Consider the following 63,312-nt stretch of genomic DNA (forward strand, 5'->3'; position numbering starts at 1 on the left):
GGGGGCGCTGCGCGTTCCCCGGGGCCCGCGGCCCCCGCTCCGGCCTCGGCCTCGGCTCCGGCTCCAGTCGCCGCCGCCGCCCCCGCGCAGGGACCCGCAGGCCGCTCCTCCCCGCGTCTGGCGCGGCACAGAGGGAACCCCGCGGCGGAGGGAGGGGAGGGGGCCGGGCCGGGCCAGGCCAGGGCGGGGCGGCCGCAGGAGGCCGCGTCGCCGCTATAAAAGCGGAAGCGGCAGCAGCAGCTCCGCTCGCCTTGCTCGGTTCATTCCGCTTTCCATTGCTCATCCCGCGGACATGGCGCTGTCTGGCGACCCCCATTTCAAGAAGCTGGTGGAATGGCACAAGGCCAACTCCTCCAAGCTCGTCCTGCGGCAGCTCTTTGAGGCCGACAAGGATCGCTTCCAGAAGTTCAGGTGAGGCCGGGCGGCCCCGCGGCTGAGTGGGGCAGCGGGCCCTGGGGCTGCCGCGCCCGGGCGGTGCCGCGTGCGAGGCCCTGGGCGAGTGCTGCCGCAGCGCCGGGGCCGCGCTGGGCGGGGGGGCGCGGTGCCGGCCGGGCCCGGGCGGGCAGAGCTTACGTGGCCCCCGCTCCGCTCGCTCCCCCCGCGCAGCCCCGGGCGGGAGCGGGGCCCGGCGGGGAGCGGATGGCGCACGACCCGCGGTGCTGTGCCCGCCACGGCGGGGCCGCGCCAGGCGCTGCGAGGCCGATGGCGGCCCGGGCACATGCGCCAGTAGCGCCGCCGGGGGGCCGGGCCGGGGGCGGGGGGAGCTCCTTGCAGCCCCTGAGGGGCGGCCGCGCCGCCTGCCCTTGACTCATCCTTGCAGCAGGGTACGTGCCGGGCAGCACAGCGCCCGCTGCTCTTGCACAGCCGCACTGTGGGACCGGCACTCGCAGCCTCTCGCACCCCGTGCTTAGTCATGATAAGCTCTTCGATAGAATCGCGAGGGGCCGTGCATCCCTGTGAGCCCCCTCCGCCCGTACGACCCTGCCCTGAGACGGGCAGCGGGGGCTGTTGAGGAGGTTTAGCCCTCCCTCGCCTCACGCGATCGCTGCTACAGAAAATGCCTTGCAGCGCGTTTTGGTAGAAGAGGAAGTAACAAGTGGAAGCATGGTGATAACGTTCAGCGCCTTCATCTTGTGAAGTGGGACTCGTATTTTTTGCACGCTGGAGACCGTGCTGAGAAGGCACGTGTGTGGTTACGTTGTTGTACTATAGCAGCAGTCGGAAAAGTCTAATATTATGAGACGCATCCCAGATTTGAGTTTTAAAGTGAGTCTGGGTAATAGAGGCAAACTCACCCTCTGTTCTAGAGTGTTGTGATAAGACTTGGTGTGTGCTTCAAGCTTTTCATTACTGTCCTGCGTAAAGGGATTCTTTTCCCCTTTTGAGCTCATTAGAAAATTCTTACATTGTAACTAAAGATTGTATATGAAGTCCTGCATATCAGTATATGAGAGATAAAATACCATTTGCATCGATGGAAAAAGTATGCTAAATTTTTGGAGTACTGACTTCACCTGCCACTTTTAATGTGGCTTTTTATATTGTTAAGAAATTTATCAGTAATATCTTATACAAATCTGCTTGATCCTCACTAGTAGGCCTAGTTCTCGAGGCAAGTTTTTCCTTATCTCCAGTATTTTTTTTGGTGAAGTGGTCTGTACTGAGGTTATTTATTTCAAATAGCTGCCCTAATTCATGTCCTCTTGTGCTGCCCATAAGTAAACAGTTGAAGTGTCTTAAGTTTACTTCATCTATCTTAATTCTTTTTTTTAATTATTTCAGTCCTGTTTCCTGATAAGTCGTTTCATTCTAGTCTAGGAGAACTTCCTCATAGCAAAGTCCAATTGCAGAGCTGACAGCTTCACTGGTACTCTTACCAGTGCTGGCCACTCTGAGCCAGATCAGCAGGAGGATGGTAGTCAATACCTGTTGAAAACCAAAGTAGTCTGGAGGTTTGGCCACCTGGTCCTGTGTAGTTTGCAACTTCCCTCATGTGAAATTAGACTTTATGAATATTTTTTATTTCTGCTAGATATTGTTGTAAAATCATTGACTCCCTTCCTTTTAGAAGGAAAAGAGAAGCGGTACCCAGGTGAAAGTGCTTCCTGATACTGGTTCAGGAGGAATTTCAGACTGGTGTGAATAGTTTTTAATCTATTTTATATCTGAGCACAGGTATCTTATTTAATATTGTGGGAAGCTTATACTCACTGATTGCGTCCTATAGAATAGATATACAGAAGATTCTTTCTTCCTTTTGTCCTTTTTTTTCCTAGTTCAGAATTTGTATATCCTGTTTTCCTGATAAGAAGTGTAGTCACACCTGTAAGAGATCTTTGCCTTCTTTGCCACCCAAGGTGGTAAGGTCTGGTAGGAGCAGGAGTTCTTATCAACAGGGGTTGTTCACTAGAAACTGCTGGTTTTGAAAGGGTTAGAACAGATATGATGCAGCCATCATAAAATTCAGCAGGTAAGACATATCTGGGTGCTGACAAAGGTACCCCTGATGCAGACAGAAAGCACTAGAATGATGCTCCTGCTGCTTGGCTTGTCCATTATCAAGGATAAGAAAGAGCCTCCAGTGCAAATGGAAAATGTGATGGGAGATGAAATCGTTGAGATGCTGCAGGTTAAGGGCTGCATCACTTAGAAGTGGCTGTGGCTTACGTGACAAGGCTCTTGTCCCCCCTGAGCAGCACTGCCATGAGCTGCTGCATTGCAGAGTGGGTAGTTGGGCAGAACGCAGCTCAGCTGCAGGGTTTGGGGCTTCTGTCTAAACAAAGGGTGGAGGGATCCCTTGCTGTAAGGGCTTAACACAAGATTACATTGTACCCTGTCCGCTTCACCTTGTGCGTGGGAAGTTAAATCTGGTAGCCGTTACTTGATTTGGTTTTGCCTCAAATGTCTTGGGTGGCACACTTCTGCAGTTTCTTCAAATGAGCAGTGGTTTGAATCAAGCCATAATTTCATGAGATACTGTCTTATAGGTCTAGTGAGATTGATTTTCATTCATATATGTAAAAGAATGTATTGTAGATGTAAAACATGTCAAGTAAGCACAAAATCCTTTTCATTGTGGAGTAGAGCACTGGGAGAGGCTATCATCCGCAGTTTAATACAGGGGAAGCATTCCTAAACTTAAACTGAAGAAGTGTTAGTATACCAATGATGTTGATGTATCATTAGTGAAATGTGTTCAAGTCTGAGATGTGTCTGTAGATAAATGGCATCGAATTTCAAAGACTTGTTCTTATTTTTCTTCTGTATCAGTGAATAGCAAATGTGGTGGGTGAGACAAACCAGTCCTTCCTTTAGCTAGCGATATCCCATGGATCCTAGTGCTGAGTGGTCAGGGGAAATTTCAGGATCACTGCTGGCAGCCTGCTGAAGAGAACGGTGGTTAAAAGCATTGATACTGCTTTTTCTTGTTTGTCTGTGTTCTCATTTATTAAAGAAATGTGGTTCTAAGACTGTGCTTGAAGACACCTTCCTTTCCTTATTCACTCATATACTTTAAGACCATAAAAAGGATGTTATTGTTAATGAACAGTTAATGAAGTTAACAGTTAGTGAAACCACTGAAATGTTAAGGCCTTGCTGGTTATTATAGTTATTGCAAGTTCAGCTCCATTCTTCCTTTGAAGAATCATGCCTGCTCTGTCATGTTATGTATGAATAACAATTACGTGATGGTGTGTCCCTGTGAAGTCTCTGGCATATGTGGCAGCTGAAATGACAGAGCATGTTTCTGTGCTCAGGTATTGAGAAAGAAAAAGAAGGGGAGACAATGAACAAGGCAGAAACACTGAGAATTTTGATGGCTGCAATTTCCTGGGGGGGGGGGGGGGGGGGGATGGGTGTGGAGCAACAGGGAGAGTAAGATGTGCTTTTATCAAAGGCTGACTTACAGAATTCAACCCTTCAGTTAGAGTAATTGCATAGATTTGGTTGGAAATGATTGCGAAGAAGAAATTGAAGGTAAAAATCCAGTGTTGTAAAGGCCTAGAGGAGCTGTAGAACCTATCACATAGATACACGGATAGTAAATACAAATGGGCTCACTTGGTTTCTACTGGGCTACCATTTCTGTGTTTCCTCTCAGATGTGGACATACAAGTGCCTGTATTCTGAAGGGTTAGGCTGTAGCTTGCAGATCATTAATTAAATAATTTGGAGACATCCACTGAATCAATGAGGACTGTGAGACTAAACCATGTACAAATGGGGTTTAATTCTGTATAGTAGTTGACAGAATGCTTCTGGTACATGAAGTTGTACAGATTTTTAAATTAGACTTGTTGAAGACTTGGACCTGTAGGAAGACAGTTTAATTTTCCAGCAGCAGAAGAATGTGACAAGCTCTTTACTGATAATACATAAGGAAAAGGTTTATTATTGCTAGAGAATGCTGGTGGCTCAGTGGAAACAGTATTTGATTGTCCAACTATACATCAAACATACTTCACTGTATTTGGGTTTTCACAAGCAGAAAGTGGACACTGTAATTCAGGTTGTTGAAAAACATGGTTTTCAAAAAAAACAGCAGTCATTTTATAAAACTTGTTGGGCAAATTGGTCACTCACATCTTCTTTAATAACTTAGTCTAATTAGGTTTCTCATTATTTTGTAATCTATAGTGGAGTTACTATTGTCTTGCTTAAAAGAGCCACCCTTCAGGAATGTGCAATTAAACAATCTGTTGGTTTTGACAGCTTGACCTTGAATACTGACCATGGGGATATCTTACTGGATTACTCCAAGAACCTTGTTACAGAAGAAGTGATGAAAATGCTGATGGAACTGGTAACTATTTAAGATCTTGCATTAATGAACAAAATAGTTTTTACCTGCAACTCACTATTCTAGCACCATTTATAAACATTAGCTAACAAGTTAAAAGGCATCTGTTTACAAATCTTGGCAGGATTCAAATTCTTGCATTATCATGTAGCCCCAAGTTACAAAGCCATTTTTCAATGCAGATCTGCATAAAAATACTTATTTTAAAAAAGGAGAATCTTTTTTTTTAACCTAGAATCTAGTGGGTCATTTAATCCATCATAATTTTTGTTTCCCTGTCTTGTGTTAAATGTTCATGCTCCTTAATGTAGCTGGACCTTTGTAGTGCATGTTGACTTACCACTATTTTAAGAGGAATCTGTATTTACCTTTCTCAGGCAAAGTCAAGGGGTGTGGAAAGTGCCAGAGAGCGCATGTTTAGTGGAGAGAAGATCAACTTCACTGAGGTAAGGCTATTTCTGTCCGTGGTTCTTTCCACTTTAATTGTGCCTGTGTATTGTGGATGTTTATGCATCTGTGTAAGCAAAGTCCTGAAAAAACTTACTTTAAATATTCCTTTGAAATGCTGAGTGGTTGTGATGTTTGCTGCACTGTTTCAAGAGAAAATTTTAAAGTTCTTGCTAAAAAACTCCTTCCTTCAGTGTATCTTATTTTAGATGTTTTGGTGGTATTTTTTTTTTCTCTTCCCTCTTTTGTAGAGAGGAAGATGAGTTAGACCTTGCAAAGGGCATGGAGCAGAGTATTGCATTCCAGGTATCCCTTAAATGCTTTTGCCTAATGTTAGTGTTCATAAAGCTTAGTAAACTGCCTAAAGGGTGTGAGGGAGGCTTGTGTAAGACTTTCTGCTTTGGGCTGTGATGCTACTTGTCTTTGGGTACATTTGAAAGTCAAGACTATAAACAATCTTGGGAAATTAGCCATGTATTTCAGTAAGAGGATGAGTACCTTCCTCTTTTTGTAGATCTGAAGGTTGTAGTTATGGTTAAATCTTTACTAAAACATACAGAAAGCCAACTGTACTTTTTCTGGTATTAAAAATAGGATGAAAACTGAGTACTCAACAGCATAGTGGGTTTAATTAGTCTGCATTAAAAATTAAGGCTACTTAGTATGTTTGAGTCAAATTCAGAGAAACCAGTATTTCCTTTGACTTTGCTTAAAATCAATCAATAGCCAACAGCTTGTGCAACTTGGCAGTTGGACATTGTATTGTTTGTGAATGATTCATGTTTGTAAAAAGGCACAGACACAAACATACAGTTTCACTGGAGAAATGGTTCCTGTTCCTTCTGTGTTGATGCCTTCAATTTGCAGATGTAGCTAGAGAAAAAAGAAAGCGGGGAAAGAGGGTGAGGAGTCTTAAATCTGTTTGGAGGGTTGTTTTGTCAGATACTGCCTTTCACTAGCCTCACATAACACAAATTATTACAGGGTTAGCCCATGTCTCACTATATATTATAGAGTTGTTCTTTGCTGTGTATTGAGAGCAGGTGTAGCAGCTGAAGTCTCAGAAGGATGCAATTTTCACAGAAAGCACCTAAACACAATATTGAACTGTGATATGTTTGGCTTCTGCTGCTAGTTCCCTCTTTTCCTACTGTCTTGATGCCACTTGATATATCTTAAAAGTCTAGAAATGCTTCTTTTTTTATCAGGCTGTTTCTCAGTTGCTTCTTTCCAGTTCAGAAGTTGACTTAGAGGGGGTTTGCCTAATTTTTCTGTTTGTATAGAATATCAAATCAGGTTCATTTGGCTCTGGAGCTTGTGGACAATGTGAAATTGTCAGATGTTAAGCAGGATGCTGTCAAACAGCATGAATAAACCTAAAGCAGTAAGACATAAGGGAGCTGCTTGACGGCAAGAACTGACTCGTCCACTACTCTTGATCTGCTTTAGAACATTTTTTGGATATTTGTCTGAAGTATTTTAGACTTGTCTGTACTTGGTGCTGCTGGCGTTGACTGCATGGTGTGTGCTTATGTGGAAATTCTTTATAGTGCACCTGTGTGTGTTGGTGCCAGGTGTTTGTCCCAGACGAGTTAAAACTTGGAGCTTGATATGGTACAAAGAGCATTACAGGGTAACTCATCTGAACACTCATCACTGGGACAGTCTTCATAGCCTACATGATGTTTAGGGAATACTTCTGCTTAACCATAGAGATCAGGTCAAGTATGATGACTGCTCTTGATTAGACAAAGCATCCTTCAAGCCTGATAGTGAGCAGTACTTACCAAATACCATCCCATGGCTGAGTGCTGCAAAAAAAATTCTCTGTCCACCCCAAATTTGAGTGGATATACTTTAATTAGCAAATGAAAGAGGTTTTTTGTATTCCATGTCAGTAATCACAAACTCAATGATTTTTGAATTAGCATTTGGTATTTAAGTCATAACTTGGCAGTTCATACTGTCTGTGTTGTCTTTGTCTCACAATGCCTCTCATTGTAGTAAGGAACAATGAGGTAGAGCAGACTAATTTTTTAATTTGTTCATTAGTATTGACTAATTCTTTCATTCTAGATTAAAACTGCTATGCTCTTAAACAGCTGAACTGCAGGCCAGATTTCAGTGCTTTGCATTATGTGTAACTGTGGAGAAGTAATATAAAATGGTGCATGCTAAGAAATTTTTTGTCTTAAACACAACAGCTGCCTACATATTTGGTGTGCAAGTGTTCAGGCAACATTTAATTGTGGGCAGTGGATGGAGGAATGTGGCTATTGTATCTGTTGTTGTCAAATGTTTAAGTTATTTGTCTCTTCCTGTATGAAATGGTCTACTTGGGATAATTGAGAAGATGCCAGAGAAAATAACTTCAGCTGCTTGTTGTAATTGATTTTTCACTATTGTCATCAATAAGAAACAATTTCATTCTTGCGTACCTAAAGCATGCCAAAATAAAGATCACTGAGTAGTGAATATTGCTGAATTCTGAACTTCAATCTCTAAATGCTTTTAAAGGGATTTCGAGCCTTTTATCCCAAGTAAACTATTACTTTGCATATTGTGCTATCATAAGCCCCCTGCACTGAGTTGAAGTGAGAGGGTGATTGAGGTAGCTGCTGATGTGTGTATGTACACACACTGAAAATACTGCTCCACTAATCGCAGTTAATCTAAAGGAGTTTTAAATCTTGAGGATTGTACTTGCCTGCTGGATGGGGCATCTGAGGCCCTGGGGTATAACTGGAAAACACTTGAGCTTGATTTCTTTCCTTTGTTTCAGAACCGAGCTGTGCTTCACATTGCTCTGAGAAATCGCTCCAATGTGCCAATCCTTGTGGATGGGAAGGATGTTGTTCCAGAAGTAAACAAAGTGTTGGACAAAATGAAACATTTCTGTCAGGTATAGTACCACCACAGCTTATTTTTCATATATTTGTTCTATACGCAGCCAGGTTCTTACATGTGTATTGTGAAGTGTTGATTGTACCCTGGTTCACATGAATTATTGTGTCCTTCTTTGAGACTTATGATACTTCTGGCTCAAGCATGGAGTTGGAGCTGGTTTTATTGATTCACTTTTTTCTTTCTGTTTCCAGTTTTGTTTATCTTTAATGGGGTCCCTAGATCTTGCTCTTTCAGCAGTCATCTTGTGTGTACTTTGGAGGTCTTGTAAATCATTAAGTACCATTCAAATATTACTTTATTTCTTGCCAATTTTTCAACTAATTGGCTGCATGAGGTAGAAACTGCCTCTTAACATTTGTGTAAAATCAGGAGAGAGGTAGAAGTTCCCAGCTCAATTGCTATTTGATTATGCTCTATTTAAATAGTTTCTTAAGGACCTTCTGGTTTTAGGTCAAATTACTTTGATTTTACTGTTTGCACTAAAAACTCCCTGAGTAGTTTTAATGTGTTTTAAACAAGGCTGTGAGGTCCTGGACCTGCTTGCTTGCTGTTGTGAGCCTTATGCAGGTGGTAGTGCCCTGTTTAACTGCCAACTCATACTTCTAACCTATGCAAAATGAGCTTGCAGTCTGTCCATTTCTTAATGATAAGTTCCAAAATCACAGTAACTGGCACCAGCTGGTGTGAATTTGGTACTTTCCTCATATGCTGTGAGAATTGAATGGCCATGGAAATTCAGTGGTGTCTGCCACTGTAGGATTTCTAGCTGATTAAGGTTTTGGTAGTGCAAAACAAGAGTTTTCACAGGTGCCATCCTCTTGTTTGCTGTATGATTTGAATTATCAAAGCCTGTGAATATCATTTTCTATGCAGATATATCTTCTCTGCAAAATAAAAAATCATGTTAAGCAGTTTCTTTGAAAATACTAACAAATATGCTGGTTCAGTCACTTACTTAGCAGATGGGATTTTAAGACTATGTATCCTCTATGAGGTAGAGGAATGCTGTATATTAAAATTGCATTTTCTGTTTGGAAAAATGAAAAGCTTAAACATTTGTAGTAAAGGAAAGCAAGTACCAGCATAACCAAGTGCTTTGTAGAAAAATTGCTTTAGACCTGGGGAATGTACTTGGAAGTATTCATGATACTAGAAAGATTGCTTTTGTGACTGGAACAGATTGAATGCATAGGTGGTAGATGATGGACAAAATTCAGTGTAGAGTTTATTTAATGATTGTGATTTTGTTTTGAAACTCAGTGACTCTTAAAGAACAAGAACAGAGCAGGAACTTGCACCATGTGCTGTTAAGGTGAAGCCCAGAAATAAATCCTAATGCAAAGCATACTTGCAATAGAAAAGCTTTTAGAATGTCTGGTTTGCCAGTAAATCTCTTATCTCTGACTTTACTAATATTGTCTTCCAGTTCAGTTGGTGAAGTTTTTGCTAGTTAGACACTTAAAGAGCTGCTTCAGGTTCAAATATTTGTTGTAAATAATTTAATGCCCAAGATGTTTTCATTTTTGGATAGATGTCTCTTGCTTGGGCAAGCACTGTAAGTGCTACAGCAATCCACACAGAAGGGGAGAGTTTAACTTCAGTAAGTGTTAGAAGTAAAAACACACTGCAACATCAATCTTAGACATAACACAATGTCTAGCTACGAAGGTAGACCTGACTATAGGCCTTAAGGTCTGGAGGCTTGAAAGCTGTCCTTGTCAACTTTCTACAACAATACCTGAAAACAAAGCCTATTTCCAGGGTTGGCATCACTAGCTTTAGTAAGTATAAAATGGTCATTGCATTTTTATTTTTTTCTTGCCACAGAGGGTCCGTAGTGGTGAATGGAAAGGCTACTCTGGAAAGGCAATAACTGATGTGGTCAATATTGGGATTGGTGGCTCTGACTTGGTAAGCTCCTGACTTCTATGCACCCTGCACATCTTTGTGTGCATGCTTACAGTGAGGATAAAATCTAATTGTGGCTTCTATCCAGGGCCCTCTGATGGTAACTGAAGCCCTGAAACCGTATTCCAAGGGAGGCCCTCGTGTCTGGTTTGTGTCCAACATTGATGGTACTCATATAGCCAAAACCCTGGCTGAACTTAAACCAGACACTACTCTCTTCATCATTGCATCAAAGGTATGTCTGATACAAGCACTGCCTGTGACTTGCTCTGCCTGTAAAGAATTCAGTCAGAAGAGATGTCTGTCCACAGGAATGTCTAGATCAGGGGCTTCCAGTGTGGATTATTTCTAAACAGGCCTGTTGTGATTCTTTCTAAACTTGCAGTACAGGCTTGTGTTGTTGCTGAAATACTTGGGGATCTGTAAGTCAAGTGCTGAGAATTACTTTACCTAAATAAGATACATGAAAAATTTCATGTTGTCTGGGATTTATTTCTCAGTCAATCCAGGTTTCAGTTTTATTCACAAAAGTTTGTTTTCCTGCACTTCTCTGTAGGTGGAGTGTAGGATCCAATGTCATTATTTCTTTGAAATTCTGTATGTTCCTTAATTCCTAAATGTCTTTTGGTCCTTTATTTTAAGTACAGTGTTACTTGTTAAGTGTTCTGGTTTTTTGCATTAATGAATTGCATGTAGTTTTAAGAATCTCCATTTTATTTTAGGGTAGTCACAAAATACCTTCACCTAAATAACTTAAATGCTGAGTTATTTGAGTGCTATAAATACTAAGCTGCTTTACTTAAAGAGGTGAAGATAGTCAGCTGGTACTTCATAAGATGACACTTATTTCTGATTACAGATTGAATAGCTGCCTTTAAGTCTTGCCTTGCTAAGAGCTTACTCTGTAAGCATAATTGCTAGCAGCCCTCTTCCTCTGAGGAATGCTTCTGTCTGAGAAGAGGAAAGAGGTGGAGACAAACTTCATGGTTATGTAACTCGGGTTGTCTTCATTTGTAAAGTACAGTAGAACCTTTCTGCTGTTGGAGACAATCTGCAACAAATGAACATGTGTGCAGTGCTGGCCATGCTCTGCACAGTGCTCATTATCTTATCTTGGCAGTGCTGCAGCTGAGCAACAGCTTATGGAATAATAAGGAAATTACACAAAGTAATACTAATGGTCACTTGGAATAATTGAGTCCAGGGATCACGGTTCAAAGGCTTAGAAAACTGCCAAATTGAAAGAGTAACACTTGAGTTTGTTTGCCAGACTGTAGTTAGATAATTGGATATATTTGGAAGAGGATGAATGGCATTTTTTTCTTTCCATAACAGGCTTATGTTTCATAATGAAATATTTCTGAGATGGATGAGAGTAGGATGAATCTAACATTCACCCTTAAAGCTAAATTTTGATGGCTGAGTAAATCAGAATGGTTGTAGATACTTGCAAAACTGCATGACTGAACTTCTGTGCACACTTCATGAAGCAGGAAAATGTTTTCCTCTAATCAGTGAAAAATTATGACAGTCTTGGCAGAAATGAGTGTTCTTCCATGAAAAAGTAAGAATTGAAAAACAATAGGACAATCAGCTTGGTTATCCTGTTTTGATGTTCAATTAGTTTGTTTTTAGTTGAACAGTAAAACTTTAGTCTCTTACTAAAAAATTAAAGACCTTATTCTCAAGGTTTTGCAGAACAGTTTGGGGAGTGGGAAGGTAGGAGACAGGGGATAATTATTCAGATCTCAGATACATACTAGTTTAAAACAAGATGGGTAAATCTAGCAATATTAGTGTTTACTGGATTCATAAGCTGGCTTTTTTCTGTAATCTGGCAGCAGCCGTGTATTAAGAACATCTAGAATCGCTCTGCTCTGGTTATCTGAACATGTGATGCTTTAGTAACCTGAAGTTGTTTCCATTTTAAGAACAGTATTTTATTTATTTGCTTGCTTTCCAATGTGCAGACTTTCACCACCCAGGAAACCATCACCAATGCAGAAACGGCCAAAGAGTGGTTCTTGCGTGCTGCTAATGATGTAAGTCTGAGATGTTTAGCTTAAGTAACAGAATGCAACAGCTTTTGTTGTGCAATTTCTTCATGATTATTCTGTGTGCTTTGGAGCAAAGCCAGTAATTGCCCAAACATAAGCTTAGTAAATTATGTACTTAGATCATTTCAGTACTTTGTTAATGACTGACCATTTTGTCCAATCAAAGTGATAAACCCACTAGTTTTTCATTATACATAGTTGTCATGTATCGTTCCTCCAATCTTGCCTGTTGAGTAATGGAGTGTAGTGTGTGCCTTAGAGCTGACCAATAATTTGGTAGAATGACTGATATTGAAAACACAAGAATACTGTGTATGGCATTACCTTTAAATTGTTGCCAAGTCTTTAAAAACTAGAAATGAAGCTATGGTTGGAATGATACACTGACATTTCTCTGGCAGATGGCTGTGCTATGAATAGAAACCTTGTATTTGTCTCATTCTCTCCTTTTTCTAACTCTTAAAAGGAAAAAAGCAGATACTGCCTGTTCAGGTAATTAAGATGGTCTGTAACCTGTTCCAGTCAGGGTGACTGTACTTAGTTTGAAAGCTGGGCTTTGAAATTCCTCCTTACACTACTGTTCAGACAACTCATTTTTGTTCACCAGAACACCTTCTGAAAGACTGGTCTAAATCTGGAGCTTGACCTTTATCAGTAATTCAAGTTGTCTTGGTTTCTTGACCCTGGCTGGAAGGGCAGTGGATGTATGTTGAGCACCATCTGCTCCAGAGCTGTGGTGGTGGTGTACAGGCTGATAACAGACTCTGAAGGAGAGGGTGTGCCCCTCTCAAGAGGGAATGCTTCTGGAGGGCTTGGTGAGAATGTCATCAGAACGTTCTCTTTGGGTGTGCTGCCAAATCCCAAGCTGAATCTGAATAAGATGATTACAAATTAGTAACACAGAAACAACTGATGATAGTCAACAGCTTTTTGTTTAAATGGTAGCAGATCAGCTTTATAACCAGAAATGAAAAGAGTTATATTCTAGATCTAACTGTGTGTTTATTTTTCTTAAGCCTTCAGCTGTGGCCAAGCACTTTGTTGCCTTGTCTACCAATGCTGTAAGTATAGCCAATCTAGTGTATTTTTCCGATGTACCTTTAAGACAGCCTTACTTTAAAATCCAGTAGGGAAGCCTATCTTTTAAGACGCTTGAGTACCAAATTTCAGCATTCCTCTTGAAAGGAAGCCTTTTTTTTTCTACTCAAAGTAACTGAAACACTTCTAGAGTATTGAACTGTACCAAGACAGAACCTTGATTATAGATATATGCTTTTTCTGCTAGAGCTTTAAATCTGAAATTGAGAGCTCTTATGCTTGAAATGACTCCTGTTATTAATGAGTGTTACCTCTAATTGCTTAAGTGTGTGTGTGAATGCAGTTACATAAACAAATGTTATTCTAAACTCCAGGTAGGAGCAGAAGTAGTGCAGGCAGTTTGAATAAAGCTTATGATGAGCACACTGATGTGGTGCTTCATTAAAAAGTATGAAGTAGAGTGACTGGCAGCAATTAGCACAACACTGCAGTCATTGACAGGCTGTCAGGGACTGACATTATGGTTCTCTTAAATGTAAACTGAATGTCAGTCCAGCTTTAACTTTATGGCCACTTAGATTCATCAGAAAATGAATGTATGCAGTTTTTAATAGTGAGTAGTGATAGTTATTTCTGGAAATGAAAATGTAATTTTTGTGATAGATGCTACGCATTTTTTAAAATAGATGTAGTTGTGGTATTGTTTGTTTAATAGATACCTAACTTGTGTTTGTTTGCTTGGTATAAAACTTTTTATGACTGCTGGTTTTACTTACGGTGTTTTTACATGTTTATTTTAGCCTAAAGTTAAAGACTTTGGAATTGACCCAGAGAACATGTTTGAGTTTTGGGATGTAAGTAAATGTCTAATATTATGTGGTAGATGTTAACTGTTAGCTTTTTCTGAGGCAAATAAGAGGATTCCAACTAGATGTCTGGAAACTGCAAAAGCACCTAAATTATAGGAGTTGTGTTCAGTGCACTGAAATACCTGAAAGCCCTTAACTAAAGGCAAATTGAGAACTCTTACCCATTCTGTTAAAATCCTCCAGTCAAAAGTCTGAAGAGGAGTCTTCTATGTTCTTAGCTGTCTAATCAGCTGTTGAGTAACAGGAGATAGTCTTGGCTTATTCCTCTGTGTGAGTAGTTATTATAAGCTGTGACATTTGCCTGTTGGTGTCTATGGTATATAACCTAGGCCTGGTAAAGGTCAGGCTTCAGAAATGGGAGCCTGATTGGAGATTTTGTAGCAGATGCGTATTTTAAGTATACTGCCCTTAGTCTTGGTCCTTATACTTAATTAGAAACAGGTTGGTTTGTCTCATTGACTAATTGCCTGACAAATGAGCGGCTGTTCAGAAGTTTTCTGAAATGCTACCTTTCCTAAGTGTCAGAATTTTGCTGAAGCAGGCTTTCCCTGTAGAAGAGTGATACTATGAAAGCAGTTATATAAGCTGCCAATTCAGGATTTGGAAGTGAACTTGCATTAAGGTATCTACTTCAACAGATGTTCTAAAAATTGGACAAGTAGGATAACTTCAGACTCTCAGAAAAGGCATACTTAAGGATTCATTAGGGTGCACTGTAAAGTGCAGGTTCCCTTGGCTGTGCCAAATATATACGGTGAACTATCACCAGAAAGAGTATTGATTTTGCTGGGAACAGTCTGAACACATGCTGCTGTTTTCTAATAGTTTGAATGTAAAAGCCTTGCACTTCTGTCAACCATCTCTTGTTTGCAGTGGGTTGGTGGCCGCTACTCCCTCTGGTCTGCCATTGGTCTCTCCATTGCCCTGCATATTGGTAGGTATTCCTGTGATGTCACCATGCCAAGAATTGCTTGCTTGCTTCAGGAATATGGAGTATGTTAACAATAGTAGATTGTGAGTCAGATTTGGGGCAAATCCTATTTACCTGCCTACTCTAAGTGGTTGGATGTGGGTGCTAAAAAATGACGTGGAATGCAATGGAAATGTTGATATTTTAGTACTGCAAATACAGTTTCAGAAATTACCCTGTACTTGGGTACGAGTAGTTAAATTCCATTGCTTTAGTTACATAGCCAAAAGTGCCTGATTTATGTAAAGCTGTGTCAGTGTTGAAAATCAGACTTTGCAACTGGCATTCCTAAACTTGAGGTAGAATATTTAGTATCTGTAAGTATACACACGCTAAACACCAAAATCCTGTCTCCAGGTCTGCATATGAGCTCTGTTTAGCATTGTTAACTATCTCTGTCTCCTATTAATTCCTTTTGTTCCCAGTACTTTGTCTAGGCTATCGGGCCTGATGATTGCATTTGTTCCCTCATCACTGCTTTCAGATGTTTAAAGTCTGAACCTATAATGTTGTTTATTTTTCTAGACAAAAGTTAGAATTCTCTTAGACTGGGGTTAAAAGAATAACGTTGGGTTTGCTGTTTTTTGGAATTATATGAATAGGAGTTTTCATGTGTAAAAAAAAGTATTATAAGAGCAAAATAAGCAAGTCAGGCACCTCCTGTTTTGTCTGCAATAAACTATTCATTGCTGCTGTCAGACAGATTTGGTGCCGAATGCTGATGTGCCAGCCTATCTGCACTTCTTAGACCCCTCATCTCCCACAGCTGGCCTCTGACCATAGGTAGAGCTGCTGCTTTGATTCCAAACGCTTCATCTCCTAATTGCTATGTAAGAATCAGGATTTCTGTTTTTGCAGGAAACACTAGCCTTAGTGAAACTATTCATTTGGGAAAGTGAATGGAGGTTTAAATACCCTATGAAGCAAAGAAAGCTCAGGTGAATAGTTAAGAGAGAAGAGGAAAGGGAGGGGTAGCCTTTTTCTTTGAGAATATCTTATTAGAGCTGTTTTTCCGCACACAGGTGCAGAAATCCCTGCTGTACTAACCTTGCTCTGGTTTTTTGGGGATGTCTCTTCCACTGGCTGTGAAGTGTTGAAATTTTCAGACTTGCTGAAAACTCTGGCCTCAAAGCAGCCTCTGTATTAAATGCCTCTGTTTTCCTTCTAGTTGTTCATTCTGCCTGAATGGAGATTTTAGGCAAAGGTTTTTGAATCATGTTTCATGAAGTTGGGCTTGCTCTGAAGTCTGGGCTTCAGGCATAAGCAAATATCTGGCTTATGGGATGCAAATTTCAGGAGAAGTCTTAAGTGCAGCTTTAAACTCGATTAGTAGTTGGGAGCCCTTGCTGCAAACAGGGAATCAAAACTGTTTCACAATTGTCTCTATAAGAAAAATGAAGTTTCAGTTCTAATAGTAAATACAAACTGACTTCTTTCCATTGTTAGGTTTTGACAACTTTGAGAGTCTGCTTGCTGGAGCCCACTGGATGGTGAGTGTGGGATGCCCATTTCAGATGTTCCTCTTTTAGACTTGTTAGTAAGGAAACTGAAGGCAGGTTGGTTTCTAAAGTTCAGCTCCCCATGTCCTCTTGACAGTTTGTGGGAAGTGCTCATTGGATCAACACAACAATAAAAACAATGTAGGAGTTGGGAGGGATGGCAGCTGCTTTATCAGAAGTGTAACTTTCCTTTGTGTCACATAGGATAATCACTTCCACACTGCCCCCCTGGAGAAGAATGTGCCCGTTCTGCTGGCCATGCTGGGGGTGTGGTACATCAACTGCTACGGCTGTGAGACGCACGCCTTGCTGCCCTATGACCAGTACATGCACCGCTTTGCTGCCTACTTCCAGCAGGTAGGGCTCGGCAGAGCAAGGCTTCCTACAGCAAAGTGAAGATAAGCTTCTGTCCTGGTTCAGGGACCTGAATGCATGTGTCAGTTAAAACTGTGGTCACTTAATTCATGTAATCAGCTGCCTAAAGAGCCTGGTGCCAAGATCAATATCAGCTTCTTTGCTCACTTAAAGACATTTTCCTCATACCTCTGTTATCTTGATGTCCATAAATTAGGCAGCTGTATCCCTGATGCTTAGAAAATTTCTCTAAACAAGCACTATTTATTGTAGGTGAAGTATGTATGGAAACTTGTACTGATACTGAGTGGTCCTGGCCTTCCCTTCTTTAGGGTGATATGGAGTCTAATGGCAAGTACATTACCAAGAAAGGCTCTCGTGTGGACTACAGCACTGGCCCTATTGTGTGGGGAGAGCCTGGCACCAATGGGCAGCATGCTTTCTACCAGCTCATTCACCAAGGTAAACAAATTATTAAATACCTTGTTCTGGAATTAAAGTCTGAACGGCTACAGAGCTGCAAGAGTCTGCAGAGTTTGCACTTGTTTAGAGGTTGGAGTCTTATCTAACCTAGCATCACATTGCTATGGGATTTTTAATTAGTGGCTTGTGAAGGCTGGTTTTAGCTACAATAAGGTGGTCAAATACAGCTGAAACTACTGAGCTGTATTGTTACTTAACCCTGCTGCAAATAATAATGCTCTTCCCTAAGGCTTTTGAAAATGACTGAGTCTGCCAGTAACTCTGAAAATGGGGTGAGAAGTAAAGGTTTTTCTAAGACTTACCTGTTGCAGGGTTATTGACCTGGCTTTTCTTACAGGAACTCGCATGATTCCCTGTGACTTCCTGATCCCAGTGCAGACCCAGCACCCCATCAGAAATGGCTTGCATCACAAGGTAAGTTCTTAGTTAGGGCACCATATTTATTGTGGCTCAAAGCACTGAAGCTTGGTATTGCATTGTGTGATATTTCTAAATGTCCCTTTGAAACTGTACACAAAGGCTCTGTCAACATTCACAATAGATTTAAAAATATCGCATGTTATATGTAATATATAATGCTGTGGTATGTTTATTCTTGAAGTATTTGCAGTGACAGCTCTTGAGGCAGCTCAGTGGTGTTTCCTGTGGGCCTACTGAAGCTGGAAAGAGTTAAGCAATTAAGTATTTGGAGAGAACTCCTTGAAGAATTGTAAGGAATGTAATTCTTGCAGAGTAGGAGGAAGCAAATTCTCAGACCTGATGTGACAGCATCTCTGAGGAAGCTTTCAAGTCTTAAATTCTAGGACAAAATTTGGTGAATATAATGGTATGGGTGGAGTGATGGCCCTCTGCATAGATGTTTTTAACCTGTCCAGTTTTTAGTTTAATGTATCATCTGACTAAGGATTTTCAATGAACTAAGATTTTTCTTAACTTCAAAGGTGGAAACATGTTCAGGTCAACTATTTACTGCATACTTCAGAAAAAGCATCTTTACTCACTGCATTTCAGTCTTGTCATGATTTCAGTATACAAGTGCTATTTAAATTGTGTAATAGTAGTTTTTCATCAAGTAACACCAAATACAGGTGAAAATTTAAAGTATGACTTCTCAAAAGAAGGGGAGAAAAGATTTCATTTGACTATGAAAAACTTACTGTATCTTCAGGTAAGACAAAACCACAGATAAATTTGCAGGCTAACGTTAGACAGGGAGCATTAAACTAAAACCTTGCAGTGCATTGGTAGGGATTGGTGTGTATGGTAAGCTGTGGGGATTTTCCTGCATACAGATGAGTAAGTACATCTTAGCTGGTTACCTTTGACTAATCTTTGCACATTTCCACATTTTTCCACGATAGGGTGTAGCATGAGATAGTCATAGACTATACTGGGTGAAAGGGCTGTGTGAAGTCCTGGCTCCTCTGGTCTCACTTGCTGCCATGTTCAGCAGGGGCAGGATTCTGGAAAACTGTCTTGGTTGTCTTTGGATATGTGTACTCTAAAATAGTAATTAAGTCTCTTGGCACTCTGAGGTAGGAAGCAATAGCTAAAACTGCTGCATATTTTACTGTCACAGTGTTAAAACTGGCTTGTAAGTCTAGACTAGGTCTTAGTTCAAGCACCAGGTACCACTCTTCCAGCTCTGCAAGGGGTAATTTGTGTTTATTTTTACCTGCTAGATCCTTTTGGCCAACTTCCTTGCTCAGACTGAGGCCTTGATGAAAGGGAAGACGGCTGATGAGGCTCGCAAGGAGCTTCAGGCGGCTGGGCTGAGCGGAGAGGCTCTGGAGAAGCTCCTTCCCCACAAGGTACCTTGGAGGCTCAGGAGGTGCTGTGGTAGTGAGGGCTTTGCTGGGGGCGAAAGGGCAGCTGGGATGGAGTGGCACCAGTGGGACCTTGGCAGGGCACTTGGAACAGGCTGTGAGCAGCACTTTGGCTCTGGAGCGTTTTGGGGTGTTCCAGAAAAGATGGGCTATCTCAGCACTGCCCTAGATTAGTGACTTTTGGGTTACTTCTTGTAGCCCACAGTAGCCAGCAGTGATGCTTGGAGACACATTTTCCATTGTGTTTGTGATAAAACATGGAAGTGATACAATTTTATGGTTGAAGGCCTTTAAAGCTTTCAGGACTTTGTATTTGCTGCTAACGCAAATAGTCCAGTGTGGACTCGAGAATAAAACCTGCAAGTTTCTGATGTAAATTTTACAACATATGAGATGACAATGTAACTCTTGTTTTGAAAGGTCTTTGAGGGAAATCGACCAACCAATTCAATCATGTTTACAAAACTCAACCCCTTCACCCTGGGAGCCATCATTGGTAAGTAAATAGATTTCTCATCTGTGAATGCTAATGAAGACTTTCTGATCAAGTTTATTGATAAATCTCTTTCTGCTTATAGCCATGTATGAGCACAAGATATTTGTTCAAGGAGTTGTCTGGGACATTAACAGTTATGACCAGTGGGGGTAAGTTTCCTTGGTTTGTTTCTTGTATACTTACTGAGAGATTATTGAATCTATCATGAGTTAGAGAAAAGACAATGAAAAAGTTTTATACTTAGAGTGCATGATTATGGGATGGCTTTAAATGAAAACAGATTTTCTGGGGATAGGTTACCATGCCATAATGCATTATGCATAGGTTAGCCATGCATAATGACTTGTAGATAACAATTTTGGCTAAGGACCTCTGTTTAGTTGAATTTTAAAAAATACTATGAATGTAAAAAAGATGCAGTAGTGAGGAAGATAGTCAAGCAAGCTGAACACATGCTCTGAGAATTAGGAAGGGAAATGTCTTTATAGTGTGTGTGGGGGGAAAAAAAATATTTTACCTCTAGAAACATTTAGTAGGCAGTTTGAGTGGCATCTGTTGAGCCACTCAAACTGCCTACTACTGGTGGTCTGATTGACCACCTCTTATTTTTCCTGTACTGGAGAGACAACATTCCTGGCAGAGGTCTGTGTATGTGGGAGCCCTTGGTTTCATGCAGGCTGCATCTGTGACTGAGGGCTGTGCTGGAGCTCCATGAGCACAACAGCAGCTGGGAGGAGTCTGTCACTGTGTCACTTAAAAATGAAAGACTTAATCAGGAGCTAATCAGATTCTTTAATCTGTAGTAATATGAACTGTACAACATACTGTATGTAGGCTTAGGTAGAGGGATTGGGAAATAAGATTTTTCAGGTGCAGCCTGCCTATGCTGTGAGGGGTTGTTTTGAAGAGCATATTTGCTCTACAGGTGTAGAATATCAGTTTACACTAAGCTGCCTTAGTCTTTGTATGTGTTCTTCAGTGCTACGCAACCACAGCATGTTCTATAACTAAATACTGTAGCAGAACCTGCTGGGGATGCTTCCAGGCTGCAACTCAGCTGTTCATTGTTCAGGTGACACAAATCACCTGTGAATGATTTGTGATGAGTTATGAGCACTGTCCTGTTCAACAATGAACAGGAGCCAGCTCAATGTATTCTGCACTGGGGCAGGCTGCAGAACACAAGTGAATACTGAGGTGAAAAGACTCTGCTTAACTTCTAAAACAAAATCTTCACTTAGACATCCTGTAATTTGAGCTGTCTGCTCAGCTAAGCAACTATGAGAACTCCAGTTTTTCATGAATGGCACTGAGTTGAATACTTTGACAGTAATTTTTGAGGGGTAAAATATCAGTGTTCACTGGGAAGTTGCTTTTTTTACCAGCATCTATTTTTAATATCAATGGCTTATAGTAAATACAGTAAGTTGGTAGCACTAATATTGCTTTTTTTCTTTTGATTTTATAAATGCAGAGTGGAGCTTGGAAAACAACTTGCCAAGAAAATTGAGCCTGAACTGGAGTCAGATGCTCCAGTGACATCTCATGATAGCTCAACAAACGGGCTCATCAATTTCATCAAAAAACACAGAGCTTGAAATGAAATACTTGGAGGACATCGACAATCTCACCACCGAATACCCAAATCTGTTGTAGTCGTGCTTTTTTTTTTTTAGCCACTTTAACAAAAATAGCACTTTATGGATGTAGCTCTCTTCACTTGTTGCAGTTAATCTTGTTGCGTCAAGTGTTACAAATGAAGCTAGTTCTGTGAAACCGGAGGTTGTATAGTTGCTTTCTGTTTTTGTGGCTGTTAATCTGTAAAGTGCAACTGGTATATTCCTCAATTCTGATCCCTCAACTTCCTTAAAGATGATCACCTACTGATACTAGAAAACAAAAGGTATGATGGATGAGTAAAACTTCTTCACTCTATCTTTAAAGTGCAGCCCTGGTTACATTTGCCTCACTCACTGTGTAAGGTCCTCTGAAGCCAAGTAAGCTGACTTTTGTCTTTCTGGATTGGTTCTCCTGTAAGCTGGAAACTAGAATGTGTTTAAAGAATCAAATCTACAGCTGTAGGTTGTTTGGTTAGATTTCATCCTTTTTGAGCAAGATACAGATTTTTTTTTTTTTCCCAGTGCTACTGTGAAAATGCAAGTTTACTGAGGTTTGGTAAATGATTTCCTTTTTTGTCTGTAAGCTATGTGGACAGCTATCCAAAAAGGAAGAAAGTTCCTGGAGTGGCAGTGATATCGTAGCTTCTCCAAACAGTTTTCCAGAGTTTGTGAAGCAAAAGCTTGGGATCACGTGGAGAAGAAATGTAATTTTGGTATCCTCCAGGGGCAATTTCTCACTGTTTAATCAGCATCACTGTCTGACAACAGTAATGAGAAAACAGAGAAACCTGCTTGTCACCAAGTTGTTTATCCTTTTGTTCTCTTCTACTCTTGACCTCTTTGCTAGCAAACTGGCATGCTCTGGCTATTGTTCTGTAACACCTTTAATAAAGGTAAGACACAAGCATTGAAAGGAAACTTTGGTTCTCGTACCCTCAACACTGACTGCCCTGTGTGAGCTGGGACCCCTTAGTGCCCGTCTTTGCTGTGCGGCTTCACTGGCTGGGTGCTGAGGGCTGGACCTCCCTGATGTGGCACCTGCATTGTGCTTCACCGTCTGTCTGCAGGGGTTAGGATCGGACCTATGGAGCAATATTTCCGTATGAAGCGTGGTCACAGAAAGAGAAACCCACTAGAGGGAAGCAACCTGTTCTTACATGAGGCTTTAACCCTCGCCTCCCGCTGTGCACAGGTGCTCGGCACAGCTTGCTCCTCTCCCGCCGTGTCCTTGAGCGGCCGGGCCGGACCCGCCCCTCTCCCTGAGGGCGCTCTGGCCGCGCGCGGGGCGCCCCCTGCCGGCGCAGCCCTCAGGGCTCAGCCCGCCGCGTCCCGCCGCCATGAGGGAAGGGTGTGTGTCGGCAGCGTGCGGATGGCCGCCGAGACTGCCGAACCTGCCACCCTCGGGCTTACAGACTGCGCCGAGGGCTGCTCTGTGCCACAGCGCCTCGGGGCTGTAGGCAAACACAGGGATGGAAGCAATGAAGAAGCTTTAAAAAGCTGTTTTTTGCTGGAGTGGTTGAGGCGGCCACAAGTAATGTGTGTGGGAGGGAGTGTGGGTGCATTTTGAAGGTGACACAGTATAAAACTCACATCTGGTTCAAGAACCTGCTGTGAGTGACAGGAATTTTTTGTGGCCTTTGGGGTCTCGCTATTCATTGGTCTGTCCTTACGGGGACTCGGCACTGGTTTCTGACCTGTGCCCTGACACATGTCCTGTGAGGTAACACAGCCATTTTGTGACTCAGGTTTCTTGAGCTCCACTGAACTGGTTTAAATCCTCCTGTTTAATATCAAGCCGCCCTATTCCTGCAAGAATAAAAGTGATTTCTTCATGAATTGTGCTCTGGTAATGAGAAATTCCAACCCATTGAAGTCTATCTGGGAAATTGTAATGGGCATGGTTGAGGTCTGATGAAACTGTATTGGCGTATACAAGACAGAATGAAAGGTAATGATGTGCCCAAAGTAGGCAGAAACTTGTCATACCCCTAAAGTGGTACATGCTCCCTAATCCTCAACCCCATCCATTACCTACAAGACCTGTTCTTCATGAAAGCCTCTGAGGAAATAGTGTGGAGATGCTTCAGCTGATGTAAGTTAAGTTGATATATTTTACATTTGTAATGCTGATTTAACTATATAGTCATGATAGTATTTCAGTGTGAAAACTAATCTATGAAGGTATTTGAGGAGTTCTTGAGAAGGTAATTTCTGTATTCATGGGAAAAATCTGATACTTAAAATTATGCTAAATTCATATTGTATTCCCACTGGACATGTACTTAATATAGATTGTGTGGGTTTGAGTTCAATGGAGGAATATGATAGTATAGCAGTTAATCTAGAAAGACTGTCTTAAAAAGCTATGTGTGTGATGGCATCTTCCAGTCCTTTTGTTTAAAGAGGATTTGGCAGGAATAATCAATAAGTGATCCCTTAGATCTGCAGTGCTCAGGTCATGTGTCTGTATGGATCAGTCAAGTAAAAAGATAGCTTTACCTCATTTCAGGTATAGTGTTTATGTTTAGATGTTCTTGAAATTGTTCTGTTTTGGTAATTCCTGCTGTTATTTTTTTATTTGGCTTCCAGAGAGAATGGTTAAGCAATTTGGCTTATTAATAAAAATTCAGCAGAGAAGAACATGCTTTTGGCTTCTAGGTCAGTCAAACTTTAATGCTAGTAACTGAATTGCTCTACTTTCTCTGAAAGAAAACTTCAAATCTTTGTTAGTTTTGTGGCACATGGGGGTTGTCAAAATAGATCAGATAAAAAGTAGTCCTAAAGCGAAACATGTCCAGAGGGCTTGTAATGTCCAGATGATTTTTTTATGTCCTCATTTTTTCTCTTGTGTTCCTTCTTAGATGGATTTTTCTGAAAGAAGAAAATTATAAAATCCTGATGTTCTGTTAAAACAAGATTTCCTAAACCTGCTGGATGTACTTGAAATTTCAAAAAGTATACTCACAAAAGAATTTCTACTCAGGTTGTCATAGTCACTGGATTTTATTTGATGGTGGTTTCACAAGTAGACATACTTTCAGGATTTCCCGAAACTATTTTTTTGAGATTTACATAGCCTTTTCTCTAAGGAAGTATTTTGAGCCCAGACCAGTGGACCAGTAAGTCCTATGTGGAGAGGGCACTCAGTGTGGCTGTCTGTGCTGAACAGGGCTGTCGCTGGCTGGGAGAAATGAAGGGAGCTGGGGAATGGATAATCCTTGCAAAGTCTGGAAGCAGGCTGCAGGGAGGATGCAGCTGAGGGAAGAGCTAGATGTGAAGGAGTTGGCCTGTGACTGTGCATCTGGAACACTCTCAAGTATGTGGTAATTCCTAGAAAGGCTGAGCTCTGCCTTTCGTCATTAGCAACAGCCACAAGAGACAGTATCTGCTAGAAAGATCCCTCACACAGGATAAAAGCAGAGCATGTTGTTTGCTGTTCTGAGTGCTAGTGAATGGCAAAAAAAAGTTGAATAAATCTGGAGTAGCAGTTTCTTGTTGAATACTTCTGTGTGGCTTTGGTCTTATTAAAAATACCACTTTTGTTATTCTAAGCCAGTAAAGTGGATAACCAATGAGTTTGATGAGTTCAGAGCTTGACTCTGACTTTTCATAAAGTTTTCAATTTACAGTTGATTTAAATTTATTTGGAAGCTCCTGGATTAACTAAAGGGCTTTGCTGTGCTAGCAGAGCTGCTTATTTTAGAACTGTTTCTTCAGGCTTTTCAAGAAATGCAATATAATTTTTTTTCAGCTATCTTGACAAATCTGTTCAGTTTCGTTGTGCTCTTGATACTTTATTAGGTTTTTTTTTCTTTATTTGCTTTATTTTCCAAAACCCATTATAGACATCAACACAAACTGCAAAAGAGCAGTTGGCATAGCTCTGTGGCTGGGTAGTCTGTGCTTTAGCAGCAGTGTTTCCTGAGCTGCTTAAGAAAATCAGTATTACAAGAGCCAGTATAGGGCATCAGGACAGAACAAGAGGGGTCAACACTTTGCTCCCTTGCAACAGGACAGGAGGAAATGGCCTGCAGTTCCACCAGGGGAGATTCAGGCTGGATACCAGGAAAAATTTCTTCACTGAAATAGTTATCAAGTATTGAAACAGGTTGCCCAGGGAAGTTATGGAATCACTGCCCCTGGAAGTATTCAAAAGAACATGTAGATGTACCTGGACATGTTTTAGTGCTAGACTGGCCAGTGTTAGGTTATTGGTTTGGCTTGATGATCTTAAAGGTCTTTTCCAATCTGAATGATCATCTAGAACATCACTGCAGTTCTCAATAAATAATTACCAGTGTTGATCTTCAATGGCCTTTTAACATGAATTACATAATTTTGAGCTGGATAAGTTATAACGGTCTATGGCCTAAGTCATGTTCAATTCTAAGCTCATATAACTGCTATGTGCAATCACAGTGGATTTTAGGATGACAAAGAAGTGAAATTGAGTATGGGAACTTCACCCACACTAATCTTAGAGCTATGAGCATGGTATGAGGACTACTGGCCAAGGTCCATGTGTACAGCTTGGGTCAAATCCTGCTTGATATATTTCCACTGAATTGAGGCTTTACTGAGGAGACTTACTGTCTTAGAATCCATAGCTAGGATTTCATGGACCTGTGAAAACATCTCATTGACTTCAGTAGACAGTGGTCTGTGCCTTGGATTAACTGCAGTCATGAGGAGATTGGGGTGACCTGGATTATATGACAAAGATATTTTGGACTATTTCAACCTGATTACAGATCTACCTCCTCACAGAATAAGAGTTAAAAACAGGAATCTGCAGTAAGAGGCAGATGCATGTGCAAGGAACTTACAGTGTAGACTATAGGGTCTTTCTAATCTGGCCTCATAACGTTTTTCAGAGGTGAGCAGTATTCAACAATAAAAAGCACCAATTTTGTTTGAAATGTGTACCTTTGGAGCTAAATTAAAGATGTAGAAGATGAATGGTGCTATAACTGTTTGATGTAAAAGAGATCCTGTAGTAGCTGCTCTTCCTTGCAAGAAACATTTTGCTGTTAAATAAGTTTAAGATGGAACAAAAATAATATGGTGATGTCCTTGAATTCTTTAAATAAGAAAAAAGCATGCAAAGATATTTAAAATAGACACATAGGTTTTACGTATATAAAAGTACATTAAACTTCTTTTCTCTTTTAAAGCCTCGGAGATCTTCCTTTTGGGAGATACTGACATTCCCTTCATATTGGGTGGATTTACCGCAAGGAAAGCTGGAGAAAACTTAAAAGTGTCCGGTTTTATTTAAAACCTTGGTGGTCTTTAACGGCTGCCCCACAGTTCCAGCCTGGTACAAACTTAAACAGAGCTCTTTGTTGCTCTTGAATGTGACATAATCCTTTCATCTGGTGTGCTGAATGAAGTATGCACATGGCTTTTTTGCTACCCCTGCTGGGCTGCCTTGTTACACCTTCAGAGCAAACCACCCCTAGTAAAAAAGCTTGGGCTCTGTCATCCACCCTAATGCCAATAAACAACAGATAACTATGGCATCTTTTGGCTTTAAAATGCTGCCCCTCATTAAACTTGTGTGTTGAGGAAGGAAACGGCTCCCCACATCATTGTTTCTTGCAGATACAGAGTACATTTTTTTGTTGTTTGCATGTTTGCTAATTTGAAGCTCTTTGAAGAATCCTACAGGGAGATCAAAGACAAAAGATTAGAACGTTTTTAATAAAGTGAAGAAGGATCAGGTTAGATCAAAGGGACAAGCTGACAGGAAATAAGTAGGTGCCGTTGTTGGCTGACACTTGCATGCTGTAGGGTGATTTCTGTGTTAATGTGAGGTCAGAAGGAGGATTGCTTTACATCTTATTGTCTCCAGACTTTGCTGACTGGGTGTGTCTTTGTACTCCACTTTAATCTCAAAAATTAAAACCCATAAAGTCACAGTTTGGCTCAGCCACATGATTTTTTTCTAGTTATTTAACTTTGATTTTGAAATAAAAATTAAATTTGGAATGCATCAGCAGGGCATGGAGGTAATTAATTGGCCTGCAAGGGGATTCAGCTGCAGGAATATTCGTTATCAGGGGCACTGGGCCTCAATCACCCCCACTGTCATTCTGCTGACTTTAAGGGAATTAAGTCTTATCCCACTGTCTCAAGAGGAAATGTATTTTCTTTACATACACCTCAAAGCCTTGCATGCACACAGGTTCTATGGCTGTAGATAAACCAGTACAGTTAAATTAATATATCCCCTTCAGTTTATTATGCAGTTTTATTAGTACAGAGCTGCTAATTGGGCAGAGTTTATTTCTCTGAGGGATAGAAGTTGCAGCACTAACTGGAACGGGCTCACTGGCCTCCTTGTGAACTCCAGTGTGTAGGCTGTGGTGGATGCAGGGTTGGCTTTGGCAGACTGGTATCTCTATTATCAGAAGTAAGGTGCCTCACAGAATACCCCTTCTAATAGTAAATCACCTTTCTGCCTGATGTAGCTAGAAGCTAATTTGAGGGCAGTCACAAGAAACCAAGCAGATTCCTTTATATGATCTATGGGTGATTTTGTAGTTCCACAAAGCTTGATCTCCCCATGTGTCTTCACAGATGAAGAAAACAACAAATGCTCAAGAGGTTTCTGTGTCTTTGTGTCTGTGATCATGAAACCTCCTCTGAAAGGATGTTTTCATGCGAAGGTGCAGGATTGGGCCCACAGAAACAATCTTGGTTTATTCCACAAAGGCTGGTAGCGCTGCTGGTAGCACCACTGGTAGCACTGGTTTTCTGCTCCACTCAACTACACATGTAGTTGCTCCTCCAGCACTGAGAGTTCTTCTGCCCTAATGCAGAAGGGCACACCAGTGGTTAGGTACCTTACTGGGCATGGTGTAAGCAATAACTGGCTTTTTTCAATCCAGTCATGTTAAATAAAATTAGCAGGTTTTGGTATGGCCTTAACAGAAAGCACTAAGCTCAGCCCCATGCTTAGTACTATAATACAGATAATAATCATACTTGATTAGAGAAATGTATTTTTATTGTATTTTGTTATTTTTGTCTTGCAGTTGATTATGTAAATGAGCAATCATTCTACAAAAACAAAGGAAAGTATTCTGTAAAATAAAGTTACCCAAACTTTTTGGGGCAAAGTAAAACAAATGTGAAGAGATATATGTTTGTAAACTGAAGAAAGTTTGTGAGTCTCAAAGGGATGTACGAAAGAGCACTGGGTTTGACTAATGTGTACCAGTTGGAAAAAGGGTTCCTTTGCCCTGCCTGTGCTGTGGCTGAGCAGAGCTGTTCTCTCCTGGGGCACACGGCTTGAAGCCAGAACTTCACAGGCTGCACCGTTGCTTGCTGCTTCATGCACTCGTCATTGAGGGGTCCTGATGGAAAGCCACACATCAGATTGTGGGAAGGGCTGCTGTTCTGGATGCAGTCAGGATCACTTCACAGTGCAGTCTGTGAAGATTCAGTTTGGGGACACATGATGACCCCCCAGGGTCATGTTGGCAGTGCATTAAGCCAAAAGCAGAGAATGACATGGGAAGGAAATAACATGGTTTGCTTTTGAACATTGCCTCATTTTTTGTAGTTGGTTGTGTTCCATGGAGCTTACTGGGTTGCCAGGCTCTTAGTTTCTGTGATTGGTAGAATCTAATTAAAATTGAATTTAAGTCAGAAATGTGCAGCATTCAGACAGAAAAAAGATCGAAGGCTCCTCAAATAGCCCAAGTGCTTCTGTGTGTGCCTTGTAACAGCCATCTACCTCTGTACCCACTTAGTACCTATTGAGTCCCTTGCTAGACTTGGCTTTGGTGGAAAATATGCCCTGATGTGCTTCTTTAAGCTTTTGAATTTAGAAGTGGCGGGTCATTCTTCTTGAGATTTATCTGTCCTGTTAAAACATTGGATTTTGCCTAATTTTAGGGACTGCATGGAGCTCTTCTTCTGCAAAAAAATACAGTCATGGGAAAAAGACTGATTGCAAAAAGGAGTAGTGCTTGGGTAGTAGAAAGTTAGGGATCTTTGGCATCTCAATAGTGGATAGAAATGTCTAAATCTCACTGAAGTTGTGAGGGAGACTGATGAGTCCATCTGAACATGGGCTTCTGGATTATAGAAGTGCAGGGAAAATACACCGTGTCCAAATCAGAATAATCTAGAGTTGTAAATCGATTCAGTTAAATTTGTGTAATCTTTTAATATATGCAACACCATAAACCTACAGGCATTGCAGGAATCTGCTAGGATCAGAATGTAGCAGAAATTCAAAATTCAAGGTCTAACAGTATGAAAAGAAATGGAAGAAAAAGAGAGTCTCTTTTAATGGACTTTGCAGAATGAAGATTAACAATTCAGGGAGAGGTGCAAAGCGGGGAATAAGGATGTTGACAAAGTGTTATGGTAACAGAAAATTCAGTGATGAAATGCAGAATTCCCTGAGGGAATCATAAATCAGCTTTAGTCTACAAGGTATGTTGGTTCCTAAATCAGCAGGAGTCTGGTACCTAAATAGCTTTGCAGTCCAGTCCCAAATGCTTTACTTTGGACTTTTCTCTTCACTTTAGGTTTCATGTGGTTTTAAATTTAACAAGACACTCGTTCCTTTTGAACCAAAGCATGTTAATAGTGTCCTTAATATATTTATAAAACAAAGAGTCTTGAAGGGTAGCTTGGTATTTTTCAGAGTTCAGAAATGCTAAGTGTTTTAATAAAGTAGAAAGCATTAAGAAAAGGTTGAAAAATGACAGGGAGTGTCAAGCTGAGACTGAATAACTTTGGAAGATTTGATTTATTCCATGCTTGAATTTTTAATGTGTCTTTTTGTGGTTCTTTGGATGTGTGGCTGCAGTGGCAGGGTACTCAGTATGTATGATCCAAACAGACACAGCAGTTTACTCGTTGATGAATACATCAGCCAAGGGCGATGTGAGGTTATCCCGTGCGGATGCAGATGGGAGGGCAGGAGCGGAGCCGCAGGAGAGCAGCCCGTGTCCACTAGGTGGTAATGCTGGGTGCGGAATGGGCTCTCTCCTGCTCCGGGGGCCTGCCGCGCTCCCTGCTGCTGCAGGGGAATTTCGAACAGTAATTAATGAGACCTCGGATCCGAAAATCTACTGTCTTTTCAAGGAAAGCAGGACTTGGTAAACATGGAACTGGTGGCAGTGCACCAAAGCCTTGTATAGATGTGCCTTATGCAGTGGTACACATCTGTAATTTCTCTATGTAAGTTTTGGGGTGGTTTCTAAAGTTGTTGACCATTAACTCTACAATAGCTGTGTTCAGCACCTGTTATCTCTAGCTATTTTAAAAACCTTCCTCACAGTAAATTATAGTCCTTGGTCCCAACAATACACAGAACTGAAAGAATAGCTGGATGACAAAGTGCCATCACTGGTGTCAGTGTGAAGGAAAATTTACTTGAAGTGATTTGTGGGGGAAAAAAATGCTGAGAGGCATTTAAAATTAACTCAGTAAAGCAATCTGTATGCTGAAGCCTTTGTTTAATAGTAGATCCTGGTGTCCTGGACTTCACAATGTCAGGTTAGAAATTAACCCAAACTGAAAAGGGAATTTGGGGAAGGAAGAGTGTGATTATTGGATCTAGAATTTGGAGCAAATGATTTAAGAAAAATTTCCCTGGGTCTCCTGACTGTAGAAATCAGTTACATTTCTATTCTTTTTCATGAAGATAGAGTTACCAGAACCAAAATATTTTGTAGGTCAAACACTGGGTCTTTCAAGATTAACTGGATAGCATTACTCCTTCCTGCAAAGTCTAGGGATGCCCACTGGAAAATTCCTGCTTCAGTCTTGAAACAGCACAGAGCAGTTTCATCTTATTTTTCACTGGTGAGTCTATGAAACAAGCCCATGTATAGCAGGACCATAGATAGAGATGAGTTCTGCCACAGTTCTACTGTGAAGGTCCATCCCTGGAGGGGCTGCAACCTCAACTTACGTTGGAGTAGAAAGTAAAAATCCTGGTAATTTTTTTTACGGAATTTCAGAAAATTTTGAAAAATGTGTTCGGGAATATCACCCTGAAAAAAATCCTAATTTTGACCTCTATATACATATTTAAAAATGCAAAAAACAGGGCACCTTTCAACTGACAAATTTTAAGGTTCAGTGTTATATTCTGGGTCCTCTGGTCCAGGCTTTGCTCAGGCAGTTCTCTATGTTAATGTGTAACATTCACTTGAGAGGGACAGAGGATGAGGAAGACATCGGCCACATTTACTGGGGAAGTGCGGAGGCAACTTCCAGCCCCGATGTTGGGAAAATGTGGGTGGCACTGGACAGCCTTGCCTTGCAGTAGAGTCCTGGTGTTTATTTGAACCTGGGGAGTGTGCAGGGCTGCTGGGGAAGGGCATGCGGCTTGCCAGGCCCTGTCTGCAGGTTCTGCAGGTACCATGTGTCTGCTGTGGGACAGGCAGCAGGGGGGCTGAGTCCCGTGTGCAGCCATGGGATTGTTCTGCCTTACAGCGATCAAACAGCCTCTTGTCACACCCACACTGAGGTTATGAGGAGTGTGCAAAGCTGACACAGCTCCAGGTAATGAGCAAAATTGCAAGCCAGAGGTGAGGAGAACCACTATGCCATTGCATTTTGGGGGAACTGGCTGTATTTTGTTTTTTCCCCTGCAGTCTGAGCTCAGTCTGGAGTCAAGCTGTGCGATTGCTGCTTTCATCATCTAGCCTTTTCTCTCTCAATCAGGTGTTTATCGCCCTTCAAATGTCGATATGGTTCAAAGTACACTTAAGCCCCAGCATTAACTCTAGACTCAAAACAGACCAGTAATGTCACTGGTATAAATGAAAACTTACAAGAACAATAGATGTCACTGTTTTAATGCTGGCAATAAAGATTACTCATATCCTTTTTGAAGCAAATTTTGTATTTCTGCAGCACACTTTGTTTTTCCCAATTAGATTTCTTGTCAGGCTGTGCTGTGTAACTTAATCTAATTTTGCTAAGCCTGTCATTGTAGAAAGAAACCAACATTACAGTAAAACTTGATTTTCATGTTCTTGATCCTGCAATCTCACTCAAAGAGGTGGCACTTTTGGTTGGTATAGAGTCCACTAGTTTAAATGCATTTCTTTGTGTGCATAATGGCTTGATTGGGCAAATCAGTGCCCTGGTCAAGAACTGTACTTGCTAGGACTCACTTGGAGTAGGAAATATGTCTGTTAGAGCCTGTCAGGTCTACAACATACCTTGCCCTGCCCAACTGTATTTTGACTCTAAGCAAATATAGTTCATCTTTCTGTGGGAGATTTTTTTCCTTAAAAAAAAAAAAAAAAAAAAAAAAATCCTGTTATATATATATATTTACTTATTTGTACTTAAGTTTTTTACTACCTGTATTTGTTGTAATTGTCATTTGCTATTTTAAACTTATCTCTAATACCTTGTGTTTATGTGACTGGAGAAAAAACCAATTTTCTTAGCAAGTCAGAATTATATTTTAGCACTATTGAGCTTCTCCCTCAAAAGTAAAATATTAACATTAGGTGGAATGAGGCACATCACCTAGTATGTTAATTATGGAGACAGACAATCATTAACTTTATTAAAGATCTTGAGACTGATCTAAGATTATAGAAAAAAAATTATGGTTTTTTGCTTATATTTTGTTATTTAAAAATGTGTAAATGCCTTGTGGATGGGATTTGAAAAATAGGTACAGCAATCTCAATTTTGTAAAGAGATGTACAGTCTTTGTATATCACTCTGACAAAATAAAGAATTTAACTCTAGGATAAGCTTGCTGAAATATTTGAGCAGTTCTCTCTAGAAAATGTTAATTGAAACCTTAATGTTGTCAGAAAAAAAAATTTGGAGTTTTTATAGTTAAAAAAAAAAAAAAATCAGAGAGACAGTTCTTACCTAAACCCGTGTTTTTAAGACTTTGGATCTTTTACCTGTTGCTGGTACCAGAAAAGACATAGAAGAATATTCAAAACACAGTAAAGCCCCACAGTTATAGTGCAAATATTTGCTTGGGGAGAGTAGAACTATTGAAGCAAGTAGTGCATATTCTACAAATAAGCAGGGCATTTCTCTTCATTGTACACCTGATACTGGCATTAAATGCTCTGGGATCAACAAGACTGCCACAAACCCCTCTGAGGAGATGTGCAGGGCACAAAGCTGAATTTGGCCTCTGCCATTTGGGAAGCTCTCCCTGCCCTGGCCTGTGCCAGTGCTGATGACGCAGGGGACACACTGAGGACGTGGTCATGTCTCTTAGGTGTCACTGACCTGCTGTCATACAGCTGCTGTCCCAGGCTGGCCATGGTCCTGTGTAGGAGTCACTTTCAGTCACACAGTGAGAATGGAGAAGCATAAGTTTGGAGGAATGTTGGGGTTTTAGGAGGCATTTCCTCAGCACACTCCATTTTTTGCTTCTCCTAAATTTTGGCTATTATTGATTAGAGAGTCTGTGGTCATTGAGGAGTAAAAACTCCAAAACCAGCAGCAACCTGTGGCAGGTCTCACCTGAAAGAAAGGAGCAGTTTCGAAGGATGGTGTCTTGTGGGAACCTAGAATGCAGAGAAATATTCTCTGCATTCTAGGCCCACAGTGTCTCACCCCGAGTAGTTGCTTACAAGCTGCACTGTGGGATTTCTTGAGGCATGAGAGGGAACTTGTTTAAGCCTCTTGTTTAAGACTACAGGTGTTATCATCTCTGGCTTCCAAGGGAAAAGCAGTGCTTTTCAATGGGGAGTCCTGTGTCTTATTTGTGCATTTTGAAAGGATATAATAATACCAACACCTACGCTTTTTACATCGAAAGGTAGAGCAGTCTCTGTGTGTACTGTGGAACAAATGATCTGTTAACTTTTTTTTCACCCATAATTAATTGATAGATAAATCACATATTCTCTTGTACTCCGTATTTCCTGTCCTTTTGTAAAATGTTGTCTTTGTAGATACATGTAATGCTTGTTCAGCATGCAGAAGGCAGATGAGAGGGGAAAGAACTGACCATGAGACACTGAATGTTTCAGACAGTTGCTCTGCACAGTTGCACTACTACGAAAGGAGAGATCATCTTGGCATGTGCTGGTTTGCTTTTAAATAGTAGTAGATGTTTCTTAAAAGGCAATGGGCATGTGATGTTCAATTGGAACTGGACTAAAGCACACAGGCTTTCTCCTTTGACAAGCTTACAGTTCATTAGGGTAAATTACCCAGTACTGAGCTCCCTGTATGATTAGATGGTTATGGGATCCAACCTAATTAGTTTAAAGCTGGCTTGGGTATCTGCACAACACAGCTGTTATTTCTGTGCTGCTCTGCAGACTTAGTCTAAAGTCTTCATTTGAAATCCATTAAAGTCAAAGCAGCTCTTTCTGTTGGTTGAATAAGCTTTGCATCAGGCTGAAAACATGTCAAGAGTACAGTACAGAAAACAGAGAGCCTGGCAACGTGGTCCAGGCCTGGCATGTTTATGGGGATGCAGTGCTGTGGGGAGGGGGCTGGGAATGCAGGCACAGGGTGGCATGGCATAGGGAGAGCAGGCTTAGGGGCCAGGCCAGGGGGATGGTGAAGGGGCCTTGTGTGTAATGGAAAAGCACAGCAAGGAGAGGGGGAGAAGTTGGAGCACCAGAGGGATGAAGGAAGACTTCTGAGGAGTTTTGCCAGCAATGAGAGAGGCTTGGATTTTGTATGGAGAAAGCCAGAGCAGCACTTGGTGGAAAAGGGCTCAGTCAGCGCCTCTGGGAGAGGTGGGTGAGCAAAGGCAGGGCGGGCAGCTGCCATAAGTGGCACAGAGGCAGCAGCTAAGGGAGGGAGCAGCTTGGGGGAGTAGGCAGCACAACCAATCTAGTGGTAAATATTCAAGTCTTTCTTTTCCCACTGCATGAAATGATTTGCTGCAGCCGACACTCTCTTTAAAGAAATCCATCCTGACAGCAGTGGGGGAGCAGCAGGTGAGCCCCAGGGGCTGGAACAGACAGTTGCTCCTCAGACTGGTGGAGACATGACCATGCTAAGGAGTGATACGCTTCTAAAAAAAAAATCTGAAAAAGCATAGCAAGCATATTTTAGGGCAGGATGGAATGTTTGCTCAATTAACTAGTCAAAACAGGATTTCTTTGTGTTCTTCACAGCTCTGCAAAGTGAACTCCCTTTATGAGAATTAAGTTCTTTGCCTGTATCTTTATTACCCAACATATACCCTCTTCAGGAGTTTCACTAGCTTTAGCTGATCACACTCTCTGTTGTGGGTTAAAGAAGCTGTTTTGTCCTGACCTGACTGGATACAGAAGTAATAGGGTCAAAATTAGACAGCTTGCTCAAAACCTGAAGGATTTGCAATCACAGTTAACATCACAATACTGTTCTGTTCATGTAGGCAGGACCATAAGATCAGCAAAAATCATGTTTTCATCAAGCCTTGCCCACTGCCACCATGTGTTTGGCTTATTTTAAAATTCTAGAATGGTCTTAGAACACCCACTTCACACTCATCTACAAACTGCAGGTTTCAAAACACACCCTCTAACAAAATTCAAACTATTAATCTCATATAAAAGATCAAAAGCTGTGAACTGCCATGTCCCACTGAAAGAGATCTGGAGTGAGAGCTTCATTCAGGTCTTAGATCCTTACATTAACACGGAACTTGTTAAGTGACATTCCCAGATTAACTGGAAAGCAAACTATGCACTACAGTACCCAAGAAGACAAAACAATTATTGTCTTGTCCCTTAACAATATGATCAGATTTAGAAGTTTTGCCTAACCCTGTGCATCAAAGGTGTATAACATGATAAAGAGCATGAATATCCTGACTTGTGTAAAATGTTTGCTGCTTCAGGGAAAAGGCATCAATTTTCCCTCTTCCACCTCAAGTCCTAAAAAGTTGTATGTTAAAGGGAGAAATATTTGCAACTTCCTAGCTTATTTTGGACAACAGGGGTACAGCACAGATATGGTGCCACAAACACAATCTCCTTAACATTAAAAGACCACATTTAAATCAGACAAGACTAAACTAAGCAGACCAGCCTCCCTCAGCCTCACACCTGGTCTCTTGTATTGACATTGGCTCGTAACTCTCAATCTTCTATCCTTTCTCATATTTCCTGCTTGAATTAAGGTTATTAGACCTATGGTGATTTTTTTCAAGGTTTATACCAACAGAATATGCAGCAGGAATATGTCATCTCTGCTTTAGCCAGAGTTCCCACTCTGTGACCTGTGGATTGGGTGAATAATTTTGGCCATAGTGTTTCATGGGATGCTGCTTCCCCTGCAAAGGAGGGAACACCCCATCAAGGAGGGAGTTGTGGCCTGCAGTTTTCAGGCCAAAGGCAAAGATTTACCTCTAACTACTTTTAGTGCACACAGCCACTCTATCAATTGGTTTGTCTTGGAGCCCTGCTCTTGTTACAATTTGCCATTCTCAAATGGATGTGTCATCTGTGGATTTAATATCCAAACAGTTTGAATTTTTTTCCAGTTTATAGGTAAAAATACTAAAAAGCCTACTGTCAAGAACCAACCCTGTGCGATGACATTAAAAATACAGCTAATTAATGATGAGTCTCCATTGACAATTGTATTTGTGGAGCCATTGCTGAAGTGGTTGAAAGGACTGAACTCCAGCCAGGTTGGTTGCAGTGGCTGTTACTGCTGCAGCTGCACCATTGCTCTTTGCTTCTCGCTGGTGTGAAGAGCTTCCTGCTTGTTCCCAGCTGTGTTACCAAACTGTTTCTTCTTGGAATAAGGGCTTTGGCTCTAGCCCTCATTCAAACAGTAGGATGAGAAGGAGGACCCACTCTCTGTGAGGCTGACCCATCTCTACAGCCTCTCAACTGGGCTAAGGCCAAGGGAACCAGTCTAGTGCATGTGCTGTGCCTACCTTGGCCCCGTGAGGCACAGCCTGCTTGGTGCTTGGTGCTTGGGACAGCTTGCATTGGTTCTTTGCTGATTCCTGAGCACCGGCAAGGGACCACTGTGGTCCTTTGGCTCGGGCTCTTCTCAGGGTCCTTAACAGGCCTGTGAAGTGTTTTCTCCCAGCCAGGTGACTCAGCCTGTGTTGTCAGTGTATATTAGCACCTTGCTGAAGAACCTCCTCGATGTCAGGGAAGAGCTGTGGACTGATGATTGCACAGCGATGTGCGTCTGCTTGTTGATTGCCTTTAATGCACAAGAGACTTCAAGAGAATAAATACTGGCTTCCTCCAGAGAGGTCTGTGCCCAAAATGCAGCTCTAGGTTGTGTAACTGAGGGGACTTATTCTAGACAATTCACTGACTTCCATAGAGAAGAGCAGCATCAGGTGCAGGGTCAAGGCTGGAATGCCCTAGAGATCCCAGCCATTAGGGGCCTGTGGTATCACCAGACTGAATTATTGCTCTCCTGCAGCCTATGATAAACTATTTAATGCCTCTATACTGTGTTTTGCCCTTGTGTTTCTATATGCTATAGAGCTGAAAGTAGATAGAAAAAATGATGGAATAATGTCATACCTAAAAAATGGACATATTAATTTCTCTGTTAGCCATTTATTGTAGTCTGTACTCTTTAGAGTTGAGGTTTTAACCTCATTCCTGCTGTACTATAATGAACAAGATGCCTAGAAGACAGGAAACTGAGCTAGAATGGATACTGAGGCTGAAGGCTGAGCTGCACATTTACATACATGCCATAGTCCTCAGATCTGTGGCTGTAACTATTTTTATATACTGTTATATGTAGTCTTGCCACATCTCTAAAACTTCTTAAGCAACTGCTGACCTGAGCCAAGGCCATTTTGCTATTGAAGCCATGTGAAGCTGAGAGTCTGAGTGGTGGCTGCTGCCTGACAAGGTGACAGCATTGTTGCTGTAGCGACTGCACATTAGTAAAGAAACAGAAATGTTTTTGGTGTCATTTTTGTCTGCAAAGCCCAGACAGTGCAGCACAGTTCAGTGACTGGCTTGGGATGTGCAGACCCCCTTGCTTGTCTTGGTTTTTTGGTGGTGGGTTTTTTTTCCAACGATGCAGATTTCACTTTACATTGATGAAAACATGGGTTGCATTTGCTAACAGCAATTGAATAAAATGTAGCATGAAGTATGATGATAACTGATAAGCAGACAAATATTGTTGGTCCTTCTCTCTACTAAACATGCCTCATGAGAACAGAAATGTAGCCTGCAACAGGCTTCATTCATTCAAAAGTGAGTGAAATCCCTGAAGTCCATTAGCTATAACATGGGAAATATGTAAGCCTAATACACCTGTTCTTTAATCTACAAAAATACCATTCTAATAATACTGCCTTGAAGACATAAAACAACCCCTTATGATGGTCCAGTTTTTAGATATAATTTCACTAAGGGAATCAGTAGCTCATAACTGTGGACACGTCACAGTTCCTCTATATGTTGCTCAGGAAATAGTGTTTGTTTTGGTAGAACCCTTTGTAGTAACCTTGAGTTTGAAGATTTTTTCACTTGTTTTAATATATCTTAGTTTTTTCTGGTTTGCATTCCTTCTGATGCTGCCCTGGCTACTTTTATAAACATCTGAACAGTTACTCTGTTTTCAGATACAAAGAACAATAGCACCTCAAGCGCAGTGAAAATACCAAATATCGATCTGTCCCTTGAATGCCAGAAAAGCTCAGCAGGAGGCATACAAAATATTTCTGAAAAATGATAGCTTATCACCTGCAGACCTGGAGATTGCTGTCTATTATTACAAAGACTTGCTGGGGGGCTCCGGTGACCTCCAGCTTTCAGCTATTTGTGTCTCTTTCAAGGCAAAGAGAAAAAATCTCAACCCTCTCCACAATGTTTGCATTCACCTCATTTCCCATGTCTTTCACCTAAGTTATGGAGGTGCCCTGAAACACATCAGCCACAGTGATGCAGCAGCATCAGAATTTCACAACAGCGGTGGGAGCTGATGCATGAGCTGCTTTCAGAGTAAAGATTTGGCTGCCTTGTTTACACCCTTGCAATATCCCTATCACTTAATCAAGTGGGGTGGTTTTTGGAGATGTGACTCTTGCTACATACATGTTTAAAATCAAGCTGCACCTTAATGCTAATAGCACTGTGTGCTCTGATGTGGTAGTTATTTCCCTGTTAAAAACATGCTTGTGTTAACCTGGGGATACCAGAAATGTTAATGCTGCTTTTCCAGTCAAATTTGGCCCTGTGGGGGCAGGGAGGGTTTCTGTTTGCTCTTCCTTCCTTGTTGGGTGGCTTGTCGGGTGGTAGTGGAAAAACACTGCTGCTGAGGGGCACTCACCAGCCACCACAGGTTGCTCAGGGAGCTGGAAGAGTCACTGTAATCTCCAGAGTTATCCTTTTTGGAGAAACAGAGACTATTTCTAGTTTGGCCTCCACTTTCTCTTTTGGACAGGTCTTGTGTGGTCCCAGCAGCCCATTTCCCCAGTTCTTGGTGTTCCCCTGGTATTTCCCAGAGGGACAGTGGGTTCTGGGCTACTGGTGTCTCATCAGACAATGGAAAGTGTGGTGTTTGAGCTAACAACTGAGGAGAATTTGAGCCCTGAGCTTGTGGTGGAAAGTGGAAGAAAAGATGATCTGTGAACAGTGAACCTGCCACAAGATGAAGCATGCTTGAGAATACCCACGCCACACAGCCCCTTAGGATAGTGCTGCAGGACTCCAGTGTGAAGTGCAGTGTCCCTATGTGTTCTGGAAATGGATGGTACAGCATGGAGGTGGCAGTGCCACTCCTTGGTGTCACACAGCTTTTCTGCCTGCCTTCATTTTTCTTTTATTGTGGTCATGAGGTAGTAGTGAGATATTATCCCCCTTTTAGTGTCATAACTCTGGGTGATAACTGTTATAACAATTCCACAGACATTAAATTCAGCTGGAAGAGCTGACCTGAAGGTTTGTATGGATAGATGGTGGTATGCAGTTGGTGTCTGTGCTGCATTGGAAAATGCAGTGAAAAAACCCAAACCTTCAGTTTACAGCTGTAAATGGAAGTGTGCCTGTCCCTGCTTCCACTCATAGGAAAGGTGCTGATACTCTTAGGTCTTCCTTATTTTCTGGAGAGAAAATGGGTGGAAGGCAGTATTTGGGATGGGATAGGTTCAGCTCTCAGCTTGGTAGGGAAGCCTGCCTGACGAGCAGAGGGAGAAACAAGAGCCGAGCACAGTTGAATTGGGTTTCCTTATGTGCTTGTGAAGCTTAAAGAAATCAACACAGAAGGTAGGTTTGCCTGAGTAAAATGAATAATCTCCATGTATGGCATAAATCCACTTAAAATTACTACTTTTTAAAAATTCACAGTTAAAAATATCATATCAATGTATGTTATGTAGTAAATCTCCTGCAACCCAGTTGATTTTTTAATGCTCTAAGGCCAGGTATGCTCCAACTACTTTCACAGTCAAGGTGGTATCTCTTTTTGCTTGTCTTAAACACAAAATCAGGTACCTTGTGGTCCCTTTCAAAATGTCACATCAGTTACTGTCACAGCTGGGCCTTCTTCATGTCCTTTTGGTTTAGCTTACTCAGTCATTTCAGTACACTAATTGTGTATACCTGTAGTGTTCTCAGGACTTTGCTAACATTTCACTCAAATTGTTGGTCTGAATTAGCCATCCATGTCAAACACAGGGTCATATGCACCCCTACTGTGATCCACAAATAATGAATGGAACACTAAAGCTGAGTTTATCCCAGTATGGTCAGAGTCTGCCACTGAAAAAAGTTTTTTTGAAAACTGTGGAAATAAAACCCAAACAAACCAATACTGAGAGCTTCAAATCTCTTTCTCTCTCTTCTCTTTTCATGACACAAAACCTACATATTCTCCTATGGTTACTAACACCTGAGATAATTAAATTTTTTATATCTTCTAACTTGTTTTCCTCTCCTGTATAAAAATGGTCAATCCTTGTAGAAATTGCTGTGAGAACTAAAATTTAGGTTTTTTTCCCTCTGGTTTTCAACAGAGGGAGCTCTAAAGAAGCTTATCTTTCCATTGAAAGAGTAAACTGACTGCATCTTCAAAAGTGCTTGAGGAAACAGCAACTCCAACGTGCATGCCTTTCATGATCATGTTTCTAAGTGAATTCAGGCCAGCCTTGAATTCTCTAACAAAGAGAGAGTTTTCATTGATTGCTGTCTGTAGCTTTTCCTTGCTTGGTGAGAGTCACTCTGGAAAACTCATCTTACAGACCTTCTTCCCTGGGAACACCTAGGGGCTCTGCTGCTGCTGCCCCAGGCAGCAAGGTGATCTTTGTTAAAGAGATTTACAGAGAGCAGGGATGTCAGGGTGGGTGTTTTCCTGTGGGTGAGTGCTGGACTCGCAGCTCTAATGGAAAGGTTAATTCACATGGACTGGTTAGAAATCACACCCTGTGAGGCTGGCAGGGCCCAGGGGACCTGTCCTAGTGACCTTGGTGATGGTGATGCTCAGGTGTTCTGTGTGCAAGAGCAGAGCCATGGGGTGGTTATGGAGCCAGCTGGAATGTGAGGTCACAGCCAATGAGGTTTTGGATGCCTCATGCAGCCATGTGCTCCCCTGTGTACAAAATGCACACCAAAGGGCCTTCAGACTTTAAAGACAAATATGTATTAGGAGCCAGGCTGGTACTGAGTGAGGAAGTGTGTGTGTGCAGGGACTGGGGCTGCTTTTATCAAAACCATCTGTTGACAATATATACTTAATATCTGGCAGGGACCTATGGAGTTCTTAAACTGTATTTGTATATACAGCACCTGGAAACACAAGGCCAAGTTCTTCCAAAAATCATTTTGATTTACACTTTTGGGAGGAAAAATGCATACCATTGTAAAAAACAAGGTTTTTACTGTTACAATGCAAATACACACTTGGCTATGTTATTAATGCTTTTCCAAAGGGTTCCTTTTACCAAACATACAGGAAAATAGATCTGAGAAAAATGACAAATGCCATCCAGCCTTGCTGCAGCTTCAAGATTTAGCAGCAGGATGTGGTTTATGGACTTGGTATACCTTTGTTCTTGTAAGATCATCTTTGCTCTAGTCCTTGAACCAAAGCTTTTTTTTAACAATCACATATTCATTATCTTTCAGAGACTGTTGTACTAAAATGAAATTACTCTTTCTAAAAAATAAAAACCTAAAACCCTCCTGGTCCTTCTCCAAATGCTCTTTAAAGTATAACAAGGTGCAGCATCTGTAGATCCTGCTGACATACTAGAAATTATGTTCATACTAGAAATCTTTCTCAGTAGTAAAATGGCAAAGACTAAATACTAAATTTTTGTTTGTGTAAGTCTTCACCCCTGGGTTAGTGTGATGCTTATTTTCTGGTTTTCTGTAGTCAGCCAGCTCCTGACATGGCTAACAGTGATGGTAGATGTTTGTCAGCTGGGAGGTGTCCATACATCAACATAAAGGATTTCAGATGTGACCAATTTAGCTTTCTGGTTTTGCTCGTTACAATTCTGTAGCATTTTAAAATACAGTCTGCTTTGTATATTGAATCATATGATTAAGGAATGCAAACTCCTATACTATTCCACTGAATTGGAGTTCTGCCCCCCACAATGGTGACTGTAGAAGGCTTTTATTGTTCTCTTCAAGTCAGGCCCTATGCAAGCAAAGGTCAGGCTGCAGACATAACTGTATGAACAAAAACACTTGCTAGTAGAGGTTGTTTTGCTTGTAAACTGATACAAGGTAGGTCGGTTTAAAAGCAAACAAACAGTATTTTTTTACTCAGGATGGACTGCATGTATTCTTAGATGTTTTGTTCACTGTACATGCAAACTGCAGGAATGAGGCTTGTTTCGGAAAAAGGTATTTCATGAGTGCCTGCCTGGAAGTTTCAGGAGTGTGTGTACTCGTGCAGCAGCAGCTCCGGAGCTGTGCTGAACCTGACACCTCACCGGGCGGAAACAGCAGGAAGGCTCTCTGTGATCCTTATCTGGCTGGCTGTAATTATGAAAGCTTAGTGTGAGAGAAAACTTTTATCACCGCTGCTGGAACTCTGTGGAAATTGTCTTAAGTAATTCAATACATTTTGTCCTTAAAATCTTGGTGGGCTCTTTAGTTCTCATGCACAATCAAAAACCCCCAAACTGTTACTGGAAGAGAGGCTCTAGTTAAACAACATAAAATGTGCAGTGCAAGTGGAGCAACGTCTGCGAACAGCATGAACAGTTCAGAAAAAAGCAAGTCCTGGCCCAGGAACCCTCGTCCAGGCAGGAGGAGGAAATGTCAATGAAAGAAGTGGGTCCAGGGCAAAAGGGGCATCACAGTCTCTCGTGCCACTCTCATCCTCTGCACTGCTTGCAGGAAAGCTCTGACTGCTAGATGTACTGATGGGGGAACTTAAACTCAGTTTATCGTGAGGAAAAGCTTAGCCAGGAGAGGTTTTTTGACTGCCAGCTAATAAGTTGTTGACTGTGACACATGACGTCCACTGCATATTTTTAATTCACTCCTTTATTGTGCTCAACCGAATTTCAGTTTAACAATACAGAGTTGTTAAGAAAAGAACAGCAGTACAAAACCTTTAAAGAGGGAATAATATGAAATAGATCTAGAGACGTCAGTCTGACTGTGAAAACTGGTCACTGTCGTGGAGCAGTGTACTCCCTATACAGTCATTTGTATAATTTATAGTAACTATTCAGTTCTCATAGCCACAAGAATATCAGCATTCTTTGAGGCAATATTTTTGAAAACACATAATAATAAATCCCAGCTGGTCAGAAATCTCTTCTTTTAACTTTTAAAAGTATTCCTTTTCAAGACCACAACAATGTAGAGCCTTACAGAAATGTCAGGTTTGAACAAAGTCCGTGTTCTTTGAACAAAAAAACTCCTTCAATACTAGAAAATAGGAGTAGGCAGAAATATCTTCCAAGAAGCGTGTTTCAAATTTCAATTTGCTGCCAAGGCCAAATGGAGATATGAGGCTGGTGCCTGTGCCCTGGTTTTGGCTGGTTTGCATAACCTGAGAGCTGCCTTGCTCTCTCACAGCTGTGCTCAGCCAGTGCCAACCTGGAGGAGACACCTCCCTCTGCCAAGTTAGCATAACCCAAGAATAAATCCTGGCTTATTCTCCACATTGCTTTTCTTCTAGAAGGTGTTTGAGAGTATGGTTGTGCTATTTGTAAAAGTCAAGCATGTAACCACCAGCTTTTTCAGATACTGCCATGTATTTGTGGAGCACAGGCCCTTGCAAATGGCAATTACACAGGAGAATTCAACTGAATTTTGTATATATGAACTAGTTTTGGGGTTGGGTTTTTTCTGTTGTTTGTTTCTTTTTTTAACTGAGGCTGATATTTAGAATATGTCTTTCATATTTAAATATTAATGCTGTCTTTATTTTTTTTTTAAATGTTAGTAGCTAATCCTATTTATATTTACCCATGATACCCATGAATGTCAGTGGGCCAAATTCTTTCACATTCATATTTGTTGCACCAGTCACATTGTTTTCAAAAAATCAGCCAGTTGGTATGCAATACAAATGCAAAAGCTATCCTGCTTAAAAATTTGAGAAGCAGAGTTCATTTGGGAGAACAGTTGAGGTGATGATGGGAGCGAGAGAGAAGGATGAGAGGGCTGTGGGACTCTGGGCTCCAGGAGGTGCATTTCAGGTGTTGAGTGTTGCAGGGTGAGCAGCCTCTTCCCCATCCCCCAGCTGGGATCAAGGCCAGCTCTGATATAGGGCAGCTGTGTAACTGAGGGTCAGGCTGGTGTTAAAAAAAGCTGTGAGAAAGCTTCCTGGGGCCTTTCTCTCTTTAGGAGTCCCACTTAAACTCAGTTCCTGGCTGGAGTTCCACTCTGTGTGTGCCTGTACCTGGCTGTGTGCCTGGCCGACCCTGACTGTGGCTTGGTTTCCTGGTCTGAGCTTGGCTCTGCCTCATCGCTGCAGACTTGTCTGGTGAGTGCAGGACTGTGGCTGACCCCAGGTAGTGCCACGGGACCTGCTCAGAAGCTGTGGGACTGTGTTGCTTGTTTGGGAGGTCCCTGCCTGCCTTGCTTTGCCCCTGGCCTCCCACTTCTCTCCCTGGGCAGAGGTCTTGCTGCTCCCAGGTGTGTGTTGGGGACTTTTCCCCTCAGTTTGTCAAGAAAAAATTGCTGTCCAGTTGGTCTGAGTGTCTGTGAGAATGAGTGTGTTTGCTTGGGAAGATGGACTTGTGGAAACATGTGAGCGGAATTATTCTGATGTGGTATTTATTTGGTCATTAAAGAAATTAATTGTACTGATCTGTGTTCACAAATGGTGCTTTTTGTCAAAAGAGTAAGTAGTGTATGTTTTGGTGATGTTAAAAATTAAAAAGGCATGTAATTATTGGTTACACTGTAAATTCTACAGACAAGCAGTTCTATCTGTCTTATGATGTAAGAGAAGGAAACTAAATCAGATTTAGTATTTTTTGTTGATTTAGTGAATTGAAAATCAGAGCTGATAAAGGGACACGGTAAATATTTTTGCTGTGGGTTTCCTAGCTGAGACATTTTACTCTTCTTAGATTGCTTTCCGTGATGCCCAGAGCAAGTCATCCTCAGCTGTGTGAGTCAATGAGCTAATGTTGCCTGTGCCCATGGGAGGCCTTAACCAGGTTCACGTGTGTGAAGCATCCAATTTTAAGAATAAAAAAATATTAAGATGGCAATCAGAATTTTGTGTAAGTCCAAAAATAATTTGTTAAATCATGAGGAATAACATAATGCTTACTGTCCCCTTAAATAAAGCTCATGGCTGCATAGCAGGTAACTAGTTCTTTCATAAGACAGAATTCTGAAATAAAAAGGGTACTTTGATGGTAAAAACCCTCACACCTTGGGACAAAGCTCTTTCTCTGGCTTGCTGCTTGTGGTAGCTTTGTTGGCAGAGTAGGGTAGAGGAAGAACAAATTCCCTGCTGTGTGCCAGGCTGAAGCCTGGCAGAGCTGCTCTGTGCTGCCCTGCCTGGAGGGCTGCCTGCTGCCGAGGGGGATGGGGCAGTGTTCTCCTCCCCCACAGTCCCGGGTGGAGGGTCCCAGGTCCCACCTCATTTACCAGTTGACCCTTTCTTGAAGCAAATGCTGCTCCTGCTCTGTGCTTGGCATTCCCCCTTCCCGGCTGGCCCAGAGCCACTCTTGCCCACCTACCCTCCCCTGTTGGAGACCTTTTCTCCAGGACTGCTCTGGTGCTCTCTGATGACTCCTCTGCTCTCTCCCTGCAGCTCTGAGGGTTTGGGTCTGGGACTAAACTAGTGGAGGACTTTGAGAACCTCTCAGGTGCTGCTGTGACACACCACTGGTTGTGGCCATGGGGCCAGCCTGGGTGCAGCCTCTCCCAGCAGTGGCTGGGCCTTTCCTGAGGAAACCCTCTTCCTCTGCAGTTGGGAAGCAGCCAGCACGGAGGGACAGCTACAGGAACTAAGGAAATAGCTGCAGTATGCATAGCAATTAATAATAATTGATCTACTGTATTGGTTGTTGCTCTTAATTTTCAGCTTTGACAGGTCGTTATTAAAGGACCAGACATGTTTTAGAAATGGTGAGTGTAAACATTACTTCATCTCTTTGCAATGAGTACCTGGTAGAGTTCTGCTCCCTCTTCTTTTTATTTTTATTTCTTCCGTAAGAAAAGAGGAATGTTTTCCCTTTGTGAATAGGTGTAAAGTACTAGCTTGTGCCAAGATGCCTGGTATTTGGCCTCCTCACATGCTTGCAGGACATGGACTGCATGTAAAGCAGAAGTGTAGAGGGTTGGAACAATAGATATTGGGGAGTAATTGAAAGATTAGAAAGAAATCTCAGACATAGCAGGGAGACAAAAATTATAATGAAACTAAAGGGAAGGAATAAGGGCAAAACTTTGCAGGGTGAAAGAAGCATTCCTTTTTTTTTGAGGGACAATCACAGTCATGCAGCTTTTCTTTTTTTCTTGACATTTATGTACTTTTAGTATAACAGGAGCATTGCAGTGCAGTTTTTTGGTAAGAACCTAGGTTAAAATAAAAATCTGTAGTGCTACTGTCCCCTTGTTCAATTCTGCACAGGCAGAGTGATGGAGAGAAAAAGATAATGACACCCAAAATGTTTTCCATTCTTCTGTATGAATCTCCTCTCTTCTGCACAAATTATTATTTGAAACCCAGCGAACTCTTTTCTAAAAAGCTCCGACTTAAGACCAGTTCGAAACTTCACATTAAGTAGCAAAAGTGACCAAAATCTCCTCTTTCTTGCAGCTTAGTTGAGTAAATAGGGGTTCCAGTTTGCCTGTTGCCCTGTGATGTGCTGGGTTCCTTGAGCAGGCTGCACAACTGCTGCCTGGCAGGTTGTCAGATTAGCTGGAGCTCAGGCATTCCCCCCTCCTGGGGCAGAAGTGGGAGGCAGGAGAAGGTCAGTGCCCTCACTGAGGATCGGAGTAGTTCAAGCCTTGCTCTGGAGTAGCTTGAATCCACCCCCCTTGATTCGTTTGGTGGAAGGGTGCCTGATTGCCTAAGGAGTCAGAAACAACTGAGCTGATGCTGGCCCCACTGGTTCTTCCTTTCCTGCAGAATATGGTGTGGGTTTGGTTGTATCACTGCTCACAGCCCTGTTGTGGGCCGGGGCTGGACCTTTGTCTCCAAGGCAGAACAGCACGGCCCATTCTGTGCTCGGGGGCTGTCACAGAGGATGAGTCCAGTGCCTGGAGCTCCTGGGGGCTCTTGCTACAGGCTGGGGAAGGCCAACCCAGTGGCTTAAATGGTTAAAATACTCAGAACCTGAAAAAGATTGGAGGTAGGGAATTCATCAATCCACAGAGGAAGCGCTGACGTTAAGGGACCTTTGTCTGCCTCTGACACTACAAAGGTACTTTGAAATAAATTTAGGTGAATTACCATTTCCTAAAGAGAAAATTTTCAGAATTCTTAAATTCTGTCATAATTTCTTAATAGGATTTTCCCCCCATAAATGAGCATTAGTAAAACTTCTCAGGAGAATAAATGATCTTCAGAAGTCTATAACTTTAGAAACACCAATTATTGTTTGGAATACCTCAATCTAAAAGATCTCTTTCTATTGTTGAACACTCTTTTTCTTCTTAGAAGGAATGTGTAAAAATATGTCATATCAGATTCTGTCACAATGAATAGACTTCACAACTATTTTATTTAAAAATTAGTTCTAATATGAACAAATAAATATACTCCCAATTATGTTTGAACAAGACTTAATGTTTATACTTTATTTTGCATAACAATTCTGGGGCTTCTAAAACCTCAGGAATTTTTTCCAGAGTAACTGTATGTCTAACCTTGGAACCTAAAAGAAATAATTTTTAAACTACTGTAATGTAACACATGTTGTGCTATACCACTGGCACTTAGTGCTGCATTAGGTTTTTCCTGTAACACAGAAATCCCAAATTTTCACCCAAAACATTTGTAGGAACTTTGAAAATAATTTTTATTTCCTACTGACAACAACCATCAAGATTTTATTTACAAAATAGAAACTCAGGTTTTATGTAGCTACATTAACAAGTTCAACAAAAATGTTTTAAAAGGAAATTTCTGCTTTGTATGTGGGCTTAAAGAAGACCCCAGGAAGACCTTATTGTGTCCTTGCACTACTTGAAGGGGACTTACAAGAAAGATGGGAACAGACATTTTAGAGGATCTGTAGTGAGTGGACAAGGAGTAATTGTTTTAAACTAAAACTTCAGCCTAGATACAAGGCAGAAACTTTTCATGAGGAAGGTGGTGAAACAGCAGAACAGGTTGCCTGGGGAGGGGGTGGATGCCCCATCCCTGGAACCATTCAAGGTCAAGTTGGACAGGGCTCTGAGAAGCCTGAACTCATTGAAGATGTTCCTGCCTCTTGAAGGACAGTTGGACTCGATGACCTTTAAAGGTGCCTTCCAAACCATCCTGTGATTGTAAGAATTACTTTTGGAAATTGGGATGAGTTTCCCAAAAGATCTTATTTTGTTTATCATATATGAATATTTGGTTGACCAAGGAATCAGCCTTTTGGGGACAGAAAATGAGGACTGGCTGGTCTCCAGGTGTCACTGAGATTTTTTATTTCGTGTTAAAAATCAGTCACTAATGGGATGCAGACCAGGACACACATTCACGCTAATGAAGGTTTATGAGGCTGCTGCTGTTCTCTCATTTCATTAACCCTGCTGGGGGCCAGTCACATGCTCTGAGTCAGGTGAGGCAGGGGCTGAGCACTTGGGCAAAATCCACCCCTCCCAAGGGCAGCAAGGTGGATGAGGAGGGGAGCAAAGCATTTTCAGGAAGTGTTTCACCAGCATGGTCCTATTCAGAGCAGCTGCCTGCAGCCTCATGTGCACTGACACGCTGCCTGCCCTCCCTGGGCAGGGAAGCACCACCAGATTGACATCTGCTGGTGGGAATGTCCTAGCAATAGTTTTTTTGGAGGTCTGCTAATTTGACAGAGATCTCTCATTTTTCAGATGACTCAAAAAAGCCCAGCTTGGTTATGGAGGGCTGATATGGTGTCGGGATGTGGAGGTCACGGCTTGCTGCTTGGATGGAATTCTTTGAAGATATTGCTGCTCAGGAGATGTGATGGACAAACTATAAAGACACAACCTGATGCTTGCCAAAGTGTGTCTGAAAATGGTGTTGTGCTTGATCTGTGTGTCAAGCCTCTGCCCTTTGAAAATGCCTCTTTTAAAGCTGTTATGTGTAACCCTGCATTTACAAAGTACAGCCACAGCCGGTGCTGCGAGCATCATTGATGAGATCTCATAACAATTACTTAAATGGTGTGCCAAGAGCAAGTTTTTTCAGATTAACAGTGACAAATACAGCCAGGAAATTTAGCCTGATAGCAGACTACGAAGCTGCAACAGTAAATAGTCATTTGAAAACTTCACACAGTAGAAATAATTTTAATTCCTTTTCATATTTATATCAACAGTAAAGGAATTCAAGGACAAGAATGAGAGGTTAAAATGCTGTTTGGAAGAATGAATGGCCCACTGCATGTTTGAGTAAACAGATCAGCTTCAGGTTGTTTTCAGGAAGACTTGAAACTGGAGAAGCTGTAACCTTCCTCCTCTGTGGAGTCTGTCAGCGACTGCTGCATGGGGCTTCACATTCTGCAAATGCAAAGGGGATCAGGCCCCAGGGGCAGCACCAGCCATGTGTGCTGTCCTTGTTGGAGTCATGCAGACTTGACTGATTTTACCTGGGAGGTTGAGGTGATTCTTTTGCATATGAAGTTCCACCCTTACTGTCACTGAATGCTGAAGGGCAGCCCATTGAGTCCAGGAGGAGGAGGCAACGTCCCACCTCTGCTTCCCAGAAGACTTGTTTCTAATTTCTCAGCTTCTCACATCTAGAGAAACTGCACCAAGTTTCAGTGCCTTGTGCATAGTAGGTCCTTTGCTCCTTACTAGGAAAAGGGGAAATGTGACCCCCAGTAGCCCTTTGTGCCAGTTTTGGCATCTTTGTGAATATAATATTTACTATTAAGATTGTGCTGTTTTAGTCAGATGGCAGATTTGGGGAATACCAGCATGCAGAACAGCTTGTGATCTTAAGATGTCATTGTGTCTGTGATGGAATGAGCTATGGGAAGCCTCCTGTGGGTTCAGGACCTCAAGAGCTCTAGAGGTAGCTATGGAGACTGCTTGGCAGATGGACCCATCAAAATGTGTGTTTTCTCCAGAAAAAAATGTGCAAACCTCTAGGACATGATAATAGGAGAGAGGAAAGAGTTAAATTAACGAAACTGCCTCATCATCACATGTCAGAAGAGAGAAAAAAATGGTGGAGGAAATGAGGATAGGGATTTAAATTTCAGGTTTTCACCTGCCAATTCCATTCATACAGACTAGACACCCCTTTTACAGCTGTGGGTTTGATAAGGTCTAACACAGGTGTTCTGTTGGGTTTTTTTCCATGGCATTAATAAGGTTTTTCCTAAAGAAATCATGCCAGAGACAGGATTTTTGACATTGCTTTATCAGTCCCTGTATAACTTCTGAATTTTGGGCCAACTTCTAACCAAATTTGGTTGCTCTTAAAAGTGATGTGAAAATAGCTGGAGAGAAAGAGGAAAGAACTTTAACTTTTACTGAGGGAAAAACTATATTCATTAGAGAATCCTCTGAGGATTTAAATGTTGGGACATAAAATCTATGAGAAATAGTATTTTATTTTGCTGCTCAAAGAACTATTTGTCTTAACATCTTAACAAGATCTTTAAAAAGTTACATTTAAAGAAAACTCTAATTTTGAGGCTATTAATCCCTTGTGCTACAAATGTTTATGTGCAAGACTAGTCTTGGCAGATCATTAGGCTTTAGAGCTATTCCCCATTAAGCCCGTGTATAAATACTTGCAATATCAGGTCTTTGCTGAAACTAAATAAATGCTAGCAAGAGCTTTTGACTGTGGCTGGAATTAATTGTCTTCAGTGATGGTGTATCATGCCCTCCAAGTTCTTAATGAAAGGAAAAATGGCAACGTTCAGCTTGGTCACCATACAGAGATCTGAAGTGATATCCTTTGTAAGGAGACTTACTGACCCTCTGCTCCAGCACAGTATAGCTGGGAAAAACAAACTGGGTAAATTAGATAAAGAAATTTGATTTTATGAATTATGGTGGTAGGAAAATGCCTGCAAAGTGCAATTCTGTTTATATAGTTAAAAAATTGATTAATGTTCTATGGCTATTTACACAAGGGAATGGAAGCTGAATCAAATGTTTAAAAAAACCCCAAAAAACAACAGAGTTTCTCTTGATTATTTAGAAAACACGAAAAAATACCACACTGATGTCAGACTGGCACTGTTTTTCAAGATTTAAAATTAGCATTGAACAGTCTGTTCTGGGAGCCCATGGTTTTGGTACATTTTTTTTCCACCGCAGTCAGCCTGGATTGACTTGCACTGCTCTCCTTGCTTCAAGTACTGTGGCTGCTCAGTCAGGAATGCAAAACTACAACGAACAACAGGGAGGAGGAATTATTAGGATTGTTTACAAATTTTGATTTGCATGAGGGAGCGGAGATGTTGACAGTTATACTTTGAGAATCAAACTACCACAGCTGGATAAACATGTGCTGGATATCTCAAGGCCTTGCTTTCTCCCACTCCCATGGCAGAGAATGAACCAAATGCAAGTCCAACCTAATCTGAAAAATAATAGAACAGCTTTCAACAAAACCTATTTATCTGTGAGGTCAAAAAGCCTCAGCCTAGTTACACTCCTAGACAGGCTCTTCTTGACAACATGGTCATACTATCTCAGGGGCTGGGAGCTGTAGTGTTACAGACCACCCAGAATTATTGCTCCCACAAGGCAATGATAATGGTGCTATGATTTCACTGCCTACAGACCTGAACTAACATTTAATAGCTTGGGTAGCCATGGGAAACCTACTGAATTGTTGTGTTTTATGGATCACTTTTCCTGGGTACTTTTTAGGCCCTGATAAAACTATGTTTGTAGCTTGGAAAAGTAAAGAAGGGTTGTAAGAAAAGAAATGAATAAACAAATTGGTACTGGCTTGCAGAGCTTAAGCAAAGGTAGCTGTGATTAATGTTATTAATGGACAGGTTTCATCTTCTTGGGCTTTGGTGTGTTTGACACACCAGAATTCTGTCAAACTCCTTAGAAGTAGAATACCTGATGGTTTTTAAGGTAAAAATAAAACAGTGTATTCTCTGGAATGAAAATGTGAATGAATCCCAAATGCAAAGGGCTCTCAGTTTTCTCAATCTGTAGACAAACCTTCTGGGGCTTTTGGGTGCACCAGCAATGTAAGTATGAGTGCAGGCTCCAGGAAATAAGCGCTTGTGAAAGCTGTGCTGACCTTGTGTTGAGAGAAGTTTGTAGAAATAAATTTCCGTAAATCTATTCCTATTGGTGAATGATCTTCAAGTTGATGGACCATTCCCTATGTAGGTCTGTTTGAAAGAAAACAGCAAAAACAAAATAAACACAAACACAAACCCCAAACAAACTTAAGAATGTTTTTGTAGAGGTTGGGTTCCTCTGAAATCAAAAGAAATTCTGCCATAGGTTTAAATGGGAGCAGATTTGACTTAAGAAAGGAGCAGTTTTCATGGGAAAATATTTGTACACATGGAGATCTGTTTGGGTAAGAGCTGATTTATATGTTCAAGTGTCTGTTTGCATAAAGAAGTTTATTTGGGCCCAGCTGTTCATAAATACTGCAAGGTGCATGTAAGACTCCTTTTCTCTATTACTGTTTGAAAAAGTCTGTTACCATCCAGCTGGAGCTGCAAAGTAATATGATCTCTTTTGTCTTTTTCTTCTTGCCCTCCAAGCTCCTTCACATCCCAAATCCAATGAGATACCTATGAATTATGGGAGCTATCATGTTGATTTCCAGGTAAATCTTTCATATCTACAAATAGCTTTTTGTTACAGTCATGCAGGCATGAGTTATGTTACCTAGTAGGTTGAGATGAATCTTTTTATATCATGTTCCATTCTGGGTAATTAATAGCACATACTTTAATCAACATTCTTTCTCTTTTTGTGGGTTGTTATGTTGGGTTTTGGCTATTTAGATGGTTATGGTTGATGTTTGGGATTTTTTTTTTTTAGTGCATTAGGACATAGTGACTCATATCTGTATGTTTGTGGTGGGTTTTGAGTGAGTGTTTTGTTTGTTTCATTGGACACATTTTCAATTCTGAATACTGAAGTCACGTCTAGCACCAAACGGGAATGGTGCCATCATTGTCTTCCCAAGAAGCTCCCAGATTTTTGACTGCAATTCTACTCTCTGAATTGCACTTTAATATAAGCACAAACACTGCCATAAATATCAGATTGAACTGAATTCCCAGTGGGTCCTCCATGGCCACACCTGGTGTTATGATCCCCAGTGTGTGAGCACTTCCTTTAAAATCTGCTTTCCAGTGATGATTAGCTCTGGTGTCGGGGAAAGCACACATGGAGGAGGAAGAGGAGGCAGGAAGTGCTCTGATGTTTCCCTCCCAGCTCCTTCAAGTGACTTTGATCCCAAACAGTCTCAGAATTCAAAGCCTTTCATAATCCTCAGTGGTTGTAAAGATGAGTATTGGACATCATAGTTTGTTTTTAGTTTTTAGTTGGTTTTTAGTTTGAACTAATCTCTTAGAAAAAGAGAATGTTAGCTGCAGATTGTCAATAATGTTTCTATATGGCTAGAAATGTTTAATTTTCGTTGCAGTCTGTGATCTACTTTGAATGCTGCAGCTCTTGTTTACTATTTTGTTATGTATAAACCTTGTCATGGATACAGAGATTTCTGTGTGATTTTCTCTTTTGAATATATCTTATTAGTCATAGATTTCTTTGGGGTTGGGGTTTTTTCCCTCCTTGTTTTGTAAACCACAGAGAAATATCCCACTCCTTGTGTTGTTGTTAAGTTCTTGAGCAGCATGCCAGAAGAATGTGGTGTCATAGAAACATCTCTTCCCATCGGAGCAGATAGATTCCACAGCCAGAAGTGTGTGGGTTTGGTGTGCTGTTCTCGGCAGCCTGACTCATGTAGCCCAGGAACAGGGCTCCTCTGCAGCATTGATCTGGCAGTGTGTGGCCCTCATAATATCTATACAAATTGGAATAAACTTTGGTGTTCTTCCAAAGATGGATGGTTTGGGCTGTGATGCACTCCTTGGTCTGATCTTCAGAGAGAACTGTAAAGTCTTTCCCTGTTTCTTTTTCTGGATGAAGAAGTCTTGCTGTTGAAAGACCCAGATACTTGGTCTTGTTTGAAAATTGGCCCAAGTGCTTTCATTTGAGACAGTGCAGGATGGGATATGTGGCATCGGCCCCCCACTGATGTGATCCCCCTCTATCAGACAGGGCATTGTCTCCAGTTCCTGTTCTTTGTCACCTTCCTCATCTCAGCCAAGTCCTGGGCGAAGTGTCCTGCTCTGCTCTCCTGGGCACAGCCACTGGCTGGAGGCACCCGAAACATCCCCTGTTTCCTCTGAACCCTTTAGGTCTAACCTCACCACAGCTGAGTCTCCCTGTGCAATTTTGGGAATGCCCAGTACAGCTGAATCCAGCAAACCACCTGTGAATTATTCTTTGATGGGTTGCTTGGAAAGCCTTAAGAAGAAGTTTGTATGTTTTCCAGCTATCTGGTATTGCCCTGGATGTGGGTATTCTCTTCCAAGGGGAGAGACTGATCTTCCCATGTTCCAAAAGACCAAGAAAATGTTCCTGTCTGAGATCTCCTAGTAATCTGAGCGCAGCTTTTGCTCAGAGAGTGAAGTGCTAGTGTTCCATGTCCTGAGATCTGAAACAAACCTTTTAAAACCTGTAATGGAAAGGCTATTAAAAATACTCCAAGATGTGAGAGGGATTAAATCATTACTGTGAAAAGAATCCCTTTTTGTTTTCTCTGGATAAGCCTAGGTTTTATCACCTTTTCCCCCTGATTTTGGAATGGGGCACAACTGGTAGAAAAGGCAGTTGTTCCTTGGGAAATACCCATTTTGAACTTGCAAAAAGATGTTCATTTGTGATCCTAGGAAAGTCTTTGATAAATTCAGTCAATTTTTTAAAAGATTACTGTATTCTTATTGCACTGACTGACAGCTATATTTGATGTTTTCAAAGACACTCTATTGCTTTGTTGAAAGCTCAAAGTCTGTTTTTCACTTGGGAGTTACTCATGGGTAAAGCTCTCTACTGAGAGAAGAATTGTGTGTGCCTTGAACATCATCAAGGAATCAGCTGCATCTTTCCCCCTTGCACATGAAGGTTTCCCACCCCTGGAAGAGCAGCTTATATGCCTCACATCCCGAAGCTGTACAAACACAATGTGTTCAAGTTTGGGGTTTGTTTATTTGTTTGGTTGTTTTTTTTTCTAATGGGGATGATAGAGCCCTTCATTACAATTATCTGCTCCTGTTGATTTCCCACTTGTCAAAGCAGTCCCTGGCTCTTACCTTGGAGATGAATCTCAGCCCTGTGGCAGCAGAAACCAAAGAGTTTGAAGGGGCAGAGGGAGTCTCTGTGCAATCATTGCAAACAATGTAATGCTGGGCAAGAAACACTGATGTGTGACAGCACATGGCAATGCAGCAGACACGTGTGGTGTCCTCTGCTTTTTGAGAAGCATCAGTTTGTGTCCAAGGAAGAGAATATACTGCCCTGCTCAGGTATTCAAGTATTCAAGGATAACAAAGTCCTAACCATAGGTCCACAGGGGATATTGTACTTCTACCAGACATCCAAACATGGACATTGGCCTTTTTTAATGTTCTAGAAGTTGAGTTTTGATTTAAATAATATATTGGATATTAAGCCACAGTGTAACTGTAATTTACATGAAGGACTTACTTAAAGAAAAGGAATAGATGCATCTAATCCTCTGAACAATTTTAGTGTTCTCCCTCTGAAAACCAGGTTTGGCCTTGGAAAGGAGATCTATTTTTATCTTCAGAAATCTGCTATTTATCTTGTAACCATAAGAGATGCAAGCATGGATCTCAGTCGACTTTCAAGTCACATGAAAGTGTCCAAAATATTTGCAGTGAAATGTTCTGCTAGGAAACAGCTTTCAAAATTTCATCTAATGATGGAAAACAATCTGTCTTGCCAAAAGTTTCCCTACATGTCTAACAAGATTTTAGTTTAAAAAGTCTATTTTCTACACAATAGCAGAACAGCTGCATTTGGAATGCAAGGTGTTTTCAGATTTTGCCGTGTGGGAAACCTGTATTCAAACACTCCTGCAGTTAATGTAACTGTTATGCTTCTCTGTTTGCCAAATGTAATATTTTTTCTCTACTAGTATTCGTCTGTTGGTGGTTTCATTGTTTCTTCTCAGTTATATCAATACCTGAGAAATGGCCACATACACATGAAATTTGAAATTTAGTTTTGATGCAAGATAGTAATATCATCTTCAGAATATTTTTGAAAGCATGGGGGGTGGGGGTGCATGTGTGTTTATCAGCTTTTTAAACACAATGTGATTTTTTTTCTCCTGAACAAAAGTATAAATTGTACTAAATACATGGTGGGTCTGTGTCAGGCACTGTCTCTCAAGTGCAAGGAATACACTTGCCAGGAATTCACTGATCCAAAGGTTACTGCTAGTTAATTTTAATAAACATGGTAAAAGGCTCTTCCTAACTTTAATATTTTTGCCCCAGTTTTTCTTGTACATGTGGATTTTATCCTGTGATTCTTCATGACCAGCAACACAGAAATTTGCTAGTCTCCTAAGTATTACAAATATTCTATCTGTACTTTTGTATCCAAGACAATAACTTTTCACACAGCACAATTCAAAGTGATGTGACCACAGGGAATAAGGAGAGGAGATAAATGCTAAGATTAGAGATCGTCAGACTATTTGGGGCTGAAAAAAATGTAATCGAAATGCATCACTTTACTGGAGCATCTCTGGGACCAGGAGATGGAGGAGGAAACATTGGGAGAAAAAAGATTGCTTACACTTGGGACATGGGAAAACAAATGCCTGCTATGTCTGAGATAAAGCAGATTTTCAGTCCAGGTCTCTGGAATATGGCAAGAGAAATCTTGAATACGGGGATCCCACATCCCAGTGAAGTCCCCAGCATGTTCTCTTGTGGTTTTGATGGCCATTTCTGTTCATTGAGAGGAATTGTGCCAAAATATCCATGTTTCTTTTCCTATGCAGTGTGGTACCATGGAAAAAGAAAAAAAGAGTGCATGATACAGATCTTTCTGATTGCCACAGAAGATTCCCCTTGTCCTTGATCTTTCTGTTCCAGTGAGGATTGAGTCAAGCTACTCATTAGGTCTGGAGCTGGCTTGTTCTTTGAGTGTGATTTCTGTGGGAGATAACAGTGCTCAGCTGCTCTTTGGGACCCTCTGGCTGGAGTCACCTTGGTCATCCCTCTCTGTACCAGTGCATTTCTCTCCCGCAAGCCTTGTGTTCCTCACAGGCTCCACCACTGGAAATGTTAAAAAAGAGATTTTGTTCTGCTCTGCTGTCATTTTTGGGAAATGAGTGACATTAGAACTACTGACTGGACTGGCTTCCAAAAGAGTGAATCTGAAGCTATGAAAGGAGCTAGAATTGAGGCAAGAAAAGCAGTAAGGAAAATAGATGTGAAATAATAGCACCAAATTTTGTACTTCAGAAAATTTTGTGATATTTGTCAAACGTGTCTTTCCAGAAGCTGTTAGCTGTCCTTAACTGAGCTAAAAAGTGGTGTGGGATGATAAAAGGAGTGTACTGGTAACTAATCATAACTAAAACCTGCTGCGTCTGAGCTCAGAAGTGCTTGCCCCCAGGCACTCTTCTTCTTTCTTTTTTTTTTTTTTTTTTTTTTTTGGTTCACTGAAATGAATGGCTTGTGATGCTCTTAAATTGTGCCTCCCTTGGAACTTAGAGTAAATACACGTCACCCAGCCAGTTGCAAGCCTTGATTAAGGTTTTAAGTGGGGCAACATTATTTTTTTCTGGTGTTGAAGAGCCAGCTTGCAGGTTACTGTGGTGTCATTTGACTTCAGCAAGACACCACTCTGAATACTACCATTTGGGCATGGAGCAGCAGGGATGTGCAGGTGTCCAAGGCCAGCAGCCCTGTGGAAGTTCCGATCAAGGCTTTGTCAGATACAGAAACTTCATGTCAGTCTCACTTCTAACATTTGCTGATAATATCATACTTTATTGATTTATACCAGAAATCCTTCATCCTTAAGTATCAGCAGCATGATTCTCACACGTGGTTTGTGAGGGTCTTTGCTTAGTTAATCTTCACACAAAGTTTGCTTGCTGAAGTGCAGTCCTTATGTCCACTTGAATGGTTCCCTTTTAACCTCATCACTGTTCTTAAGAGGGGAATAAATGTGCAGTGAAAAATATCCTCTCCCTTATCTCGCAAGCACTGGTGGGGATACTGCCATGGGAAGCATAGTCCTTGGTTGGGATTCTGTCAGGAAAAGCCACAGAGATCTTGTGTTGTAGTTCAATTCATTCAGAAACCCTCATTCTGATACCTTTATTAAGAAGTTCTATGTTAGACAGAGTTGGATTTACATAAGTAGTAAATATTATATGTTTGCCCATCTAGAGTTGTATTTTCTCTCTCTCTACAGACATGTGTTTCTAAATCTTACCTGGTGTCTATCACCACAGAGTCAATCAGCATACTGACAGCAACAAATTATTTCTTGTGATAGCACTGGGAGGTAGATATTGCTGTTTCAGCTCCATGGACGGGTTACTGGGACTTAAGCAAATTGCTCGAAGACAGACAGTGAGAGAAGGCAGGAGCAGATGTGCTAAGTATTGTCCCTGTACCCACTCCTCAGGCAGTGCTGCATGAGGGAGCTGCTCTCTGTTCAGCTGACAGGAGCCCACACTGCCTCCCTTCAAAACTTTATGATAGCAGACTTGGAAGCAAATGTCTCTTTGTGCTTTGAGCCCTATTCCTTTTGGAAATCTCAGCTTTGGAAATTTGTTCTGCACAGGATTGGAGGGAAGCTCAAGTGTCAGAATGCAGTTCTCATCATTGTTATCATTTTGTTGACTCTTCAGCACTGAGGTTTGGTGTTGGCTTGCTTGTAGCCATAAAAAGACTGCAGAGAATTCTTTTCAGTATGTGTGTAGGCCTGGGCAAAATGTCCTGCAAGATTATGAGAGGCTTTAACTGTGAGAAAGAGTTCTTGCTGCTCGTCATATAAAACTTATTAGCAGTTCTTAGGAATGAAGCTATTTCATCTATTTAATTCCTTTCAGAATATCCACTTGATATGTTTATTTGTGGAGCTGCAGTGCTTTCTTGGTCCTGTGTATAAATACTGTTCACTCATTCTCTTTCCCAGTGTAACTATGTGATCATGGTTGTAAGCTGTTGTTCAGCTACTTAGGATGAATGCCAGTGTAACTACAAATGATGCACTTCTGTGCTGATAACAGCCCTGTCACCTGTGTTTTGCTTTGCTTGTGAGAGGTACCTGTTTAGTGTTACCTGGTTAAGTCCCAAACCAACGACTTTACTGCTGCCTGGATTCCATCAAGTCTCTGTTTTCACACTGGGAAATCAGGAGGACTAGATCCTGCAAGAATCTATTCATTTAGTTGAAATTAGCAGTCAGGATTCTGCTCAGAAATTATTTACCCACTGTCAAACACTTGCCAAGGGATGCTTTGATCCATGAACGGGATATCCTTGTGACCTTTGTGAAACTCCTTTCTATAAAAACAATTTTTTTTAGCTTCACAAAAGAATATGAACTAGTTTCAATTTCTAGAGTGAGACTTCAGAAGGTAGAGCATGCAGAAACAAATAAAAACCAGTATGGGAGGGGTATGTGTGTATTTGGAAATTACTGATTGTACCCTTCCATTTTGTCTCCAGGATTTTTCACTCAGTCACAGGGATTTATCTTGTGATGGGGCACACCAGTGATTCCTGCACAGGAAACCACGATATGTACATGTCGTCTGTGCCTGAACTCTTAGAGACAACCAGAAGATGTGGGAGGCTTTTTCCTAGAGTGCTCTGCCAGATTGCCAGAAATGTCCCATCTCCAAAAAGTCTCAGTAGATAATACAAGCTTTTGCTGTTTTGGCAATATTATCATAGTGCTGTGCCGCAAGCAAAGCAAGAAAGCACAGATGCATGGTTCAGGTCAGTGAAGGTTTGTGTATGGACAGAGAAACTCTTCTGGATGGAAACAAGGTTCAGCATTGCTGACCTTGCTGGTGAGGCCAGCTGTGGTGCTCCCTGGTTGCCCACAGGAGGGACAATATGCAAAGATCTGAAAGGAAAGGAAGAGAAGGACTGGGACTGGGGTGGGCCCCTGTAAATGAGCCATGATGACAGTTGTCAGCCGGGAACTCTGGCAAAGCCAGGCGTGCACGCAGCAGAGCTGCCAGCCCATCTGGCTGTCGGGGCTTGGCACCCCTGGCGTGCTAACTGCCACAGGCACGCTCCCAGGGCTGAGCTCCTCCTGCAGAAAGGCAGATGTGCTGGGAGAGTTCCTTCACAGCAGACATGTGTCAGGTCATCTTGGTCCCTTTCTCCTGCAGAAAGGTATCTGTGTTAGTGCAACGCTGTTTGGTTCGGCTGGAGCGTGCATGGCAAAGTGGTAACAAACAAAGTACCTGGAAAATAAAGGAGGCAGGTACCTGAGCACAAATCCTTGAAGCTCTTAAAACCTCACCTGGAATGTGATTTAGCAACTGAAATCTTTTTACATGCAACTGACTTCTTGGGCGTGCAGTCAGTATAGTCATGGGCTATGCTTTCAGGTATTTAAGCTGTAGCTATATAAGCTTCTATATATCTTAATTCCTTTTCCCATCCTTGTATCATTTCAGAGCTTGTGGCTATAGCAAGAAATGAATGTGGAAGAGGGAGTGTTCCTTAGGTTTTATTTATTTATTTACTACTCTTCATGAGCCCTATGAAACATTCACAACTATGGAAAGACTGTCGGTAATTGGTGGGGGAGAGGGAGGGATGGAAAAGAGGCTTTCTGATCTACTTTAGTCCTCCAAGATAGCAAAAAATACCCTAAAAACTGCAAGAGTAATCCGGGAGTAGGACGTTTACTATTTCCTCATTGTATGCCGTCACTGCTGCTCTGGAGATTTTAAAAGCCCCCAGTGGCTTGAAAGGTAGATGTGACATTGAGCAGGGAGCTCTGATGGGAGACTCTCCCAGGCCCGTGGAAGTAAGTAAACGTTCTGGGGCAGCTGTTCTGTGTCACTGCTGTCACGCTGTTGTTTAACTGGAGGCAGGAGCACCGGGAGGGATGGTGCTGCACAGAGCTGCTCCCTGCCAGTCCTGTGGGGAGCCTCACCTTCCTCTGGTGGATAAGGAGAGTTTGACAAATAGAAAAGGAATCCTTAATAAGGCATTAATTCAGGACTCTGCTTGTTTCACACCACAGTGCTCCGCTGTGGGAGTGTTTTAGATGGAGTGAGTTATAAATGGCAAACTCCAAACCTCCTGATGGTCTACTGAACACCATCACCCCTGTGAGCTCTCTGCTGCTCAGGAGATACTGTCAGGACTTGGTGTTGGAAATGGTGATTGTTCTGCTTGCTTATGGCATGATTCATAGGCTTAAAGTTAAGCTGATACTTTAGGACTCTACTCAGTATCCTTTTTTGGAGAAAGAGGGTTTTGGGGGAAACCCAAAATATTCTGCTGTCTTGAGTTGATTGTCACTGTCTTTCAGCAGTAAGGTGCAATTTAAGACATCTTTGATAACTTAATTCTCTGTTTCATAGATATACACAAGCAAAGAGCAAGAGAACATACAGGCTTTCTCATTAGTAAATTTGCCTGAAGTTTAACAGGTTTGTTAGAAAAGCAGGGCATAAAAGGGGGGTTGCTGCTGTCATGCCAAACGGCTTTACTGGAATGACATCTATAAATGAAGATTTGAGATGAATTTTACTCTTTGTGTTAGAGTTGCTGTTTCTTATTTTTCAGTTCATTGTAGACTTAATCATGAAACAGAATAACTAATAGACTGTCTGACTCTTAATTACAAGTGAAGAGCAGAGATGAAGGAACTTTTGTGGGTTTGGCTGAAAGGAACATTTGCCTTTAATGTTCAGCATTAAAAATGACACTTCAGGGAATTTTTTCATTTTTGCTGGTTTGAGAAACAAGACAAGCTGAGAAAAAGTCTCCAGCAAGTCAACAAAAAATAAAGTGACCAGGGATTAAATTAATATTTTTATATGGTACAGGAAAACTAACCTTCCAAAAGCCATTTTTTAAAACATCTCTCCTATTCAAGGCAGAGCTGTATTCGTTGTGGTTATACTTTATTATACAATGTTATCTAGGAAATTGAGATTTGGGGGGATTTGAGAATGGGTTCCCATTGAAATAAGTGTTCCACATACATCAGAAAACACCACGGTTGCTCTGGAAGAGCACTTGCAGGTGTCTCTCCCTGCTAACCAGCTGGAGCAAGAGCACTGGTGCCGACACTTTCATTTAAACACCCTAAGATTTAATTTTCCCTTGATGTCCTTCTGATCCTTTCTCTTGAGGAACTGAATGAAGTGAAACCATTACTGTAAACATAGAAGATATTCAGTGATGTTCCAAAGAGCACATTTTTGGCAGCAGTAAGCTTTTCCGGATAGCTGCC

At 41.5% G+C, this 63,312-nt stretch overlaps 1 protein-coding gene across 1 annotated transcript; it reads left to right on the forward strand.

Moving 5' to 3' along the window:
* The first annotated feature begins 227 nt into the window (after window positions 1-227).
* Window positions 228-22,192, forward strand: GPI (glucose-6-phosphate isomerase). Its single transcript, XM_082290338.1, has 18 exons — window positions 228-411; window positions 4,714-4,804; window positions 5,179-5,247; window positions 8,031-8,150; window positions 9,983-10,066; window positions 10,152-10,298; window positions 12,034-12,105; window positions 13,137-13,181; window positions 13,959-14,012; window positions 14,901-14,961; window positions 16,444-16,487; window positions 16,701-16,853; window positions 17,183-17,312; window positions 17,671-17,747; window positions 19,016-19,144; window positions 19,580-19,655; window positions 19,738-19,804; window positions 21,130-22,192. Exons 1-18 carry the CDS (start codon window positions 293-295, stop codon window positions 21,251-21,253), a joined length of 1,662 nt encoding a protein of 553 aa, XP_082146464.1. The 5' UTR covers window positions 228-292; the 3' UTR covers window positions 21,254-22,192.
* The last annotated feature ends 41,120 nt before the right edge of the window (window positions 22,193-63,312 follow it).

This window comes from Coloeus monedula (genome assembly GCF_965178545.1).
Source record: "Coloeus monedula genome assembly, chromosome: 13".
Classification (NCBI taxonomy): Eukaryota; Metazoa; Chordata; class Aves; order Passeriformes; family Corvidae; genus Coloeus; species Coloeus monedula.

Bases quoted from the DNA above. Each gene is read 5' to 3' on its own strand.
- GPI (XM_082290338.1), top strand. From the start codon at position 293: ATGGCGCTGTCTGGCGACCCCCATTTCAAGAAGCTGGTGGAATGGCAC. The intron at 10,067-10,151 runs GTAAGCTCCTGA...GCTTCTATCCAG, and splicing joins GGATTGGTGGCTCTGACTTG to GGCCCTCTGATGGTAACTGA. The intron at 17,313-17,670 runs GTAAACAAATTA...CTTTTCTTACAG, and splicing joins CTACCAGCTCATTCACCAAG to GAACTCGCATGATTCCCTGT.